The sequence below is a fragment of the Helobdella robusta genome (assembly GCF_000326865.2).
Source record: "Helobdella robusta unplaced genomic scaffold HELROscaffold_13, whole genome shotgun sequence".
Taxonomy (NCBI): domain Eukaryota; kingdom Metazoa; phylum Annelida; class Clitellata; order Rhynchobdellida; family Glossiphoniidae; genus Helobdella; species Helobdella robusta.
The window spans coordinates 2653456-2725544 of NW_008703718.1; the positions used below are offsets into that span (position 1 = coordinate 2653456).

General features: G+C 31.4%; 6 protein-coding genes across 6 annotated transcripts in view; 2 read left to right on the forward strand and 4 right to left on the reverse strand.

Moving 5' to 3' along the window:
• Positions 1 to 1104, reverse strand: part of HELRODRAFT_168419 (hypothetical protein) — a gene marked incomplete at both ends in the record, with an annotated part of 2798 nt that extends 1694 nt beyond the window's left edge. Inside the window, 2 exons of the mRNA XM_009014281.1 lie at positions 263 to 425; positions 1046 to 1104. Of these exons, the coding sequence (XP_009012529.1) occupies positions 263 to 425; positions 1046 to 1104 (222 nt within the window). The remainder of the gene's footprint in view (positions 1 to 262; positions 426 to 1045) is intronic.
• A 14204-nt stretch (positions 1105 to 15308) lies between these two features.
• Positions 15309 to 28005, reverse strand: HELRODRAFT_186739 (hypothetical protein; the record flags this gene model as incomplete). The annotated part of the gene is made up of 29 exons (XM_009014282.1): positions 15309 to 15636; positions 15956 to 16115; positions 16257 to 16367; positions 16594 to 16831; positions 16939 to 17100; positions 17369 to 17440; positions 17534 to 17588; positions 17715 to 17876; positions 18051 to 18139; positions 18267 to 18344; positions 18532 to 18609; positions 18792 to 18935; positions 19156 to 19252; positions 19545 to 19671; positions 19831 to 19916; positions 20109 to 20371; positions 20722 to 20811; positions 21093 to 21161; positions 21394 to 21544; positions 21664 to 21761; positions 22008 to 22186; positions 23262 to 23389; positions 23928 to 23969; positions 24608 to 24749; positions 25015 to 25121; positions 25509 to 25629; positions 25757 to 25976; positions 26331 to 26408; positions 27952 to 28005. 29 exons carry the CDS (start codon positions 28003 to 28005, stop codon positions 15309 to 15311), a joined length of 3729 nt encoding a protein of 1242 aa, XP_009012530.1.
• A 12002-nt stretch (positions 28006 to 40007) lies between these two features.
• HELRODRAFT_73897 (hypothetical protein) lies at positions 40008 to 44167 on the reverse strand (the record flags this gene model as incomplete). Its single annotated transcript, XM_009014283.1, has 3 exons — positions 40008 to 40160; positions 40401 to 40518; positions 44067 to 44167. Coding segments are annotated over 3 exons (372 nt in total), but the record flags the coding sequence as incomplete, so codon positions are not given.
• Positions 44168 to 56656: 12489 nt separating this feature from the next.
• Positions 56657 to 60337, forward strand: HELRODRAFT_168422 (hypothetical protein; the record flags this gene model as incomplete). The annotated part of the gene is made up of 4 exons (XM_009014284.1): positions 56657 to 56938; positions 57988 to 58060; positions 59509 to 59622; positions 59856 to 60337. 4 exons carry the CDS (start codon positions 56657 to 56659, stop codon positions 60335 to 60337), a joined length of 951 nt encoding a protein of 316 aa, XP_009012532.1.
• Positions 60338 to 63058: 2721 nt separating this feature from the next.
• Positions 63059 to 66041, forward strand: HELRODRAFT_168423 (hypothetical protein; the record flags this gene model as incomplete). Its single annotated transcript, XM_009014285.1, has 5 exons — positions 63059 to 63170; positions 63660 to 63674; positions 64204 to 64332; positions 64776 to 64812; positions 64895 to 66041. The coding sequence occupies 5 exons, from the start codon at positions 63059 to 63061 to the stop codon at positions 66039 to 66041; spliced, it is 1440 nt and encodes a 479-aa protein (XP_009012533.1).
• Positions 66042 to 69074: 3033 nt separating this feature from the next.
• The window catches only part of HELRODRAFT_190496 (hypothetical protein), a gene marked incomplete at its 5' end in the record, with an annotated part of 7157 nt that continues 4142 nt past the window's right edge, over positions 69075 to 72089 (reverse strand). The window contains 8 exons of the mRNA XM_009014286.1: positions 69075 to 69162; positions 69518 to 69689; positions 70104 to 70215; positions 70534 to 70685; positions 70978 to 71137; positions 71512 to 71569; positions 71678 to 71797; positions 72015 to 72089. The exon at positions 72015 to 72089 is cut by the window's right edge and continues 58 nt beyond it. Coding sequence (XP_009012534.1) covers positions 69095 to 69162; positions 69518 to 69689; positions 70104 to 70215; positions 70534 to 70685; positions 70978 to 71137; positions 71512 to 71569; positions 71678 to 71797; positions 72015 to 72089 — 917 coding nt within the window. The 3' untranslated portion in view covers positions 69075 to 69094. The remainder of the gene's footprint in view (positions 69163 to 69517; positions 69690 to 70103; positions 70216 to 70533; positions 70686 to 70977; positions 71138 to 71511; positions 71570 to 71677; positions 71798 to 72014) is intronic.

Here is a 72089-nt window from a genome sequence, read left to right on the forward strand (position 1 = left end):
AATAGTATTGGGTAAAAATATAATTTAGTAAACGTATAAAACACATAAAAAACTTTATTTTGATAGTGCAGTAATAGTAATACATGAATATTTGTAATAATTATAATTTATAAATAGGAAAAGATGAATGAATGACAAATGGCATGAATAATAAAACTAATATATTTTCAGGGAGGGAGTTAGATCATGTTTTGACAAAACAATTTAATAAATATATTTAAATAATAAATAATAATAATAGAAAAAATTATATTAATAATACCTCACAGTATTGAAAAACAAGATATAAAGTATCTCCAGCTGTAAAAAAGGATTCTACATTAGCAATACATTTGTGAGAGCAACTCAAACTAAGATTATTAATTTGCAGCAGTCTGTTTCTATCAAAATTTTTAGTGTCAAACAGATATTTTAGAATCAATTTTCTGAAAAATAAATGTTGGTAATCAGTTATTATTTTTGAATGAAATGAGTTAAAATCTAAAAAATGCCAAGTAGATAAAATATTTGTCATGAGATAAGATTAAGAATAAATAAAATAAAAACAGTAGGTGGTAGGTGACAGTTTTTTTGTTGATGACATGAAAGAATGGATAGAATTAGTGATAATTTCAATAATTCAAAAATATTTTAAATTAAAAAAGTTTAAAAATATTAAAATTATTGGCGGAGCCTTAATTTGTTGAGAAAAAATACAAAAAAATACTAAAAAAATTGGAACTAAAATAAAAGTTACAGTTTTTTAGATTTATCTTTCACTAATAAAGCTGATAGACCAAGTTTAGAAAAAATGGAAAAATCGAGGCAACTTTTGATAGACATTATCGATTATTTCAATTACTTAATTAATCACTAATTTAATATAAAATTATAAACTTTCAAATACTTTATTTGACGTATGGCAACTCAGATACGCAAATGTTTAAAAGTGAAATCAGCGTACATTTCAAGCAAGCATTCCAGCCATCGATTTCAGCACAAGGGGAGGCCTATTTACCAGCATACAACACCTTCTTATGGGTTGAAGCAGGGATATGCAAAGAACCTCAATTTTTTCAACTTTTTATTATTTTCAGTAAAATCTCCCCTTGCTCCAAACCACATAACTAGAATAATAGGACTAATCGATCAATTCGATCTATCGGTCGGGCTATTAGTCGTGCTTGGATTGTTGGCTTACGAAATTGCATGGATTTTAACGAGCAAGCTAAATGAAATATTTACTTGATTTAATATGCTTAAAACATTGTAGTAATTCTATTTAATTTTAATAACGATTAATAGAATTATGTATTATTAAATTATTTTTGTTAATTTGAATATAAAAATTGCTTTTTGTCCGGTGAAATCCGGTGGCTTACTGAAGCCGAAGGTTGGTTTAGTAGGATTGAACTATAGTCACCCTTTTTTTTACACTATTCGATCATGTTAAAAATTGGTTTGCTTATGAAATAAACGGCCTAAATAAATCAAAATTGTTATTTGAACAACTATCTTCATTATATTCAATGAATATTTTACATTCTGCTGGTGCTCATAAACTGGCTGCTGAAATCATAGGTTGGCTTACAGCAGTGGCTTACAGGGTTTTATAGAACTCTTACGATAGCACTTTTTTGTACATATAATGCTTTAAATAAATCAATATATTCATATCACAATTATTTTTGTCAGTATAAATATAGAAATTGCTTTTGTCAGGTGAAAAACAGTGGCTTACTGAAGCCGTAGGTTGGCTTAATCGGATTTTTTCTCATGTCAACAATACTATGAGATAAATCAATCAAACAATCAAACAGTCAGTCGGTCGGTCGGTCAGTCAGTCAGTCAGCCAGCCAGCCAGTCAGTCAGTCTGTCAGTCAATCAATCAACCAACCGATCAATCAACCGATCAATCAATCAACTAAATTGAATGAACCAAATAAACAAAAATAAAAATAAAAAAAATTTGCAAGGCCTGTTCAAACTCAAACAAACAGTTAACCGTACAGATCTACAAACAATATCGAGATTTTAGTAAAGAAAGAAAAACACAGTAGTTGTTTTTATTTGAATTCATTCAAAAATGAAAAGTGACGGTTAATTAAAATTTTAAAATGTCAATTTTTTTTTTTAAATTCGTATTTTAAATAAACATATATAACAAAATATCGACCGATAAAAATAATTATTATCCATTATTATCATACACACTCCTTAGAAGTTCTCGGAGGATAATAAACCACGTAACATGAACAATTAGTAAGAACAGTTCACAACATATCATAATGACTAAATCAACATACTAAACAGAAATAATTTATACATGCATATATACAAAGTAAATCAAGAAATATCCAAAAATTATATAACCAATTTTAAAAAAAACTAGAAACCAGTCAACATTTAATGAATAAATAAATAGACATTATTAAAAAGATTGTTCAAAAAGGTACAATTTAAGGCGACGACGAGAATGAAATGTAGTTTGTTTTGTTGGTGTGGTGTTGTGAAGCGAAAACAAACACATCACACAAAACTAGTAAGAAGTCGCAAGAATAAGTCAGTCACTTAACCTATAATAAAATTACTCTCAGGGCGCTAGCTTACTTATAAACATTGACTCAACTCACTTACCTACAAATTTGTATTTCTCGTTTTAGATGTTTCAAGTATTTTATTTAACATATTTTAGCGTTTTTATTTATCTTGAAGCTTATTAACTAATGTTAAGCCCTAGCCTACCTACAATTGTTTAACTCATCTCAGTCCCTAACTTACCTATGAATTAAATTAAAGCCCGGTTCAAGATAAAGAAAATATAAAGTTGAAGAGAAACATAGCAACAACGACACCGAATGAATAGATGTTGTGTATGTATGTGTTGTATTGATGTGTGTGTGTATGTAAATGTGCGGGCGCGCACTCTCCAGAAACTTCACTCACTACCGACGAACCTCCATTGCACCGACCATCATCTGACACGCATCGATGGAATGAATTTGACCGGATACTAAAAAATAAATTGAAAAAAAATTCACTAAAATAAAAAAGCAATTGGAAAAAATAGGCAACTTATCTTTTTGAGATAACAGTCAATCTTTGTTCAAATTCGATTACTTTCAAAGGTACAATGAGACAAAAACAAATTTACCTTTAACATTATCTTCGATTTGTCATCGGAACGATCATCATGAGACCACCATCTGAAACGTGCTGATGCCCACCACAGCCCACCTCTCATCATTCTGTAGACATTTTTTTAATAGCGTATTAGTAAATCAAGGAACAAAGGAACGATCGAATGAATGATTAACTGAATGATTGAATAATTGGTTGAATGAATGAGTGAATGAATGAATGAATTAATAAATCAATGATTCAATTAATGAATAGAATGAATTAACGAATCAATTAATAGAAGAATAATTTAAAAGGTTGAGTGATAAAATGAACGAATGAGAAAAATAAAAAACGAAACTAAACCTTACTTCAAAAATCGTCGTCACTGTACTTTCCATTGCACCGACCACCACCATCTGGTCGGCACACAAAATACCATCCGAACTTCAGAGTGTCAGTCGAACAGCCAACGAGCTGATTCTTCCTACACCACCATCATCATATGTAAATCATCATGAGACAACCATCTAAAACGTGCTGACTCTCGCCACTGCCCACTTCTCATCATTCTGTAAACAAAATTTTTTTATTTGCGTAGTAGTAAATGAATGTTAGAATCTTAGAAGCAAAAAAATTTAAATTCTAAAATGAAAATAATGTCAAACAAATAAAATTTTAAAATAATAAAGTGAGTAAAATGTAAAAAAACTTACTGTTGTCCATTCGACAAAGGCAGAATGTTGAATGCGGTCCGGTTCCTACGTTGTCCTCCAAAACTGGTGCCAATCCTCCTCGAGATTGTTGTTGAAACACAGCCCGTGTTGATGGAGAAAGATAGAGAAAGAGTAGATTCTCATCAGAAAGCTTAGCGGTGCCTGCATCTCAAATTGCTTAATAAAAATAATCCTATCTACCTATTCAATTACCTTAATTAATCTATATTAAATTGTTAATGGTACGATAGTCAAAAGTCCCTCCTTCCTCCTTGCACAGAGGTTCACCGATAGCCAGGGCACTGGATAGAAAACCATTGCCGTACGGATAGTAGACTATTGCCGTGCGGATAGTAAACCATTTGCCGTCCGGAAGCCGTGCGGGTAGTAGACTATGGCCGTGCCGCATGGTAAATCATTACCGTGCAGATAGTAAACCATTGCCGTCCGGATAGTAAACCATTGCCGGTACACCACTGGCCACCAAGGCTTACCTCTGACAACAGACTTCGAAATTCAGAGTCTATCGGCTATCGTACCCTTAACTTACCTATTCATTACAATTAAGCCCTAGCTTACCTAAAATTACAATAAAACTCAAGAGCCCAATTCATTTGCCAATCGGCACCCACCCCACCACCTACGTAATGCCTTGGGCTCCAACTTAGTAATAATATAAAACTTAAACCCTAAATCTATTAATGAGTGTGTGTTACAACATAGCCTTAACTTACCTATTCATTACATTATGGCCCTAGCTTACCTAAAATTACAAAACTCAAGAGCCCAATTCATTGGCCTTTCGGCACCCACCCCACCACCTACGTAATGCCTTGGGCTCCAACCTAATAATAATAATGTAAAACTTAATAACTAACTTACCTCTCAATACACTTACAGCGTTTATTTAATTTAAATTACAAGATTGTTCCTAGAATTAAATTATTGCTTTTAACTACCTATGAAATTAAATTACTCTCAACCTTAGTAATAATAAATTAGAATGTGTAATGAAAATAAAATAACGCTCAAATACTAATATGTGTTTATGTATGTATTTGTGTGTGTGTGTATAATACGCTGATGCGTGTAATGTGGGTGCGAGAAAAAATAGAAGAGATAAACTTACGCTGCCTACCTATTCAACTACATTAGTGTTGGATGCTTCCTATCTATCCTACCTACAATTAAAATTATGCCTATCAAACCTACCTATATAGCTACTTAATGTAATTGTGTGTATGTGCGTGTGCGTGTGAGCATTCTTACTTAATGTTAAATTACAGAGAAAAACAGAGAAAAAAGAATAAAACGTATCCCAGCCAGGCGTATCTTCTTTGCCACTGAATGAACGAACGTAGCCTGACATCTTCCACGATGAATTCCTTTGGAAGCTTCAACCTGAATAAAATGGATGAAATGGAAAAATCTTATTTATTTGACTAATTTAAATGAAAATAGAAAAACGAGCCGCGGTGAAACCCGCCGGAAAAGCAAGCCAACTGGCAAAAAAAAGAACCGCAAAGAAACCGTAAAACGTACCCAGCAGGGCGTGCATTCTTTGCCACCGAATGAACGAACGTAGCGTGACATCACAACCTTTCTGATCGTCCAAGATGAACTCCTCTGGAAGCTTCAACCTGGATAAATAAACCTGAAAAACCTAAATGAATGGAAAAATTTTATTTATTCAATTTAAATGAAAATAACCGCAAAGAAACCGACCGGTCGGTCGGCAAAGAAAAGAGAAAAGAGGAGCAAAGAAAGGTATCTATATAGGATTTATGCTCTATATAACTCTATATAACCCTATATAACCCTATATAACCCTAACCCTCTATATAACCCTATATAACCCTAACCCTCTATATAACCCTATATAACCCTAACCCTCTACATAACCCTAACCCTATATAACCCTAACCCTCTATATAACCCTATATAACCCTAACCCTCTATATAACCCTATATAATCCTAACCCTCTATATAAACCTAACCCTATATAACCCTAACCCTCTATATAACCCTATATAACCCTAACCCTCTATATAACCCTATATAACCCTATAAGAACCTACCTAAAATTAAAAAAATACCACCTACAAACATTCAAACCACCTACAAACATTCAAACTCTATATAACTATATATAATAAAATAAATAAAAAAAAAATTTTTTTTAATAAAATAAATGAGATCAGACTGCTTCAAGCGAGGCAGAATGCTGATTTGATTTTCATGGTGTCTCAGCTCCTCTATTTATACTCGTTTCAACCGTACATTCTCATCATTTCAATCATTCGCATCAGTAAAAAACTTGTTTAATGTATGTACTGCACTATTACTAACCGTACTAAATTGAAGTCATCACCGTACTAAATTGAAGTCATCGAACGAACGCCTTCGAAACTTTCTGGTTGGCTGGTTGAATCTGCTATATTGCTTTTCATATAAACATATAATCTAATATAATATAATATAATTATTTGTATACATGGATTCCAGTCACTTTATATATATATATATATATAATAAAAATTCATTATAAAAGCAACAGTAATCAGTGCTATATATGTAAGCACGCAGTTCAAATTTTTCTAGGAGAATTCAAAATTGTTTGAGACCATACCTTGCTTAACATCCAATTCCAAGCCAAGCCAAGCTAAGCCAATATGCATAAATTCATTATAAAAAAACAACAGTAGCCATTACTATATATGTACGTACGCAGTTCAAATTTTTCTGGGAGAATTCAAAATAGTTTGAGACCACACCTTGCTTAACATCCGATTCTAAGCCGAGCCAAGCCGAGCTGAGCCAATATGCATAGATTTATAAGCGCTTTTATGTTAAAATTTTGCTCGCTATATTTATATATTTTATAAATTCATTATAAAAACAACAGTAATCATTGTTATATATGTACGCACGCAGTTCAAATTTTTCGGAGAGAATTCAAAATAGTTTAAGACCACACCTTGTTTAACATCCGATTCCAAGCCCAGCCAAGCCAAGCTGAGCCAATATGCATAGATTTATAAGCGCTTTTATATTAAAATTTTGCTCGCTTTTTAAACGAATATCCCAATATAACAAATTCTCCATCCTATTTTAACTTTCTTAGATGCTTTTTAATCAGTCAGGTCACAAAAATCATTATCGATATCGCAATGAAATCAATTTTAAATTTTTTTAAATTATTGATAAAATTTTTAAATTGTTGATAAAAATAACTAGTATATATAGTGTAGTAAAACGTTTAAAATTTTCTGAGAGAATTCAAAATAATTTAAGACTACACCATAACACAATTTGAATGTGTAAATACAACATTATAAATGTATTATAACTACGTGTATATATCTATCTATTTCTTTATTTAGTTCTGCCTGTGTATATTTTGTCAAATTTATTTGATAGGAATTGAATAAAACCTTTATACCGGCTGATTAACTACCATGCAGTAAAATAACTACTATTGACAACATTTCCTCCAACGATTTCGCAACGAATTGCCCATACCATATAATTAAAATAAACTCTTTCAATCAATGTTTAAATTTTTATATTGTCATTTATTCTTTCGTTTTTGTTTCTGTACTAATTTTCGTGTCAGATACAATAATTTAGTTTTTAAGTAAATTTTCATTTTCGTAGCTATACACAAACATGCCTACCTGTTGCATTAAAAATTGCATTAATAATAAATAGAAATGAGAAAATTTCCGATGCATCTTTTCACAGGTTTATTTTCAAATTAACTTCACACTAAAATAAATGTAACAATATCCCTATACTCATTGAATAGAACTATTTTGTTTTACAATTACATATATTTTATTTTATAGACTATTATAATTTATAATGCTATCATGGATTACCATTTTATTATTAAAAGCAATACTTAAGAAATGCACAAGTTTCTGTAACAGTTTATAAAATTTCAGATTTCCTCAAAATGTAAAAATGCAAAACGATTGGATTAAGTGCATCAGACAGGAAATAAATGATTTCAAATGGCTTCCATCAAAAAATGCAAGAATATGCAGTGATCATTTCTGTAATAAAGATTATAAGGGTTATGATGGAGAAAGGAAGGTAATGCTGAAGAAAGCATTCCCATGTTTTCAAGTTAGTTATATTTATATGTCATCAGTTACACAAGGAAGCAATTCACATCATCATTGTACATTGCAACATTCTTATCTATACAAAAAATATAAAATGCATTCAACAATATTCCATGTATTTTATTAAAACTTAGAAAGGGCATAATGACATTGTGAATAATAAACCCTGCTTAGGACTGGGATCATCATCATCATACCAATCACCATTACAAGTAGAGTCAATTTTATATTAATGCTTAACAAGTTAACTAAATTGGCATAATCAAGTTTTTATATGAAATACACATCAAGTATTTAATCATTAAATTTTAATGTAACAAATAAATTAACAGAAAAATTTCTGGAAAAGTTTAAAAAAATTAGAACATATGACTCTGATGAAAAATTATTCGCGTTGACACTGCATTTGTATGGGCATAAAGCATATGATTATCTTTGGACATATGGCTTACATCTTCCTCACACTAGGACATTAAGAAAGTAATCTTGTCATACCTGTTCAATAATTTTAATAAGATTGTTTCAAATAACTATTCTCAATGTCATTTTATTAACACTACATTAAAAGGTGGCTTAATTATTAGAGTTTAGTAATTTAATTACTAATTAGTCGTCGTTTAGTGTTGTTACAGTTAATTAATGAGTTAAGTGTTGTTGGTGGTTCACAAAAAATTTTTTTTATTTAAAATGCGAAAAGATACTTAACCGTCATACAGCAACATCTATCCTAAAACAGCATCTAGTATCACCTTTTAAAACATTTTGAAATTTTAAATAAAAGCAATATTCCGAAATTAGTAAATATACGATCGTAACTTTTGACTTGGGCGATAAAAAATTCCCCTCCAATTTCCCTCCGGAAGTAAGCTCCTTGTTCGACCGTCAAAAATGAGCGAAGGCCGTTATATTTATTCTAATTATGTTTCAGCACGTATTTTAATTTAATTAATTTTTATTCTATATAAATGAGCACATAATTATATGAATGAGCACATATACTTTGTTTTTCAGATGTCTAAACCTGTTCTATCGTTCACTCATAACTTACGATGACTTTGTATGAAAGTCAAAGCGTGTATTTCAACAAAACCAACTGAACCCTTCCTAAAACATGCTGTCGACATTACAACTCCAAAGAATTTAAACATACGTCCACTATTTCTACGCATTCAAAGTTTGAATTTCAAAATGTTAAATGTATACCTAATCGCGTAGTTGGTTTGCAAAATCATAACTGACAAGCTTTTAAAATTTACAAATTATATTCGCGTCCTTTCTTCTTTCTCGTGCCTTATCCTTTCCGGACATTGGCGGAAATGTGGTGATATACAACAAGGACTTCACGAATGTTACTCGTTGTTGACCGCAATCTCTTTTCCCTGCAATCTTTCCAGTAGTTGTTAGATTTTCCATTCTTTCCTTCCGCCTGATGTGACCAGAAAACCTTATTTGTAACTACTGTCCAAAGATAGACTAGGTCTTAATAACTAGACTCTTAAATTAGTAGTTTAAAAAAATAATTAATCGATTGAAAATTTATTCGATATTATAGAAATTGTTTCTTAATTTTTATCTTATCAAAATACTAATTTGTTATTAATTTTTAGTAATTAGACACAAATGTTTTTTGGGTTTTCTATCGTAAACTATTAAAGCAAATTTTGAATATAATTGTATGAGGTACATGTTCAGGATGTTAAAATGTCAGATTTTATAAATTTTGAATGTTAAAAAGTACGAATGTTAGAATAGTGTTAATTACGCTGTTAGTTTATTAAGTTCAAGCCAGGCATGTTCACAAGTGCATCGGATGAGTTACATTCAGCGCAGGACAGGATGGCACAGGACAGTAGAGGAAAATGAAGTCTAACACTTCTTCCTTTTACGGCAGCCATGGCTTGAGCGACGTCTTGACCTGTGCCCACATTTGCTCCTCTTTTTCTTCCGTGCACATCTGCTTTTTCTTCTCGAGGAACAACTTCTGCTCCTCTTTCTTCTCGATGCACATCTGCTCTTCCTTCTTCTTGAAGCACAACTCTTGCTTCTGCTCTCGATCGACGACGCTTCACCGGTAGCACTACTTCTTTTTTTCCTTTTCTGGTTTACCTCCACATCAATTTCTTGCTTTTTATTAGCATCCATATTTCATTTATTAAGCTGTAACAAGTATGTTATTACAAATACTGTTCCTACTAATGTTTTTAAGCAAGAAATTAACAAAACGCGAGATCTTTACGACCGAAACTTATGATCTTGTTTGAGTAAAATAAACGATTACCGGCCTATTTATATTAGGTTAATCCTGTGTGACCAATCACGATAAAGATTTTTTGATGTTATGGAAACAATTACGTTGACGTAATGTTAACATTGCGTATTCTTGAAAAACAATAGAATGTTTAAAAGCGTTATCAGTAAATAAAATAAATGTTTAAAATTTTATAACATCTAATGATATTAGAATTTCGAATATCTGTGTAAAAATTAATGAGCAGAAAACGCCATTGCAAGCAAAATTGTGAGCAATCATATTTTCATCCTTAACTTTAATTGTGATATCTGCCAGAACTTCAGATATTTCTTTTCATATATATTATTTGTTGATTTGCTGTCCTCAACTTAATTCATATTTCCTGCCTTATTTTTTTTTTCATCTCTATTTCAAACCGCTTTTCACTATCTTCTAAGCGCTGTAAATTTATAATCATACAATTTTTGGTAAAAACATTCTGTAAATCAAAGTTAACCTTTAGGTTTTTGCTACTGTTGATTATTAAAACCTACATAAGAAATTATTTGAATTCCTTTAAATATCGCAAGCTCTTTCAACTGTTTGAATATATTCAACATTCAATTTATTAATGTCGTGGTTTTCTAATTTTCCAAAGGTCTTTCCAAAACTTTTTCCTGTCTAATGTAGGCTACTTATCTAATTTGTTTTCAAATATACATCATACCAATGGATTTTATATTTTGACATAATTACACAGCTCATAGGCGTAGCCAGGATTTTGTTTTGGGGGGGGGGTTCTAAAAACATTTTTTTACATAGTCCAAACTGTGGCAAACGCATAAATAGAGCAAGAAAGGAATAAAAATAGAAAAATGCTATCAAAATACAATTGTAAATATATTAAAAACTATTACTTTTTATTATAACTAAATTAATTATAACATGCAACTTAATTTTTTTGAAGGTATTTTCTTCAATCTGAATAAATCTAGCTGGTAATTTTTTAAAAATGGTTAAACACATTCCAATACTTTACATTACATTGTCATGTAAGCATCTTGGAGACAGAAATTCAACTAATTTTTGTATTAAACACGCTGGTCCATATTGATTTACTTAGTCCTTTCTCCTATTTCGTATAAAATGTTCAATATATAATTGATATACACTTTCTATCAACAATACGACCAACCGCTAAAACAATTTCTGCACGAAATACAGTAGTCGATATTTTGATATCACTTAATGAACAGTTCTCATTTACAATCAATTTTTGAAAAACTCCACATACTTTCAGCTTTCTGTAGGCATCTGTAAACATTAACTAGTGAGAAATAATTTTCAGTGAGTTCGCAGTCAGGGAATTGCTTCCAACGACAATACAAAAAAACAATTAATTCAAATGTAGAAAAAATAGCTATATTTTTCATGATTTATTTCATATAATAGTACATGATTTTATTTATTCTGTTAAAGAAGGTTTGAAGTATTTAACAAGAATGTAAACATAATTCATTTCATTATATAATGTAGAGAAAAGCTCATTAAATAACATCAAGCCTTATGGAGAAACATCTGAACAAAACTTACAAATAAGTGAACGAACGAACGAATGAATGAATGAACTTATGTATGTACTGAAAAAAAATTAATGAACGTCACAACAATTTATCAAATATTTTGTCATGATATTATAAATTAAATTTTCAATATTAAAATGCTTCCTATATCATTAATTAATTAATCATGAAGGAATTCAATCTCCGTTGATAAAAATTTATTATTTGAGCAAATTGCCAATAATTCAGTAACATTCCTCTCATTAGAACACTAACCGCTAATAACATCAGCTAACGTTACAAAGATACAGTTAATCATTTGAAATTAACTTTCAAAATACAATTATTGCTTTATTTAATATACGTTTTGGTCAACATAAAAGCGTGAATATAAATATTTATATATATATATATATATATATATATATATATATATATATATATATATATATATATATATATATATATATATATATATAATTATACATATGATTTGTACAGAGCATGTAAAAGAGAGGAAAACATGGTGACGAATGACTAAACTTATACGCATATTATAAAATTATATATATATATATATATATATATATATATATATAACTATGTATTCATATTAAGATTCATAGGGTACACAATGGAACTGGCACTTGAGAATAGAAATAAAATGATGGAACGTTTCGGCAACATCCGATCCAACAAACCTCGTTTAGCGTATAAATCCTCAAAATTCACCGACCTGAATCATTATTGATGTAATTTAACAAGACGACAGTTACGTAACGCCTAAAAATTTAACAAGGAATGTGATGCAAATTTTAAAAAGCGAAACACTGGATTGTCGAATTTTTTAAAGAAATTTGGACAGATTCAGACAAAACTTTCACAGTTTAACAGCTAAACAAGCCATGCACATGATATAAAACAATAAAAGTTTATAAATTAATAGAGAAATAAATAAACAAATAATGCAAATAACATTAGAAAGATACTTTCGGGATAGGTTAAACGAAACCTTTAAAGAGAGCCAACAATGCAAGAAACAGATCTGCATAGAGTAAAGGGGTTATTATATTTAACGAAAAGTATGCAGCCAGAAAATATTTAGGTAGTCTATTTGACGAAAAATACACGTTAAAAACCACACTTGAATGAAGTCGTACTAACAAAGTTATGGCGTCGAAATTAGACGAGCATTTCCACAAAAACTTTGATAGGGACAGAAAGGCACACATAAAAAATGAAAAGTATTCGCACACATACACACAGACGACAGCGATGCAACGTTTCACATAGCACGTTAAAATGACATATAAACAGTTAAAATACGACACGATTTCGTAGCAATGCTAACACTTGAACTTAAAGCTTGCAGAAAGTTATCAAGTAGTACCGACAATTAAGATATAAAAGGCGAAAAAAATTAATGAATACCTCTATGATGTATTTTTACTTTATGACGCATACCGTCTTTATCAATTCTATTAATTAAAATGCATGCATGGAAGATGTTTGCTTTAGTCTTTTACAAATGCAAAATAACACGGCACTGTTGCGTTTCGTGTACTATGCTGTTTTTATTGCGCCTAAATGTAATGGATGAGTGTTTCAATGCAAAATATGCCACGTGATATTTATTTATGCCATTTATGTATAAAAATCGAATTGCAAGATAACTATGTAGTAGAAAATTGAATTCTTTTTCTTAGTAAGTATACAACGGAATGAAAGTATTTTTTCAAATTCGTAAAGAAAATAGAAATTTAAACAAAGCGAACAGTCACCCATATTGTAAAGCTCATCACCTCCATTTGAAGAAAACTAAAAAATAAAATGTCAACGTAGCAACAATGATTGGTTCAATCCACAGATTGCCATCCGTGAGGTTTTTAAGAAAATAAATATTTTCATTTATTTACAAACTTTCTATGTTGTAGTTCTTTCCGTGGTCAGCTGGTACTACAAAGAGCTGTCTGTCATGTTAAGCAAGTGAAGCCAAAAAACAAACACAATTTGATAACTTCGAACATAACATAACATATTGTAATAATATAACATCTTTGTGAGTATGAACAAACAAAAGAACTAGTGGACACATGTGCAGTGCATATAAATTAACTACTTGATATCACTTGAAAGGTTAGTGACAAGTTCAAAAGGAAAAAATCATAACATAAACATCGGCATACGTAAAAAAAAACAAATTACTGAAATGACTCCATTTCAGACCATCATTCTAGACATTCTGGACACGACTTCAACAACAATTTTTATGACTCTTAACAAGGAATGAATAAAAACGAATAAGAAGAAAACATACATCTAAAACTAATCCTATTTACATCACCTCACCTCAACATCACCGTCAGACATACATAAAATCTTGGGACTAGATTTGTATAAAAAGAAATTTTCGTTAATTATATAACAACGGCTATGAACAAATTGGATAGAATGGCGTTAGTAAGTTTGCAAAAATTATTAGAACAATTAAATACAAAGCATCAAACTCGTCGTACAAGGGATGAGAAATAAATTTTAAAAAAGATTTTAAAACAAATACAGATTTATTTAATCATATGATTGTGATCAATAGAATTGTAATTATTATTATCATCATTATTAGTTAAAACACATTTATATTAATTATTCTCTATACAGAAAGTTGATTAGAAGCTAAAAGGACTTAATTGAAAGTAATTTAATAACATTTTAATTAAAATCTAACAATGTTTGAAAATATCATAATTAATCAATTAATTAATTAATAGAATGACTTATAATCTAATGACTGGTGATAAAACATTGATAAAATATGTCGAAAACCTGTACACATTTTAAATTGAAACGAAAATTATATTATAACAATTAATTAGAAATATCAATTGAACTACTTTTTGAAGAAAATTCTAAAAATATTATTCTTGAATTGAAATATAAAATTTAAAAGCATAAAAAAAAATAGATTATTCAACAGTTCGTACATCTAATCATGCAAAAAGTAGCAACACAAATGTAATTCTTGTAAAAAAAAAATAATTGATGTCAACAGAGAATTTGATAAAATACACTGATAGTTATAACAAATTAACTAAAAGGAACACCTTCAAAAATTATAAATAAATTGATTAATTTTGAATAAATAATAAATAAATGAAATAAGCAAACAAAGGATAAACAAATAAAGAAATATTTGATAAAATATAAATTGTAAATGATTTCATATACAGTCTTCTAGAGCATTAGGCTCTGATTGAGCAATTGAAAATTGTAATTAGTTGAAGAAGATTAGTGGTTGGTTGGTTGCACTTGCAGAAATTATAAAATCAGCAAGATAAATTGTTGTGGCAATTCTTTTTATTGTAGTAGTGTTGTGGCTTTTGTGTTTCTGTGCTGTTGTGTTGCTGTATCTCATGAAGTACCATGCGTTCAGGAGCTTTCTGTAAATTTATATGGGAGAAATTAAATTTTAATCTAAAAACCATACCAAAAAATAATAAGAAAAAATTTCAACAAATTACCGTTGCCTAAACACAGTACCAAGTACCAACCTTTAACAGCATCATCAGACTTTCACCTCCCAGCAGCAGTAGCAGCGCTGGCAGCAGCAGCTGTGGCATCAACATCTTCAGAGTGTCTGCATTCTGATTTCAACTTGACGAACTCCTTGGCGACTTCATCATTGGACCTCTGCGAGAGAATTCTGAGAACCGTCCAGCCAGTCTCGTCAAGGTGGATGCATCTGGCAAGTGGCAGCCAGCAGGCACAACTCCCCTTCTCCACGAGGTCTCTCAGTTGGAGGACTGCAATTCCAATCAGTCTGTCTTCCCTGGCGAAGCAGTAGTCCTTGATGCAGATGTGCACTTCATAACAGTCTGGATCCGCCTCGTTGCCTAATATGCTGGTAACATTTCAACAGTTAATTATTGTTAAATATTCAATAATACAAAAATGTTAAATACATAAAATATGTATAGCAACTATTTTATTTAAATTAGTTGAAGATAGTTTTTTCTAAAATTATTTTATTGCAAGGTTTGAATTAAAGCACAAAAAACTATTCTGCATAGGTATAAAAATCTAGTACAGTATCTACATCTATGTAGAAAACGGCAAAAGCTTTCATAGCTAACTGATACATGTGTATATGCAGTCTAACATTATAGCAAAGTAACATAATAAAAAAAAGATACTATATGGAGCATAAAACTAATACTAACAACTGGAATGTCTCATTGAATGTCGGGGACCAGTTGTTACTTTTTGATTTCGTTGACTGCTTCCTCTTCTTGTTGTTTAGGTGCGGTCCAACTATGTAGACGTCAATGAATGGTCGGAACATGCTAGTTGTCTGCCATTTTATGTCATTTGCCGCCACAACTGTAATTGCATTTTAGAAAAATTATCATTTTCCACATCAGAAAATAAATAAAACATCAAAATGTCAAAAAAGAATAAACAAAATAAAATTTTTGGCCCTTTAAGCCGCATGAACGGAACAATACTTATTGCTATTATTACCTTTGATGGTGACTTTATGTTCGCCAGTGCCAGGGTGTGTGAAGAGATCCACCTGGATTGATACCTCACCCACAGATTCATCGCCCGCCATGTTCTTATCCGTTATCGTAACTGCAGTGTTTGTTTTCATTGCGTTTAGTGGTTGTCAGCTGGTTGATTGGTTGTTAGCTTTTTTGTAGCTGTTACTAAGCACATTAGCGTGCGCTTTTGTATAGTTTGCTTTGATACCATTGTTTTTTTATCATACATTCAAAAAAAATTTTTTGTTAGACTGAAAATCTAAAAATTTAGTTAAGAAAAAAATGCTTATAATAAGCAGAAATGTGATTGTACATACTTTGACTGGTTTGTGTTTGAACGAATGTTTTAATAAGGGAATCAGTTGTCTGTGTGTAGAGAGACAGTGCATAACGAAGTGACAACAGCTCAGGACTCTTGTCGAGGAATGTTTTCTTCAATCCATTACCTCCCGCGTGGAAGTACTGCTTGATGGTGTCGAGTGCCATGTCCAGGACTGCACACTGTTTCGGTGACATGTTCGTTATTTTCGACCCTTCCATGTCTTTTGAAATATCCTGGTGTCAATGAGAAAAATCAAACCACATTCAAATCTAGAAAATTGACCTGAAATCTTCAAATAGATTCAGCGTCAGCAAAATAGATACCAGTTGAATTTACTAACAGCCAATTTCTTGCTGATATCGGCAAAGGGTTGACCAGACCCAGTTGTGACTTGTTGCAAGAAGGATGTGGACATCTTGCCGGGCAGTTGACTGACATTTGTTAACAACACCCGAGATACATCTTCTATCTTCGCCTGTGCGTTACTTGGCAATGGAAAGATCTGGCAGGAAGAAACTTTAAAATTAACTACTACATCTAATAAATTTGCTCTTATCAATATTTAAAACCTATAATAGATTTAGAATAAACATAACTTTGGAATACAATATTTTTTGATCCTACTACTTGCAACGTTTGTTTGTAACATATTTAAGCTTTGTTACAACCGAATTCAATCGAAAAAGTTACAGCCAGCTAGAAATTGAATTAAGATGAATAGGTTGCAGCCAGCTAGTCAACTGCAATGAATTTAAATAAAAAAGGTTCACCTGTCTTGGGTCAGTGAGTGGAGGGAGTACCACAGTCTTTTCTAACGTTGTCATCACAATCTTCCATAATTCCTTATCATGAAATTTAATTTGAAAATGCATTTTGAACTGTTCCGCAAATTTAATTCGTTTCATCAACAGAATAAAAAACTGAATAGAATCTACCTTAAGAAGTCTTTTTAATACTGTTTTCTCACAGACTTGCGCAAATTTTGTCAAACTGAAATTTAAAAAATTTACATTCGAAAGACCAATCTAACATTTTGATGAAATAACCAACTTACTTTTTATCTACCTTGACAAAAAAAAGATGAAATGAAAAAATAAATAGCTGAGACCAACCAACCTTCCATCAAGGAAGTCCATGAGAGGTCTGAGGATGGCATCAGACTCTTGCTGAATGATGTTTCTCTGGCTTGGTTGGGAGAGGGAGACCTGGTTCGATCCACTGACCTTCGCCATCAAACTACCAAGCTCCTGGATGCTCTGCTTGATCTGACCTATCAGGCTGAAAAAAAAATTAATTATAATATCGTCATTGTCCTAATCATAATCAGTATTGCCACCATCACCACCATCAATCATATAAAAATCAGGTGACTTGAATCAAATCAACTTAGAAATTTATGATTTTATAATTTATGCAAAAAATAATGGTTCTGTCCTAAAAATGTTGTAAAACCTTGCAGCAAATATAGAACTCAGATCATCAAGCACTGTGTTGAGTTTTTGCTGCAGTTGATTCAAAACTGTAGCAGCTTCTGCATCCAACTAGTTTTTGAGGATAAAAGAAAGAAATTGATTTTCCTTTAAATCTAATAAATAAATAAAAAAAATTATAAATTGTCCGATGACTACAAATAATAATAAAAATAAATACATTAAAAATCATTCTCACCTTTTCACCGCCCATTGCCTCGAACATCTTTTCAAGTTGAACTCTTAATTGCTGGATGTTGTTCATCATAATGCAAGACTGTACGTTTTAACAGAAAGTTGAATGAATATTATTGCGTGTTACTGATAAAGAAAATCTACCAATCAATCAATTAATTAATACCACATAAGAGACAACAAATTTAACAAAAAGCAAACTAGATAACGAATATAGAGCAAAGTAATGTGATAACGACTATGGGAATGAAGAGACTTTTGAAACTAACAACATCATGCTTCGGAGTGTACTTCTCAAAATCTCTCCTTACTAACTCTGCATAGGCCAACAAAACTTTTTGAATGGTCTGCAGGGGTAAGTTATTCAGTAGTTGAAAATATTATTTTTTGATAAAATTGATGGCGCAAATCAGCAGAGGAAAATATATATAAACAGTTGTACTATTATTTTCTGCACTCAACTAAAAACTTGACGTATAACAAAAGAATCTATAAACTGAACAAAAATAAATAAGATTGCCTAACAAACCTTGGAGAATCTCTTCATGTACCTCTTGACAACGTCTGGATGAGGACATTCAAGCTTCTTGATGACGTCAAAACATTGGTTCAATTGTGTGAAGACGTCAGTAACGGAACAGGAAAACAAGGCATGCTCCGAAGCTTTCAGAAACTAATTGAAAGTATGAAGGTATTAAAATCAACATCATTAAATAATAAATAACTTTCAAATGGTGCCCAGTTAAACTTTCATTACTAAAATATTCTTTAAGTGTTAATTATCATTTAATGATTATTTGTAACTTCAACAGATAGTAAATACAATAAATGCTATAAAGCAAACAACAAAATTAAAAATTTATAACAATATAACATAAAAAAAAAACGCTCACTCCATCCTTTTTATCTCTCTCATACGCGCCGTGTAGATAATCCATGGATACGTCATCATTCTCATTCAACCACTGCATCACGAACGACTCAAACCATCTGCAGCGTCATTAAGAAGTCGTTAATTAGAAGTAAAAATCTATCAATTCATTCATTCATTCATTACGAAAAAATGAAATTTTCATTTTCATATCAATGACGATTCTACCCATAAAATTGAAAATTTAAATTTTCCCAAGCAATAAAGAAAAGTCAAAATTTAGAGTAAAGCATGGTTAACAACATGAGAAGTAATTTTTAAACAATTTAATAACAGGAAACTCTAAAAACAACTAAACACTCTTTGAGAAATTCAGGCAGATGTAAATTAAAAGAGAAGGAGAAATCTTACAGAGGATACTCGGGTACACTGCCTTTGTATGGAGTGACATCAGCAACATACTTGTTGTACAGCCACTTAACTTTGAAGTGCAGGTTCATGTACTCGGAACTCTTGCACAAACGTTCCTTCTCATGTTCTAGGTCAATGAATTAAAAAATTCAAACCAGATTAAAAGTTGAAAAATATAAAATTTGAATTAAATTTCAAACAAAGTCATCGGCGAAGCAACTGTTGTTAAATACATAAAATCCATGACAAAGTAACTGATAGAATAATAACTGATCATTTTAAAAACCTTCAAGAGCATATTTGATGTCCTGAGAGAAGAGACTCCACTGCATTGACGAACTCATCTGGCCGACATTCAACTCTTGCGGAAATCTGCATTTATTTCATCCACTTAATATTTTGCATCTCAATTTATTTACAACTCCAAAAATGATAAAAATGATTAGACAAATTTGTTTTCAATAAAATTATATAGCATCTTTAGATGGATTATAAAACAGAAATAAAACAATAAATAAAATAAATTGAACAAAATAGAGCAGAAAAAATTTGTTGAATACTGACTGATTAAGAACAGGAGTGTAGCTGTTCTTATCTTCTTCAATGACGGAGACAATGAGAGCAACCAGGTTGTGCCAGAACTGCAAACTCTTCGGACTGTTCGGTCCCTCGCTGCCCTCCACGACATTTTCGTGGTCAGTTTGAAATTCTCGCTGGTAGAGTTCGTAGCAGTTGTCGAAGAGGAACTGGTAGGTAGACTTCATGCATGCCTTCACACAGTCCTTCACTACGGTGCTGGCTCGTGGAGGACTTGAAAGCTCCTGCACCTGTTGCATTCATTCAACAGTGTGTAAGATTACATGAATTAAAACATAAATTATATGAATTATAGAACCACTAAGTGACATAATAATGTTCATCCGTTTGGTGACCAGGTTTAAATGTAAAAAGAATCATGACTATTATGTTCATTGCTGTAGGAAATGTTAAATGTGTCACAAGAATTTGTGATTAGCAACATTTAAACAGTCATAAATTTGAAATTATTACAGGCGCTATACAACTCTAGGACACAGAAAAACACTAAAAAATAGACTATTACCAATGTATTTACATTGTAAACTTTGAATAAAACAAGTATAACAATTATCACAAAGATTAATCATGTACATTTTACCTTCATCCTGAAGAATGTAATACTGGTTAAGAGGTCGACAGTCGATTTGAGATCCTGTAATCTAGCTGGATCAGATGCCGGGAAAGTATTCTGGAATGTGTAAGGACCATCATGACATATGCTCACACACAAAAACATAAACATGCAGACATAAATACACAGATGCACGCATCCAAATATGCTTAAAGCAAACATACAATGTGTTACTGATGCAAATATAACTGAACATACATTCAGATGTGTTGAGCCTAAAAACGATGCAATTTAAAGCATTTTATATGCTTTAGCTTCGAAAGTTGTTAAAACACTTACACAGACAGGTCAGACACACAGGTGAATAAAAAACATACATTCAAGAATTATGTTCAAACCCTGTAGACGGAAAGATCAATCCGAAGGGAGTTGTGCAGCTGGTCTAACAACTTCACAAATTTTTCTTTCTGTTTTCAAACGATAAGGTAAACAAAAATAGAGAAATAATTAATAATAATATTTTCAAATATTAAAAAACTATAAATTAATAAATGATTAATTATAATTAATATAAAAAAATATTTCGCAAAAAAATAAACAACACTTTGTCAGTGTAAAATGTAGCAAGTACTGTGACACATACATAAAAATAAACTGAATTTAGAAATAAGTAGGAAGGACTTAGAACAAAAACGTCACCCCGAAATTGGAAGCAGCAAATCTATCACTAGCAGAGACAGCAGTTGTGGCAGTGGTGTGTGCATAGAAGGCATTGATGTTGGCCAGCAAGGTACTCATAACGGCTGGTACTCCAGGGCACATGTACTTGGTTGACAGGCAGGAAAAATGCCTGTGCAGTAAGAGGTAGTAAGTAATTAGATTGTAAATATTATTATTTATAAAATATTTAAATAACAAAATTAATCATTTGATAAATATTTGATGGTTTTACACGTATTTAGAACTTACGTCATTGCTTGGTAGATGGATTCAATGCCATATCTCATTGCAAATTCGTCAATAATTTCTTGCGCTGGTTCTTCAAAGTAAATTTTCCAGGCTTCATCCTAGTGAATGATGTTGTACATGTACAGTGAAGTTAACAAAAACTATCATTATAATGATGAACGAACATCAACTGAAACAAATTAACTGAAAAACTTATCACATTCATAAAACATCAAATAGACAATGCACTTCCAGCAAAACATGACAAATTATAATAAATAATATCATCCAGTCATATAAAACTGATTACAATCGACTAATCACATCGAAAGACCAACCAAATAGCCACCGACAGTCCTACTAACCCCCTTAGCGTCTGGCAACTTGACCTGACCATTAGCCTGTTCGCAAAGGAAGTGGAAGAGATTTTCATGGAGGCATGTGTACTGGATGTGGTAGGGAGCCACCTTTTCCTCCCCCTTGATCTCGACACTTATGTGCATCCTTATGGCTCCCGACACTGCAGACTTATCTGTCCTCTTCTCTGTTTCAAATTATTAAAATGTAATAAAGAGATATATTTATTACAATTTAAACTCAACTACTTTAGAACTTTTTTAACACGCTTTGGATTTTATAAAAGCAGACTGTGAATAATTTCATTACACTTTTTAATTGAAGATAATTGTACAAATATTACGTACAAAATAATATATTAATCTGAAGCCATTATAAAATATCAAAAGTAGGAAAAGAAAAACTTCATCTGTCAGAACATAAAAATATTTGTGAACAATACAAGCAAGAAATTGCATGATATAGGTTTATGTATAAAAATGTGAAGGCATTTGCAATAACAGGAGGATGACGTATGGAAGAATAAATGCCAGTGCAGAATTTGTTGTTGCCATCAACATCGCCAGCCATTCATCCCATTCCATTCACGTTCACTCAAACCCACACAATTCTCAAATTGTAGCATCTGTTATTTTTAATTTATTTCTCCATACAACTTGCAGGAAGTTTTTTTTAAGAAAACAATCAACAAAATAAAAAAAATGTTGACGGCTAATAGTGCGCAATAAATTGAAATGTCTCATTAAGGTGCTGACATGTAAAGAGAAAAACGAAGAGAAAGAAGAAAAACGACAAAGAAAAATGAAGAAAAGGGAAAAAAGAGGATAAGAGAATAAAAGAGAAAGAGAGAGAGAAAGAAACTGAGAAAGTGATGTTTTAAAGAGCTTTCAACAAGCATATTTCTAGATACTTAATAAAATGTATTCACTTATATTTATTATGTAATAACAATCAATTGATAGACGACAGCGCTCATGATGATGGATGCATCAAATTGTACGAAGAAAAGATTAATGTCCCTTGCTATCTTATGTCTGTTATGTCATATTCTCATGTTATAGAATACGACGATGAAGACGACGATGAAGATGACGATGATGATGTCTTTTCAGATACATACAAAATTAGATAGAATGAACGATAATACCAAATAAATAATAAAGGATAATACCAAACATAATAATTAATAGATACAGAAACAAAACCGAAAAAATCTGAATTTAAAATATTAAAACTAGCGGGCAGGCTCGTAGGTAACCAACCTAAATTATACCAGACATCCATCTCTCCACTGAGTGTTCGAACCTCAATGATGGTCTGACCCAAAAAATCATCTGACTCCCTCGTGAACTTTGACCTTAATTTAGCTTTCAGGTCGTCGTCTTCATCCCTAAAGATGAACGTTTGAAAGGGAAGCATCAATCATCCGATCTAAAAGAAGTATGCATCCAATATAAAGAATGCTTCAAGTATCATGAATGTACATGTGTGCACTTTATTTTGTTATGTTAGGTGTGAATGGAGTTGGTGAAAATAATTTGAATATACGTAATGGGAATCATAAGATAAATGAAAAATGAAGATTAATTGAAACAATGGCTAGGTATTTGCGAAAAATAAAAGTTGAGAAAAGACACACATTGATAATAAACATTCAGTATGGAAATTTCAAAGTTTTTGCATTTTTAATGTACATACAAGACCTATAGAACTGAAGCATATACTGTCTACATTCGCGAAACAACACCATAAAATATTACAATTACGTAATAAAAAATAAACATCACCAGAATGCTATAACATTACAATTATATTGACAGTAAACATTGGAAATGTGAAATCCAGAAACACAGAATCGACATAAACATAGCCAGCTGTTGAGAAAAAATTATTAAAACAAATTGAAAGTAAAGAAACATAAAACTAACCAAACACGAACTTTTATTCTATCAGAAGAATTGTGGCATTCGCTATTTAAAAAATTAAACAAATTACATTTTATAACGATTCTGTGATTTTAATTATTTCATTGATAGAATTATGCGTAAAAATTACTACTTATCAATTTAACTCTTAATAATGAAGAAGAATATTTACATATTTATAAAATCATAAAATAAAACAGTTTAAAAAAGATTTAAGACAAATGAAAAAGTAAATCTAAGCTATGGCATTAATTAATTCAGAATAGAAATATATTTTTATTTTTAAGTAAAATTTTTTCCATTTAAATGAAATTAGAAAAAAGAAAAAGAGACCAAAAAACATTTTAACGCAACATGCAAGCTTCTAGGCACAAAATCAGACGTATTAGAGTATAAACATTTCGTGTTTTCATTTTAAAAAAACATAAAAAATGTACATGAAAGCAACCATTAACTTACAGCCAATAAAACTACAACTAAATTTTTTTAATTAAAATGTCAGTTTTTTTTATATTTCTTAAGATTAGCATTGTTGTTAATCATTTTAATAATGTATGGTGAAGCAAGAAATAAGGCAACCACCGTCAGCAAAATAATAATAAGGCTCATCCAGAAATTTTAGAGAAAAAAATTATTAAGTTAGAAAATATGTAAGAATTGGACAATTTCAAAGTACTACTAACAAATAAAACTTTTCATTCCACTCGGGATTGAGATCTTGGGGAACGGTTTTTGTTCTTTTCTTGACCTTTCCAACTTGGACAGTTACGTAGGGGTCGCTAGTTCCTGTCTTGTCTTTGCCAATCAATCCTTGAGCACATATCACTGAGAGGAAAAGAGACATTCACAAAAATTCCTTTCATAATTCTATTTATAATTATTATGAGTTACACTAAAAGATCTTCAAACATCTTACAATTTTAAAACAGAAATGGAACATCCTTTAAAAAGATGCAACAAGATATTTCCAGTGTAGGCAGAATGTTCAGCAATTTAAGTCATTTATGCAACAAGTTTGAAAAAAAACCAAGATGGCATATTCGATCATAATTATACAATACCAATTAAGACGTAGACGCGAGAGACAAACCAGTTATTGCAAGTTTGGCAGACCACTTGGAGGTACCGTCAAGCACCGATTGCTTCACTGATTTCATGTGACCGCCGTGAGATTTTTTGTCAATGTTGAAAACGTTCCTATGCAGTAAGGGTCAGCAGTGATGCATAAATCAACAATGATGATAAATGATGAAAATACAAAATAATTATAAATATTTGCAAACTTGATTTAAAATTAATTTTAAATAATTCAAATAATATACTTAACCATCAAATAAGCAGATTGTAAATCATCCATTAAATTTCAATGCAATAATTTCAATAAATCCACCACAAAAAGTTTATAAAAGAAAAAAACTGAAAAACATACAAAATAATAATAATATTCTTACAATATTCAAGCATAATTTAGAATAAGTTAACAAAGAAAATGAAGAGACACCACGAAACAAAAAAAAGACAAGAAGAATTTTATTTGTGCAATTATTTAGGGCCATCACTAAGAACGCAGCAAAATGCACAAACATGATAAGATTGAATATTTCAGGTTTATTATGTTCTCTAATTTTCATACGATCCTTCATTGCCATTATGATGTTGTTTGTCTTGTCGTCTGTTCCTTGCTTACAACTCTTCTCGGCAGCTCCTGTTGTGTTTGTCAGTTAGTTTAGTTAGCTTAGCATAATTTTTTCGCATTAAAAATAAAAGTGTCAACATAACATTAACAACAACACCAAGTGACGACATAAAGAAACAACAACAAAAGCACGAACTTTGCAGACAGTCAGCGTTTAACAGATCCTTGCACTTTTCATGGGTCTTCACCCCACATTCGGTGCACCTGACTCCCTGCCTGGCAAGACCCCACAACAACCCCTCACATTCAAAACAGTAAGTCGGTGACGTTGCCGTCCATACGATGAAATTGTGAGGTGTCGTACTCGAGATTGGGTAGATGAGGGCTTGCAGCGTTTTCTTGTAGACATGCATTTTCTAAAAAAAAGAATTTTCATTAAAATAATTAAATGAGAAATCTAAAAACCTGTACAAAATATCATCAATGTATAGATAAACCGGCTCACACATTGTGGTGTACGTCATTGGGCATATGCCTTCTTAGGTACATGATGGAGATGTGTGTGTGTGTGTGTGTGTGTGTGTGTGTGTGTGTGTGTGTGTGTGTGTATGTTATAGATTATTTAGATTATTAAAAACCAAAAACCCTAAAACCAAAGAAGTACAAATGCTACAGCCTTTGAATACTAAACAGAATCTCTCAAACTTTTATGAGGTGAAAATTTTTGAAATGAACATAAAAGAAAATGAAAAAAATAAAACAAATCTAACCAGTTCTTCATCATTGAGAGATTGTCTGGCAACAAGTGCTGAAGGCACACAGTTGGCTCTTTTTGTGGCTGCCATTGTCTTCAAAATCATCATCATTATCATTAATTTCATCATCATCATCATCATTATTATTATTAATTCCCCCTTAAATAATTCTCAGCATTAGCATTATAACCATCATCATAAAACTCCTCATTCTCATCATCTTCTTCGTCAGCATCATCATTAACGTTAAGAATATTGAACAAATTAAAAGCATGACCATCATTATCATTGTAGGCCATAAATAAATGTTATTAATTGACAAAAGAATTTATTTTAAATGAATGTCATCACTTAAAACTGGATGAAGAATTATTTCGTGCTTAAAACTCGATGCTTCATTTAAAATTTAAAGCAAAACATTTTAATATTGGACCAACGGCAAATATGTCCTGTTTAAAGCTAAAATATGACACTGGCAGTTTATTTGATGATCACCTCAATAGAATACCTATCTCAAATCATTTCTAATAAATTTTACACAGAGTATGAATAAATTCTACAAAAGATGAAACAACTAATTTATAGAAAACATGTTAAAAAATAAAAAAAGATGTCGTAAAAAAATCTTAACTATGTAAAAAGTTAACTCATTTTCTAATGAAACTGAACAAACATTATGAAAACTAAAATTCAGATTTTAAAAATTCTGATATATTTAATAAGAATCGCTTTTATTCAGAATCAATTAAGTCCGCTTACTTAAGCTTAACAACTTGGCATGCTAAAGGAACAAGCTAAAAAAAACTAAACTAAAATAAAGTACTAAAACTGATACAGTAGAGCAGAAATCTATCATTAAATTAATACAGAAATAATTAATATATATATATATATATATAAACTCAAAGTATGAATGAAAGGAATAATTGATTCAATAATTATATGACTGATAAATTAATTGCTCACTTTCATCACCTTTTCCATTTGATTGTTTGATAAATTTTCAAAAATAATTAAATTAATCAATTAGTTAAATAATTAAACTACAATAAATTTATATAAAAAAGTTTTTCAATTTTTCAAACAATCAAATTAATTAATATGTGGAATAATTAAAAATTTAAGAGGCAAATAATAAACAGATGAATAAAACAGTTGAATGATTTAATAATTCTCAACCAGAATCAAAAGAGCAAGCAATGCCATTATTTTAGAGCGTGTAACACTCGTGGATATAATGAAATTTAAAATCCATTAACGTACCTTAGCGTGAATGCAATTAAATTAACGTTAATGGCAGAAGTCATCAGAGCAAATTCCAAATTCAATTCTCAATAGAGTGTAAAATAATCATAACGAAAATGCATGCAAAGAAGTAATAATGGATACAATGATTGAGGTGATATTTAATAGCAATAACGGAGATGATGATTAAAATTACATCAAATATACATCTATAAAATCATTTTCTCAAGAGCGTTAAAAGTCAAAGACGTAACAAAGTGAATGATACAAAATACTAATTAATTACAAACAATAAAAACTAATTAGGAAAACAAAATACAGCTAAAGCTATCCAACAAGACAAATAAATGCTGGCACGACAAACAACAATGAAAAAAATTCTAAGACTAACCAAATCGCTGACAAGAGTCATGGATTTCCTTCGAGCCAGTTTTAACTCAGGCATGCTGTCAATGCTACTGTAGAAGTGATTGTGCTCTGAGGGTCTGTTGACAGTTGTGGTAGGAGAAGTGTTTAAGTTGTTGCTTGTTGATTTTGTTGCAGTCATTTATATTTTATCAAGGAAAAAAAATCAAAAAAAAACTGATAACTATCAACGATATCAACCAATCAATGATAAATGTATATCCATTCATCAATCATCTACAGAGAAACCAGTAAATTCATTTTGAAAAACATCAAAATTAAATTTAAAGCTGTACAAAATAATTTGTTTTACAAGAAACAGCAATTTAAAAAAATACATAAATATTGTAGTAGTAGTAGACTGAAATAAAATTAATGCTTTTCAGGCAAACAAAAACGTGAATGAACGAATGATTAGGTTGTACAGTAGCTGAGTTATTTATAGGAAGGTGTAATTAAAAATATGAGTGCTTCTATGTATGATTCAGTTTTGCATAATTAATTATATCTAATTGCCCAATGTAAATAATTGCACATCAGTACAAGCATTTATCTAATACCAATTATTTTCTAATAAAGATAAATTATTATTCAGAGTATGATAGAAAGGCCCTAACTTTACAAGTACATGAATACGCATAGATATGAAATACACACAGACAGACATACAGACATTATTCACTTCACATCAATAATTGTTTGCTCAGTTACAGTAACAATTAATTTAAAAAGAAATAACCTTCAGTTAATGAGTGTTTATAAGAAACAAGTGGAGTTGGTAGTGAGGCATAATACCACAACTTAGCAATGTCTCAACAATTTCACATGAATTATTATGTGGATTAATGAACAAAAAAAAAAAAAAAAACTCAATAAATCCTTTGCAAAAATGATAATTGCGATCCTGTAGTTTCTCATCAATCATTGTCTGTAAACCTGAGGTAATCAATCTCAATCATTTTCAGTGGTGATAACTTGTTTGCAAGATTATTTTCTTGGCTATTTTGGAAAAGTTTTAAAACTTAACAATGAGAAAAATGAACCTAACAAATAAACAGAGGTCTAAAAGAAATCGTAACATAAACAACAATTAACTGGCTTGTTCAGTCACAACTTTCTGGTTATAAAGCACAGGTTTTACAGGATGTTCTAACAACACACACATAAATTTGTCTATGTAATACTAGGACAGTATGTACACAAAGTGTTTACAAAGACATTCAGTGGCCTTATTATTTATACAAGCAGGGTGATGAATTTGGCAATATAATTTTTCCTCCTCCTGAAAATTTTGTATGGACACTCCTTAGGTAGTCAATATTTGCTACTTTTTCATTCAATTTTGTTTACTATTTTGTCAATTAATATTTTACAAAAAAAAATCATAAATTTTTTGAGTTGGCTGAGAAAACAGCATGCAAATTTCCACCCATCTACTTCAACTGACAGTTCATCAAAATGCTCACAACAGTTTCAACATTTGGAGCATTGTAATAATTTTCAGTATAAGGTAGAGTAAGACCACGTGCCTCAACAGCTATAATGTTGTGATTGTCTGCTATTTATAAGGTTGCACGATGTTTATATGCTGAGACTTCATTAAAAAATAAAAATTAGAAAAATATAATTTTCATTAATATGATATTTAGACAGAATTCAATCAATCAATCAATCAATTAGTTTATAAAGCGCTATTTCCGCGATGTTAAACAGCGCTCCTCAATAAATTTTGCAAACAGATGGGTCTTGAGATCTGCTCTGAACTTCGTAAATGATAGAGAAGAAGTCAGAGGATGTAGAGAGTTCCAGATTTAGCAAAAGATTGTTTAACACGAGTTAAGAAAAAGTGAGAATTAAAAAAAAGTTTGAAAAATAAAAAATATTGATCATTTAATATGCATAGAAAAACAAAGGAACTTTCCAAGAAATAATTAAGAATGCAGCAGACTGCACTGATGAAATAAATGATAAATTAGAAATAAATGAAAAATAGTATTTTCTTTCAAAACAGCTGAAAAAAGAAAATTAAAAAAATTAACGAAAGTCTCAGCTTGATAAAAATAAAACAAAATAAATGAAGGCAGGATGATTAAAACCAGATAAGAAAAGTAAAACGAATAAAAGAATAAAGAAAAACCAAATAAAATTCATCTGACCTGCCATTGAAAGGTCTCCTCAATCTGGGAACATCTCCATTTCCCAAGTGTTCCTGTGCAGAAAGTTATACATTTTCACATAGTAGTGAATTTTCATAAAAAAATACTCAAATATAATAATTAAATCTATAAGTAAATTGAATGTTTTCACTGTTCTTTGTTAAACGTTTTTACCTATATTTAATTGAAAAAATCATATCACATCATCACATCACATAATACAACATGAAATTGCACCACATATCTTGATATCCAACACTACGTATCCTGATATCCCATCACATCACATCTTATAAAACCACACTACATCCTATCATCATTAATTAAAAGATTTCAACCGATTTAAATCTAAAAAGCCTCAACAATTTTTTCTCATGCCATCATGTATAAGCCTAAATGACATATCACACACACACACACAGACACACATTGTTCTAAAAGGTCATAAACAAAATACATACATGCAGTAATTTTTACTGCTTCTAACTACCGAAAACCTAAAAAAAAATTCACGGAACCGTGGAAAAATACAAAAATTTACAAATTACTTAATGATTTATAAACATTTTGTGGTAATTCAAACTTGCTGAGTACTTTTAAAGCTAAAAAATGTAAAATTTTCACAATTTTTTAAGGACAAAGAAAGCAATAAGACTTGCATCTTGACATTGGTGCCATATTAATATGATTGATGTACAAGTGAGTCGCTTGAATAATTAAAAATCTACACAAACCAAGCACTAAGACCTATGAATAGTGACTGCTCAAGAAGAATATGTTATATTACCAGTGAAAGAAAAATGAAAAAAAATTTTAAAATCCCATTTTTTGACGAAAAATACACTGTTTTAACTATCAACGCCAATGAAATAATCATTACTATCAATTCTTTGTAGAACTATAAACTAGAAATTTCCATTGTGAGTTCTGTACGCTTGCAAGGAGGAGTGTTCAAGTTGATATAGCAAAGCGTGTGTGCTGGCACATTTCCTTTTAGACTTAACTCATTGAATGACTGTGCTTTGTTTTTATGGTGGAGATTTTTAAAACTATTTACTGAATATTTGAAACGTTTTCTAAAAATGAAATAATACATTACAACTGTTTTTTAAACTGTTATTTTTTATTAATCATATTTCAACCATAATTTTAATAAAAAAAGAAAACATTTTAAAATTAATTTGATGAACATATAATATTTTCTAAGCCAACAACTTTTAAATTAAAACACAACCAAAAAGTAAAACTAATTATTTGAAGAGAGAGGAGAAAAATCTAATTTGATGTTTCTTTCCCTGTTTAATACCAAAAAGCATCTTTTCATTATTAGTTTTTACACTGTAATACAAAATGCTAAATCTTCTTAATAGACAAAATCTTCCCCTAGAACGAAAAAACTCTGAGGAAAAAATTTTGATTAAAAAAACTCAGTTGAATGAACATCTGTTCAACCAACTTTAATTCAAACTAAATTCTTTCAAAGACACGCAGAAGAAAATCTAATAACACAACAACATGCATAGCAATTTATATCCAATAAATAAGCCTCCCAAGTGTGCATGAACGTGTACAATGCTTACAACAGTACATACGTGTTGTACAATCAATGTTCGTTACACAATAAGCACTGACAACGACTTATATGCCATTCTCATGTTTTTTTGTATTTTTTCTTTTTTTCTGAAAACCAAAATGTTTCTGTGAGGCTATTGTTGGTTTAATGGTTTATTTGCACAGTGTCATGGAATAAAAATCAATAGAAGTATGTATTTTGTACTGAGATAGAACACAGTTTTGGTATTAAATTATGAAATAAAAAGGACCATAATTTTTGCTGCAACAGTTTGAAAATTTATTTTTATATGTATGCTTTTTTGCGTGTACAATAAAGTAAATCAGCATTTCCTCCCATTCATTTACAGTGCATTCATTCTCAATTATAAAATAATGCTCAATTGGAAACATAAAAAAACCATTGCATCCACATAAGACATTTTCAAAGTATTTCACTATTTTGGACACATAATCTTGAAAAGTAATTATGAAACAACTCATAAAATTTTTCCAATGCAAGATGTTCATAGAAAACATCAGTAAATATCCTTAAAATTAACTTATGTTCATGTGATTATATTCACATTTAAATACAACTCAACGTAACTAATAGCAGACAGAACAATAAGCTTTCATTTTAATGCTATCATTCCCGGTTAAAAAATTTGTAGATGAAGATAAAACAAAAATGTATTAATTTCCTATTGACATATAACGCAACAACAACAACAACACACGTTTAGACGACATTTTCCCCGAGATCGGGGGTTGCCGTTTGGCTACCTATAATGAAACCATTGTCACTTCTGTCATCATAAGTAATTTATTTGGCTAATTTTTACGCAGGACGCCCTTCCTTACGCAACCACAGTTATAAGCGGTGGGCCTAGCCTTTGATGATCCAACATCACTCACAAGGCAGTGAGGGTCAGTTTAATGTCATAACCAGGACACTGACATATAACGCAAACATGACATTATAAATAAAAAAAAAACAAAGTTTTTATATAAAGCAATGAAATGAATTGAAAAGAAACAACTATCATAAGGTAATTGAAAGAAAGTTGAAGAAAAAACAAATCAAATGAAACTCACTGAATTATTGAGTGATGCACAAACCCTGCTGACTGCATCAATCCATCTAACTTTGGCTGGCGAGGAGACATCCTGACCCACGACAGACGACGTTAAGGATTTTGTATCCAAAACAGATGATGATGTAGTTGCTGCCGTAGTTGATGATGTCGTTGTGGAAGTGCCTGCGGATGACACAGTTGCCACAGATGGTGTGACTCTACCCTCATGAACAGTTGAAAGTGTAGCTGTTGCTGAACTTGTAGATGCTGCTAGCGTTGCTGAGGTAGTTGTTGATGTCCCAAGTGTCTTCTCATCAAAAAATGTTGACGTCTTCGTATCATAAGATGTTGAAATTCTGTTGTCATGGATAGTACAAAGAGAATTACAGTAAGAAAAACAACCCAACACGACTATAAATATTAGTTAGAGCTCGAGAATTGAAAAAGAAGGTCATTATGATTGTCGTCATCTTAAACATTTTACGACTAAGCTAGTAAAGAGATATAGGACAAAAACGTTCCCCAGGTTAAACACTCCCAATAACAACAAGAATATATCAGTGCGCAGGGCAACCATTTATCTGCATGCAAAGACCAGCCATATTTCTTCCAATGCAACTTTCCCGCTAGATACAACAGAAAATAGCTTCGCTTGACATTTGAATTCTTTGCAAGCAAATATAATAGGGTAAACAAAAAAAAAGTAATAGTTAAACAATTTATCTTAGTCGACCAACGACAATTTAAAAAAAAATTTTTTTACAAATGAATAATTAACACGTATACAACGAATAACGTTATTTAAAAATGAAAATAATGACCTATCAAAGTTTAAAAAATATCAAAATTATAATTTTAAAGAATGAAACAATTAAAAAATAATAATACTTGTTTGAAATACTGGAAAGATTGGTGTGTGAATTATCCCGGGATGGATACTGGTTAGCATTCGATGGCCTCCTATTACCTGGCCCCATACTCTCCCTGTCGTTGTTGTGTTCAAAATAATGTAAATATTCATTCGGCAGTAAAAGGTATTAAATTAAATTTACTAAAAATTGAAAATAAAAATTGTAATGACAAAAAAAACATTTGACGTGTGAGGAGCAAACTCATTTCCTGATGGCCATGCAAATAATTCATAGAAGAAAAAGAAAAAAAACAAATAAATAAAATGGTCAAATGTAATCAATCATAGAGATAAAAATTGAATTTGAAAAAATTTATTAAATATGAAATGAGTTGTTAGCAAGATATACACAAAAAAACAAAAACTCAGGAGTTTAAATCAAAATTTTTAAATAAAATTTGGAAAGAAATAAGTAAGATTGTGAAAAATTAAACGCAATAGAATGAACATAAAAATAAATGAACCCAATTATAATAAAATATAGTTGAATGAGGGATGATACTCAAAATATGATTCTAAGCAAAGGCAAACTGAGTGAAACCGAGATACATGAACATAATAGTGATTTGCAACTACAATGATAATCACCCCAAGTTAGGCTCTTTGAGAGGTTCAACATCTGCAATAACTGTGATGGAGTTATGTCTGGCGGTCGCTATGGAACCCGATGAACTTTCCTTGTTTATGCTGCTTATTACACTATTTTGATCAAAAGAGTTTTGTTGTTGCATGTATGGATGTTGTTGTTGCTGTGGTTGTTGGTAGGGTTCGTGTCTGGAAGCAGAAGATATAAAACTTGCATTTCGACTCAGCGTCTCTGCAGATGAACCAGGAACAGCTTTGTTAATGGAAGATCTTCTAGATGATGACGGCTTGGGAAATAGAGCTTCATTGTTCTTTGACATTGAGTAAGTTGAATTGATAGAGTTTTTATAATTAACACTGTAGCCATTCTGATAATTCAAATCATGCTGCCTCTGGTTATCTGAATATTCATTGCTTTTATAGTTGCTAACGTTTTCATTATCGTAATGATTGTAATGATCAATGTATGGTGATGGATTTTTAGGTTGGGCTGTAGTCTCGGATTGGAATTTTTCTCCTCGTTGAAGATACTGAGTTGCTTGAATGCTTGGTGAACCTCTTTGTGCATTCTTTGCCTTGCTTTCATTTGAAATGGATGACTTGCGGTCTTTTGCCGGTGTCTCATTGGTTAAATTGATGGCCCATTTGACGGTGGTTGAAATTGTGGCAAGGAGGGGTGTAATGTTTGTTGATCATCATTATAATGTTGTTGCTGCTGCTGCTGTTGTTGTTGCTGCTGCTGCAGAGGTCTGTGTTGTGAGAGTTGAGTGATAGATGGATCTTTATTGAATGATTGCCTCCTGTCATAAGTCTGGTATCCAGAATCTTTAGAAGCTATAATTGAATTGCTGTAAGATGTTGGGTAAGGTAAGGTCTGATCACTGTAATTATAACCATTGGCTAAGGTATCACCTACATTGTCATAGTTTTCATCAACATGGTCGTACTCTCCTTCATAATAATCATAATCTCCTTCATTTTCAGCATAGTCATCAGCCAGATAATAATCATCATACTCATCTCCATATTGATAGTCATCTGCGTTATAGTATCCATCATCGTCATCGTACATTTGATAGTCAGTATCGTAGTCAGATCTCATATCTCGATGGTTGTAATCATCGTACGAATCTTCACAAATTTCCTCCTCATCATCGTACCACTGATCGTCCATGTACTCATCATCGTAGTACTCACCTCCGCCATCGTACTGATCATAGCCACCGTCATAACCATCATAATCGTAGTGAGAGTCATTGTGGTAATCATCGTTGATGTAATCATTATCGTACTCATATTTATAATCGCCAGTTGGCGTGTAGGAGTGGTTAGGTGGGCTGGTGTTGTTTATATAATCTTGAGTCAGGTCGCTATCATATATGCTGCAGTGATGTATTACACAGTTTTTTTTTAAATTAAAATTATTTGGTAGGATCAATAAAAATTATTAAAAAAAATATTAATAACGATTTAATAGCAGCCTCATTAAAAATGTTTTGTTGCATCATGATGTTTCAATGAAAAAAAAAATCTTAACCACAATTTATTACAAAACAAATTTGAAAACGTCCAATAAACATATTAAATGTAATTATGCATCAAATATTAATAAAAATTGAAATAAAAAATGGACTGAACACTAAATTACAAACATTATACATATTACACAAGCTACTTATACTTTAGTAGCAAATTTAAATCAAATTTTTAATTCAATCTCCTGGGTAATTTAATGCTCCCTCAAATGTAAACCTTCCTTCTTAACGCATTTAAGCTGGAATTATAAACCTGAGCTGAGTACATAAAGGACGATCAGACAAACATAATTTTACTGAAACAATTTTATATGCAAGTGAAGCTTGATATGTTGTTGCTTGGAAACTTTTCCCAAAATCCAATCGCTTGTTTTTCAATTGTCCGCCTACCTAATGTTCTTCCTAAAAAATAAATATTCCAAAAAAGTGTACAAAATAAAAACTGTAGAAGTTGAATGATACAAACGTAGTTATACATACAGACCTGCACATATATTTGCATTTGTTTACTCGATTTTAAACAAACAAACATGAAACAAGTTTAGATATTTTACAGACATGATAAATAAGCTGAAAAGTCTACGAATCATTTTCCCGGCAACACACAAAAACACTGGTATACTAAAAAGAAAACTCACATGGAATAAATAAATTGAAATTTGATAATTAACCAACCAGGTATCATAATCCTCAGCAGTGGTCGGTGAATAGTCGAGTGTACTCTGCCTGCTGCCATATTCAAAAGAACCTACACTACCCCTGGGACTAGAATGGAAGAAATACACATTTCTTTAATACAGATAAACGTTACATGTGAAATTTATATATACACATTTTGACTACCAAAAATAGTTATATCTTTGGTGTTAAAGTGTTTTACAAGTCATCATCAAGTAAAAAAATTAGGGTATAAAAAATTGAAAAATGATCAAAATTCAAGTATCTAAAAAAAAAGTAATTTCCATAATTTTTCATTTTCAAGAATTTTAATCTCAAATTCAGATAAAAAAAAACAATTTTCAGAAAAAAAAAGAGAAAACAATTTTGAAAAACAAAAATAAATAGAAAGACCTCTCTGTATAGTAAGAATGAGCACGACTGTTGTATGAAATTGGTTCTGATTCACTGTCACTTCTACCGTGCTGACGATACGGACTTTCTTGTCTGTGGCGATGTTGCTGGTTGCTGTATGCATCCTGTGACACATTCAGTGAAGAATGTTGTTGTTGTTGCTGCTGTTGACCGCCGTTGGGGTTGTTGTAGTATTTGTAACTTGGTTTGTCGTAATAATCATTGATTGTTTGCTTTTGTGACGGTGCATTTCTTTTGTTCTGCTGCTCCAATTGTGTTTGTTGCTGGAGAGGGAGATGATTTACATATTGCTGTGATGCAGGTTTCTGATTACCACTGAATGTAATATTGTTTGGAAGCAAATTTGATTGTTGATCTTGCTGATTAGGTGTTTGCGAATGTTGCTGAGGCAATGTTTCGTTACAATTTTGTTGTTGCGAGCGTTGTAGCAGTTGTTGTTGTTGATGATGATGCTGTTGTTGTTGTGGTTGATGTTGCAGTTGTTGTTGTTGATGGTGTTGCTCTTGCTGATGGTATGGTATGTAATTACTTTTGTCTGATGGCATAACTGTGAAAATTTCAAAGAATAACTAAAAATATTCATTCAAAAAGAATAGATTTAGGAACAAATAAAATATATAAAATTGATAATACACATTCACAAATAATAATAGTATTATCTTTGCAGCACTTGTTTGTTAATATATGCTGGTAGCACTTATTCACTTCACAAAAAACCTCCAAACACAATGAGCCATTAACATTCATGATAATGATGGCAATAGAAAATAATGAAGATGAACATGATGGATTATCTACATTTTGTTTGAAAATTGCATTCACTAAAATTTCATTATAAAATGTAGAAATGGCAAAAACTTGTTTTAAACTGCTAAAAACACTTTAAACATATCCATAAAGAATCAATCTCTTATTTAATAATAAAAGATAATTTTTTAATTTAAATGAACTTTAAATATTAACCTTGATTTGCAAATTGTTTTTGAGATAAATCTTGATTCATCTGAATCTAGAAGAATAAAAAAAAAATTTTCGTTGGATAAACGCTGAAAAATAAATTATGAATAACAAACTTTGTTCAAAAAATTGGCATATGACACCAATATATTCGGCAAAAAAAATAGTTTGTTCATGTTCCATTATGTGGTATTATGTAACATGAACATTTTTCAACAATATTTCAACTAACAATTTAGATGTTACATACAAAGAACAAAAAATAAGCAATGAAATGCATAGTCAGAAGATGTAATATGTGACTAAAAAAAAGGACAAAATATTAATTGAGAAAAGTTACTTACACGTTTTGTATATGAAATACGTCATGTCAGCCAGACGCAGAATGTGGAAAAGATGGCGAGAACAAGCATAAGTAGTGTAATACATTAACACACAAACAAATGATCAAATGAAAGCCGAATGTGTTAAAATTTTTTCGAATCTCACCACTCTTTGATCCACTATGTTGTTCATCTTTTGCAGTGGGTTCTCTGAAATTGCCAGAGAGCCTATTGTAAATATTATCAACAAATTATAAAGAAAAAACGCACACACGCACGCACGCACACACATACACACACACACGCTAACACATATATTCAGAAACAGGATTATAACTGAAATATTGTTATGACTGTATATAACTTAGTGAGAACTCAGCACTTTGATGAGCATCCCAAAAAATCAATAAAAATTTAATCACGTTTGAAATTAGAGAGTAATATGAAGAATGCGCAAAAAATGCAAATGAAGTTGGTTGGGTTTGGTTTGATACATTGACCTTATCTTGATGTAACAACATTACACAGAATGTACATTAGTATTGCATCAGTAGCCGTACGTGTTTGTTCTCTGTGTGGGAAGAAATTATTAATATGCCTTGCCTGCACTGAACATATAAAAAGTTTCATACCTAAATGTAGAAAGAGTGATGACATTATCATCAATCATCTTATCATTACTGCAAATTTCATGGCCATTATGGCGATCATAGCCATTAGGGTCAGTTGAGACAGTCCATCAGTTGAGATAATTTTTATCATCACCATCTATCATTCTTATTATTATCATTTCGGTGGTGGGTTGATGGTTAATTGCGTGGTATGCAACATGTGCTATGATTAATGGCTGTAATTTATTTTTCAAATGTGAAAATAGTGTTTGAACAAGGAAAAAAGAAATAAAACAACAGGAAGGAAACAGCATATAATTAAAGAAGTGGAGATTCAATAAAATGTTAAACAGAACGAGCGGCTATAATTTATAATATAACCAGTTTTTCATTTTTTAAATTAAACGGAAGTAGATTTAATAAGTTAAAATAAATGGCTTAAACCAAAACTACAATAAATAAATGATTGTACTCAAATATTTTCATTTTTTCTGCTGCATAAGAATGAAAATTATAAAATTCTGTAAGAGATTTTAATCTTCAGCGTAATGATCATGAATGTGAACCTAGTAGCAAATGTGCAGAGGACTATAGAAACAGCAATGATTACATGATTGTCCATAGAGTACAACACTGAGTACCATTTATTCATTTTTTCCCCTTCCTTCCTTCATTTGTTCATTTTGTCCACACATTCATTCATTTGTTAGGCCTTTAATGTCTTAATTTTGTTTATACGTTTATTCCTTCCAAATTATAAATTCATCAATTTATTTATCTCAATCATTTTGTTCATGTATTCATTCTTCCATTCATGTAGAGAGCTTGATGAACAATATAATTAGAATCATAAAAAACATTCTTGGTCCGGTGTAAAACGTCAACTTGTTTCTAAGCAATGAAACCTCAAAAAATTAAAATTAAAGTTTAAATAATTAAATGACGACGAATTTGAAAGATCAGAACATGGAATGCAAATTATTATTAAGTATAAATACTACTAAAATTATAAACTAAACTAAGCAAACAAAGACAGGAAAAATCTAACAATTGATGAGCAGTGAATAAAATTTTTAATCAAACTCCCTAAATGGATTGCTGGCAAGTGATTAGTTTGATTAATCACCAGTCATTCAAAGAGAAAAAGAAACAAATTAAAGAAAATAAAAGTAAATAAAAAATTAAATAACGAAACAACAATAAGACAGCATTGAAGCAAAATAGTAACAATAACGGCAGAAACCTAACCAATGTTGTTATTATTGTTATTGTACGTTGGAATCTCAAATCTGCAGTCGATGAGGACGTGATGACCGGTAGGAGATTGTGTCCCAAACGTCTCTCCATTCTTCAGCACTATCTCACTGTCAATTGAGATCCATTGACCATCACCATCCTTTATTTAAAAAAAAAACAAGCAAAGAATCTATTTCTGATGTGGAACTCTAGGAAAAAATAAAAAAATGCACACATAACCAAAATATATATAGATACGATGCGGACCAACATCAAATTACAAAGTAAAATGATGAAAAATTTTTCAACTGATTATACGGAATCTTTCAAACTAAAAAAAAACCATCTAAAGTGATACAAAAAATATATATTCAGCATTAGGCACCAAAAATTTACAAACAGTGTTAGAAATGCTAATGGTAGCCAGTGGTAGCCAGTGAGTGCCAAGCACTTTGTCCCATAACAATCCTTTATTCCACAATTCAATGACCAGTACTGTGTCCAATCTCATTGTTTCACTGGAAGGATGAAATGTATACGTTCAGGTTGAAATTATAAAACAATGTAAAAATATTCCACTGTTTGTAAAATAAATCTTCAAAACAGTTATTTTACTATGATAAAATAATTATTGTCTTTCTAAAGTAAGAAATAAATAAAAGATGTTTAAATATTTCAGTAAGAAGAAATTTGTATAAAATGAATTAAAACTAAATCATAAAGGCATTCATGACATGGATGTTGAATATTTTAAAGTAAACAACAATAGAAAGAAATAGCAATGTTAAAGTAAATTTTAAACGTTGAAAAAAGAACCATTTCAGGAAGTTTTGTGTACATACATGTAGGTCGCGCATAGCAATGGAAACAAGGAGGAACAAGCAAATTCATTTAAAAAATAAAAAAAAAACATTATGCCAATAAAATTTTCCTCTTTTCCATACCATTATTACCAGCCAGTCTGTGTATGTTAGTTGGTTTCATTTTTGTTAAACATAAACTCACCACAGAGAAGAAGAAACCCCCTAGTTATTTCTCTAATTTTTATCAAACTCCTAACTTTAAGTTTGAAATTGTGTAGTTGAGTAAAGAAAGCATCACTGCATTTGACTTTCACTACAATTTTATGTTTAAAAACAAAATGTGTTATTGCTTTTGTGCCTAAATGCAAGCTCACACATGAACTCAAGTGCACCTCCATGCCAACATTAATACAGCAAGCGTATATAGTAGTACACCAATAAAAAAAAAGAATATATATAACTTCCTGATTTGGAGTGGATGATTTCACAAAATCAACATACCGCACCTTCTTGTCAGTACATAACACTAAATGATAAATCAATACACTGAAAATAAATTGAAAAAAGCAAAGATAAACCAAAAAAGAAGAAAATAAAATTCAGAAGACCGATGAATAAATTTGAAAAAAAAAATTCATTGCTCTCTTGTTGGTTCATTACACACAGTCATTCCACATGCATGCAAACATTCTAATGACCAAATAATAGGCATGTAATTTTCTGCAGAGAAGATGCAAAATGTGCTTGCTTGCAACGGTTAAACAAAATATAAATAATGTTGAAAATTTTTCATAAACTGAGAATTCAAGTACAAAATTAAATCTAATTGAAACAAGTATAACACAATATTTTTGAATCTGTAAAAAAATTTTTTCGTAAAAATTGTTGAGTGCATCTCTCTGTTTATATTTTCAAAAAACAAATCTTAAAATTTGAAATTTATTTAACGTTGGTAATTTTATATAATGGGCTGAATATTTTTCATCAGATTCTAGCTATATTTAATTTTCAATCTACCTCCTTTTGTGTGATTAAACTTGGTTTATTTCAAATGCAGTCTAAACATTTTAAAATGCCATACTGTACTTTGTTTGTAACATTAAAACAATTATTTCTTGACAGATATGTTTCTTGGTTCAGATGTATGTGTAGCATCTAAAAGGCATAACGCAATAAGTAAAATATATAAAATTTGAAACATGAAAAGTACATGAAAAATTAATTTACAGGCCAGTGGCTATGAGTAAGAATCTTCCAGCGTTAGTAACTAAATAAAAGTCTTCATAAATCAATTTAACATTTTCATAAAGATGTTTATCATGTTTTATGAAGGTAAACTGAATTAATTTAATTTTTGAGAATTTTTCAACAGAATAGAATGAAAAATTAAAGTAAAATACAATCTAAACACTTCAACTAATATGTAAAGTCAAATATTATATAATACTTTTATATTTATTAATCAACAGTTATATAACATCATAAATAATAAAATATATAGAAACAATGATACAACTCTTCAAATGACACCTAGCAACTACATCCATCCTTAAAACTTACAAGACAGCAGAATATCAGATCATATACTAGGGAAGTAAGCCAATATATATAATAAATATATGCTCTTAGTAAAAAAATAATTTTATGCTGAAAAAGCACACCCAAACATTATTATATCATGTTCATAAACATCAAATAAAAATGCCAATCCTAGCAAAATGAAGCTAAAAATTATATACGAACATAACAAAATTTTTATTTTTTTTTTTATAATCCTAAACGTCATTTGCATGCAGAACATGCTGGTCGCAAGCTGGCATATATTCATTTATATAATACTTCAACATGAAACAACATTAATTGCACACTCCATTGAAAGGATGGGGCAATCAAAATATTGCATACATACAAACAAACATACATACATCACTATAAGAAAAAGCACATCTGAAAAGATTATACAAAATTATACAAATTTTCAAACAATAAAAATGACTCTTCTGTGACATATACAAAATGCACACAAACAAATGAAATAGTTGATATAGATAAGACATAAGGCATACACATGCATAAATACAGATACACACAATGGTAAACATTGCCGGCCAAACATTATAAAATGTTTTCAAAGCAAATAAATTAAATAGTTTGGAACACAAGTGAGTCCATATGTGAATGCTCCAGCTATTTCAGGAATGGACAGGAATGAAAAAATGGATGTTAATGGAGTGTACACAAGGAGTGAAATGCCTGGAAAGGAATGTTAGGAGTATAATGTTGATGTAAAAATAAATTATTCATGAACTGTGTGCTCATATTAAAATCAAACCCTCCACCTAATATTAGAGAACGAGAGACCCTTGGATTCATTTGTATCATTAGTTTAGTAATATAGATATAATAAAAATTTTGAACTGTGGCAGAGCAATCATCATACCTCAGAGGAAAAGATCACTAAATAATTAATCAAAAAGATGTGTCAAATAGCAAGAAGATGTAAAAATAATAAAGAATGTATCACTTTTAATGAATATATAGCTTTAGTGAAAAAGTTTTAAGGAATGAGACCTAGCATAAACAAATGCAAGATGAAAAATGTTTTATTTGTGGTTTATTCCCTAGAAATTCTTCTGTTAATTTTTTCTCTTTTAATTGTAAAATGCTCATGTTGATAATGATGATGATTGTTAAAAATGACCAAAAAGAAAGTAACAACAAATGTGGTGAAAGATTGTTTAAATGTGTTTCATTTTACTTGGCTGAAATTTCATCACTTCTAAAGGTTTTAGCCTTTTTTAACAATTCATTACTACTTTGTTTGTTTTTCAAAATATCAAAATTGTTGCTTACAGCTCCTATATATAACTGATAATTAATTAGAATATAAACTATTTTAACATTTTTGTTTGAAAACAAGAATGTCGTACATACACTCATCTATCTCATCATCATATTATATCAGAAATTCTTGAAAAAAATGTTGATCAGTTTTTTGTTCTTCATTGAAAAAATTGGCAGTAAATTAAAAAAAAAAAGAAGTTGAAATTTTCATAGACCTTAAAAATATTCAAGAGTTGATTGTTTGAAGTAAAGAACATGATTGAAAATTAATTAAAAAAGTGTTTTCAGAAAAAACCAATCAAGATACAACGGTGAAAGTTTTGCTAGTAAATAATTTAGTTAGAACATACTCTCTGTTACAATTTTTACGTTGTCATACAATAACAAAGCTGAAATTGAAAAATTTTCAATTAACTCACAAAACAAAATCCTGATCCCAGACAGGATTCTTGCCTTTAACAGGTAATGTAGATGATTTGACATTCTGCAGTTTCAGGATTACATATGTGTGGAACTTATCTATGAAAAAAAATGTTACTTTAAATAAAAATAAATCTCAAAATCTAGTTTTTATTTCAAACTATAGCATATTTTTTTTACAAAAATAGGAATGACAACATTGAATAGCATATTTGAATGTTCTAAAAGTAAAAATGTAATATATGTATATATAACAAAAAATCCTGACTGCATCTAGATTCACCATAGTAACTTTAGATATTGTCAGATAAAATCTATCTACATCAAGCTGTAGTGAGTTTACAAACAAATATGATGAGTGTTCATGGACATACCTACTTTTGCAAGAATAACATAGAAAGATTAGTGAAGCCTTACAGAAAATGTAATTATTCTTGCTTTCCAAAGAATATAATAATGTGTATAATATGATTCTTTAAAAACTTTTCTCCGTAATTAAGAATGGATCCATTGGTGAATAAAGCAAAGATACCAAAAATTACCTTAAGAAATTTTTTCATGATTTATTTTAAAAACAGAACACTTTTGTTAAAGATAACAAATACATGTAACATTTTAAAATATTCTAATGACCAACTACAATTCCTACCTATAAAAATTAACTATTATCGATGTATTTTGTGATTGATATTTGAAAAGTTTAAACAATTCACACTTAATCAACTACTCAATTTAGACAAGCTTTGATAAATAAATTAAAGTTTAATTTCTCCACAACACCGACTTCCATAAATTAATAAATCTATTACTATTTGATTTGGTTGGATGAATGTAACTCAAGTAATAAAATCACATGATAAACTTGATCTGTCTTTAATTTTATGTTTATTATTAACTGAACCGCTTTGATCTTTAAAAAAAACAAACTTCACCAAGCAGTCCAAAACTAAATCTTAAAAATTTACTTGCTTAACTTCATAAACTTAAAAATTTCTCTTGAGTAATTTATACCTTCAAAACACCTACAAATATATAAATTAAATTTATTTTGCTGTTACATCCCTCATTTTAGTTTAGTTTTATTTTGGACAGTATTCAACTGGATTGGATTATAAAATTTTAAAATTAAATTATTTCAAGAATCAGTTTGCAAGAGCATAGCAGATTCATCCAATAATATTTTAATAAAATAAAAAAACCTACTAAAATTAAAACCCAAAACCAATTTCAACAAACTTATAATTATAATCACAATACAAATTGAATTTAGTTATAGATTGTTCATTTGAAAATTTTGATTAGATACTACTATAACTATAGCAGATAGCTATACTATTGAAAAAATTTTTAGATGTATTTTTTTCTTACCTGGCGGACCGGACAGAGCTCCTTTCTTTACTTGAAAAATCAATATAAAAAACAATTATTACGTTAACAGTTTAAAAATATAATATGCAGACAATTCATTAAATCATTAACAAAATTGAAATCATTAAAATTCAGAATTCGGTTTTTGAATTTAAAGCACACGCCGCCGAATTAAAGGGACAAAAACCGGAAATAATTAAAATAAAAGGAGTAACCAACCTCTGGTGTACAAAAGCGACATCTTTTTTTGTATTCTCGTTGAAATCACATTTATATTTTATTCGCTAACCAGTTAAGTTGATCAACAACGTTCATTTTATTTATTTATTCTACTAATTCTAACTATTGCATTTTATTTACCAATTTATACGACTCGTAACTCAGTACAAAAAATCGAACGCAAATATTTTATTTATTCATGGCATAGTAATCCGGATCCAAAGGAACTATCTATAAATACATGTTAAAAACCAAATAATTTTTGGATGTACAAATCTAAACGTAGCCATATTTGTTGTGGTATTGTCCAACAGACAAACCAACCAACCAAGCAACCTACACTTCTATCTATATAATTATAGATCTGCAGACATATCACATTGGTTCGCTCGTAGTGAGGAAGAGGATGACGACGAATAAGAAAATGATGTTGACAGAAATTCATGAATATTCATGAGCTTTAAATAGCAGCAGCGTGGCAGCTAGCGTGACTACTTTCACTGTGTTCCCTGTGTTCTCTGCCGTCATTCCATCTGTGTGTACATCCATCCGCAACAAAATGCCCGCATTTGACCACTAAATAACTCAACGAATAAGGTAACATTTCAACCATGCCCCAATCATCATTACAATCACAAATCCACAATGCCAAGCAAGCTATTTTCAAACGGTGCTGGTTTATCCGTGTGTATGCTTGGCTATGCATCATGAACCAGGAAAAGCTTTCCGCATTTTTTTCACTAGGACTCCCTTGCTCGCACTCCATCAAAAATTTTAATAATCTATTAACGCTGAGAGGCGTCCTGTGACAGCGACAATCATTTATTTATTTCTATTTTATGTCGCAATTTTGTGCCAATATTAAATTTCGGCTATTTTTTTATTCGAAATTACACAAACATAACCACAAATATTTGCATTATTTTTTTATTATCATTCATCATTGTCATATGTAGACATAAATATTTTTTAATATCTATAAGATGAGTTTGATGGGAAACTTTTTTTCTGTAGTGAACAAATTTTGAGGAAGTTTATCTGGACAGGAGGCTGTCAGTTGCGACGTGGCAGTTTTATGAAATCGTATCGCAAGTATACTTTCGTACAGGAATGCTGCCGCGGTGATTGAAGACCACAGAATGCACTTTTTTTAACCACAGAATGCACCTATTTAACCACAGAATGCACCTATTTAACCACAGAGTGCTTAAAACGATTTACAAATAGTAACACCTTCAATTCTGAAAAAATGTGCCAAAATTTAACGCCAGATTTTTAACAATTCATAGTTATTTTTGTTGATTTTTTCAGCTGGTGATTTCCTTGGTTATATTGATGTATGTAAATTTATTTGTTCGTGACATGAAGGTGTAAATTAGGATAACCAATGCTGAATTAAACCACGAAGTCGTGTATGTCCATGTAGTTCTTCTTGCTTAGTAGATGAAATTGCATGCTGAAATGCACGCACGTTTATTATACCTACAAGAAGCAAAAAGATTGAAAATTACTAAAAAAAACTTAACATTAAATGAACATCTAAATAAGAAAAAGTTTGAAAAATTATTAGTTTGAAGAAAAAAAGTGTAAATATAAAATTATACATATTCTTTTGTAGGGTTGAAAAGCTAATCAAATATGGAATATTCGCTGGCGAGTTAGCTCATCCGTTGTTGTTATTGTGCGATAACCAAAAAGTTTCATAAGGCTTGTGCACGTGCAGAGCCTTTGTACTGCGACACGAAAATTTAATTGTAGCTATGAGTATTTATACTTTTAAATTTATAAAAATTATTGTCCTAATTCCTAAAATACTTGCATAAATATCTATAAATACTGACAAACATTTATAAGTATTGTAATGATTACTTATGATAATGTATAATTATAATAACTTTCAAAATGTCTTGAACAACAGGTGATTAATACTATTCAATTAGATATAAAGTAATATTTTTTAATCCGTCTGAGCTGCAGACGAACAATCACAGAGTCGATTCCATCCATTTCCTTCTCTACATCTTTCCATTTCAACAGTATCTTATAGCGTTTTGTTGTCTATCCTTTCCATTAATAATAAATTAGCGGCTTAATTGCTGTAGTTGTTCTATTGAATTCTATATACAGTGCGAACATGCAGTGTGTGTATGTATGCATATATATGCCGTGTATACTCGTAAAAAGAGAGTATTTTGTATACTTACATATTTATGATCATATATATATATATATATATATATATATATATATATATATATATATATATGTGTGTGTGTGTGTGTGTGTGTGTGTGCATGCGTGTGCGTGTGTGTGCGTGCGCGCGCGCGTGTGTACATGTATGTGTGTGTGATGTGTGGGTAATTGTTTTCTAATGTTTCCACACACAGACTATACGCTATGTAAATAAATTTCGTTGATTAATTGATCAACTCAATATATCCATCTATCCCTTATATACAATATATATATATATATATATATATAAAGAAAAATAATAGATAATTATATTAATTAATAAAAATAATAGCTAAAACAATTAAAATAACATATAATAATAACAATAAATTAAAAATACTCACAATCTAAAAATAGAACATAAGTGATGACATCATCGGTCCATGACATGACAGCGTAAAAACAAACAGACGGAAATAGATATATATGTGTAAAAAATGAAATAACATATGGATGGGTGCATGTTAAGGGTTCTTACAATAACCGAAATGAGTTGGCAAGTATTTGTCGTCCGTCGTTCTTCAATGTGTTATAAATAGCTCTAAGCACACACACACACACACACACACTCACACACACACACACACACACACACATACACACACACACACTCACTCACTCACACACACACTCACTTACTCACTCACACACACACACCACACACACATACGTGCACACACACACATACACACACATACGCGCACACACACAAAACCAAACATACACAAATACATACATATGTACACATACATACCACATATACTTATACAATGATATACACACATAAACTAACACACACATGAAAACACCTACATTTACATACTCAGCACATAGACACACATACATGTACAGTACACACACACTTATCTAAAGAACAAACTTTTTTCAGCTTTTTTAATATGATATAAATGTTTTGGGTTTTTTTCACCAATAAGATATTTTTGTATTTATACATTTTTGTAATTTAGTTTTAGTCAAACAAATTAACCAATTAATTATTTATTTTTTAATTAATCATTTAATCATCGAGTTAATTTATATAGCTTCACCTGTCAAAATGACATTTAATATTTTTGTTACATTATTTTTTGCCTGGATTTTATACCTACGTATCTCTTTTACTATTTGATCATAAACACCATGAAATATGAGTGCTTTAAACAGTTTTTTTGGTATAATTTTATTTTTGCATATAAAATAAATAAAATATCCAGTTTACAAAATGGTCGTCGCGCAAATATTGACTATAAGAATTATCCCCGAAATTTTATTTCATTTTACTTAAAAAATTTAAATTAATCCGAATTTAATGCGTAGGGTTTTTCAGCTTTGTGTCAGCTTAATGTTACTCTCCAGTGTTACATTTTTGCTGGATAAATTTTTTTCAGGATTTCGCATTTGATTTTCATCCAGTTTTTATTTTAATGAAACGTAGTTAATTAAATTTAAAGAAGAAAGAACAAGCAATGATTAAGTGTATAAACAAGTAAACGATGAGAAAAGTGAATGAATGAATGAATTGATGGATGAATGAATGAATGAATGGATGGATGGATGGATGGATGGATGGATGAATGAATGAATGAAAGGACGAACGAACGAACAAACGAACGAACGAACGAACGAATGAATAAATGAATGAATAATCTAATGAATGAATGAAGACAAAAAAAAAACTCTCAGATAGTTGTATAATTTCTGCATCGCGTTAACCCAACAACATAAGATGATGATACTGTTACAAATGATTAAATTGCTATGACGCCTCGCATATGACGTCATATTTTACAAACTTTTCATCACCATGGCAAATCTGACATAGCGTGTATTTATTTTTTTTACAATTTCCAGAAAATTCCAGTAAGGAAAATTAAAAAGAAAAACTTTAAATATTGATTAATGCAAACAGTTCGGTAGAATTCATACAATACTGTACTTATCGCACACACGCACGCGCGCACACACACACACACTTACACGCACATGCACACGCACATACACACACGTTTGGCGTAATGATGTAATCTGGATCGCCCGCGTTTTGACTTGTCAATCAAGTCAACTTCTCTCAATCCCAGAATGGTGCTAAATTTAATAAATGTTTTATCATTGTTATCATTTCTTTTGTTTTATTATTATTATTATTGGAGTTGCTATTATTATTATTGCTGGTTTTAATGTTTTCATTGGTAATGTCAGGGCTGTTTTTTCATGTAATCGTTTTTCTGACGTCATTTTTACTGATATCATCTCGAACATTTTCATGTATTTTAAATTGTTTTCGTTGCTGTTGTCATTGATTATTTTGTTGTTGGTTTGGTAGTTGTGGTAGAAGTAATTATTGTGGTTATTGTTTCAAAGGTTGTTGTTTTTGGTTTAGTATCAGCAGTTGTAGTAGTTATTATTATTATTGTTGTTGTCGTCGTCGCGTTGCGGCAGTTGTTGTTGTTGCTGCTGTTACGGTGTACGTAGTAGTTGTTGTCGGGGTTGTTGATGTTGTTGAACATTTAATGACATCATAATGTCAGTTAATAATAAAAGTGAATGCATCCTATTGTGACGTCATGCCTCTATTGGTCCATCTCCAACCACACTCCATACATCAAAATGCCTTTATCATTCACTTTTCAACAACTTTCTCTCAAAATGGGATTTTTTTGAAAACTTATTTGACAGGACTGTTACAATGGATTTTATAACTAAACATTTTTTTTAACTGCTAAACCTACTTTTTATATGTTTAATTCGACGATCCAATTAAAATACGGATCCATTTTTAAGTTTGGTATAACGTTATATGATGTTCTCTTTTTTTTAGCCACGGACAGGATGTTGAAAAATTTTTTTTTTTTTAAATAAATGCTGCTTAAAATATTGCTAAAATAACTTTTTATAAAAAGACAAATGGGTGACAGGATGGCGTATGGTGGTTACAGAATACACCAACCATCCACCATCAGTGTACCTACGCTACATAGGTACATCTTTAGTCGGTTAACTTTTTTAGTTTACTTTAAAAAATTTTTTCTTACACTTTAAAAAAAAAATTATAGAAAATTATTTTGCATATAAACGGTAATGCACTCATCTTATTTTTCTAAATGTTGCACTTTTTTTGACTAAAGCTATCGGCACCATTTATAACGGGTTTATATTTTTTCATGTTCGAAGAGCGTTGGAATTGAACAAAGAAAAGGGTACAAAGAAAAGAGTTTTGTTTTTATGTCTTGTCTATGTTTATTTGTTATCATTTAAGCGTTTTTCGAATTATTTTAATAAGAGTTTGCCAACGTTAAATGTTATTTATGAAGTATTGAATACAATTTAGTATTTTAGTAGTGAGATAGTAATTATGGAAAGTAATGAATTCACATTATGAGGCTCTTTCAGCGACGAACTTGCACATTTAACGTCACGAAATTTCCATGTTGAGACGCATCGCAATACTGTTTCATTGCCTCTCCTCACTCCATACAATATTGTTACTATCCAGTCCACTGAATATTAAACTGTGTATGTGTGTGTTGTGTGTAAGTGTATGTGTGTATATATGTGTGTGTGTAATAGCGTCTGTGTGTGCGAGTGTGTGCGTATGTGTGTTTGTTTGTATTGTTTGCATGTTTGTTTGCATTCAAAATAAAAAGCTTCCGTGTGACTGAAGTTTATGTATGTATGTATGTACGTTGTATATAAACGTTTGCATGTGTGTTTTAGTGGGTGCAATATTTGAACATTGTGTAAAGCAAAAAAAGAAATAGAATATTTATTTTTTACTCAGTGATATTTTTATTGATATTTATATTTTAATTTTAATACAAGATTAAATTAAAAAATTGTACGAATAAATGTATGAATGAAAACACACACCAACACACACACACCAACACACACACACCAACACACACAACACCACACGCACACACCCACATGTAATATAAATAAAATACCTTCTACATGTGGTATGACGAAATTTCTTTTTCTTATTTCAATATATACCATGCCTACACCTGGTCTGGCTGGCTGCTTTCTGATCAGATTTAAAAAAAATGTGGAAACACGAAAATCTCCGTGAATCAAAATAAATTAGAGCCAAAGATCAATTTATTCATTTCACTTTCTCAAAAAAACTCGAATGCAAAAGTGCGTTGACGGATTGAATGAATGAATGAATGACTGACTGAATGAAAAAATGAATGACAAATGAATGATAAAACGAACGAACGAACAAACGAACGAATGAATGAAAGAAAGAAAAAACGAAACAGACAATTAACGTTCATTTGAAGCAGCGTTCACTTGCACGGAAACCTGAATTACAATGAAGAAGAAACGTTGAAGAAATGAAGTTCATTTGTCGTGCCGGCGTTCACCTTTTAAATTTATTCACTTCTAATTATTAAATGCGGTTTGACGCTTCACTGCTGCGTTCACGCGTTCGTACCTGTGTTTATTTATATAACTCGCTATTTTGTATACTTATGAGTGCAAAATAATTATTTATAAACCAGGATTCTCGTTATAATTATCGTCATCATATCATCATCAACTTCATCGTCGTCATCATCTTCATTTTTTCATCATCATGCTCATCTTCTTCTTCTTCTTCATCATCATTGCCATCATTCCTATCACCATCACCATCATCACCGTCATCATCGTAATCATCGTCCTCGAAATCGCGTGTTTCGTAATAAATTGGAACATGTTGCCAATGCATATCGCATTAGTTTTAACTTTATTATTCACGTATGTATAAATATCCAATACTCAAATATGGTGCAATTTATTGTATTGTATTCGTATTGTATGGTGTTGTATATTATGTACCACTGTTTTCTGCCTTGATCTTTTTTCATCCATATAATTATTTATATGCTGTAGCTTTTCATGCGTTTTTGTGTACGCATAAATGATGAATAAGTTTTTACGTGTACGATACATACGCATACACGCAGTAAGCACCATACCTTTACACAGTGTACTTTTTTCATACGACATTATGTACGTATGTACGCACGTATGCGTATGTTGTCTGATGTGATTGCCAAAAATACATTCATACATTATTAGTGGTAGCTAGATATTATTTTTGATCTCTTGCTTTGTTGGTTGGTTGTCGGTCCGCTGATCATTTGTCCCTACAATAAAAAGCTTCATCGATCCGCATGCATATGCCGGCTTTGTTTAGAGTTTTAAATTAACGACGTACATTTCAATACAAACAAAACAATACAACGCAAATCGTAAATAAAATTTGTGTTCAAAGACGAATCAGAGTTACATAACAACATCGTTGCTGTTGTTACTGTTGCTGTTGTTGTCATTGTTGAGATGTTGTTGCGATGGTATGCATTATCTTCCTGCCTAATTGCTCTCGGTAAGTCCCATTATCTTTGTATATTTTTTTTCTGCATATCCGTAAAAACAATCCACGTACATACACACACACACAATTACATACATACATTCACATACACCCAAATACACATACACACACGTACATACCTACATTTTTGCCACATTTTTTAACAACATGAGTAAAAGCAACAACTGAAATATACACCAACTAACAAACAACATCAGTAACAATAACTGTTTCTATCACACTAGCCAACAAACAGCACCGATTAGAATAACTGGTTGTCATTACAACGGCTAGATAACCAACAACATCAATAACAAAAACAATGTTAAAAACAATTTATTTTTATATTGATATTAATTTAATACCGTCGGGGAATGTTATTTCTATTCCTGCGTTTTGATTTTTTTCTTTAGCCATCCATATTTCCCATAATATTTTTTGCTAATATTATATCTTTGTTATAATAATAATAATATTAATTATTATTGTTATTTTGTTATTATTATTCATATTATTATCATAATTTTTATTATTATCCTCTTATAACCATTGTTTTGTTTGCTATTAATACTTTGTTGTTTTATGGACTCGCGTTAAGAGAAGTGACATGCGAAGTGACATGCGAAGTGACATGCATAACATCGAGCGAGCACGTACACACGCACAAACACAAACACGCACGCACACACCACGCACACACACGCACACACACACACACTACACACACACATAATCATACAGAAACACAAACGAAACTGAACTCTAACAGATAAACGCAAACAAACCCTTACACACACTTATACCACTTATCCACCCACCCACCCATCCATCCACACATACACACATACACATACACGCACACACACATAAACAAAGCAAACACACTACACACACACACACACACACACACACACACACACACACACACGAGGCCTCAGAAATTTACTGCAGTGTTTCAGTGTTGCGACAGAGGCGAATCATTTCCATGTCATTTCATTCGTTAGACAATTTGCATGCGATCCTGCATCAATCATCATCATCATCGTCATCAACATCCTCCTCTTCATCATCACTATCATCATCATCATCACTGCCATCATCATCATCTTCATCATCATCATTGCAGGCGTCATATGCGTTGATGAGGTGGAGACGTAACGAGATTATTTCCTAATTTTTCTGCATTACGCTACCTTTGAGTGCCTGTCTCACTACTTCTATGTCTCACTGTCTGTCTGTCTGTCTGTTTGTTTGTATGTCTGCTTACATGTTTCTCTGTCTGTTAAATTAATTTAATCTTCGTCCGCCTGCTTGTATGCATTTTTGAAAGTCTGTATAGTTCATGTATGTATGTGTGTGTGTATGAATGAATGAATGTTGCAATAGCTGTCTGTATGTCTAAATAAGTGTCTGATTTTTTCCATGTCTCTCTTTGAATTTTTATTCTTGTCTAGCTGTATGTTTGTGGTTTGTTTTTTGTGTCTGTTTGCCTGTCTGTATGTGTATGTCTGTTTTTGTGTGTCTGCTTGCCTGTCTGTGTGTCTGCTTGCCTGTCTGTGCGTGTGTGTCAGTCTTTGTATCTGCTTGTATGTATGTATGTATGTATGTATGTCTTCCTGCGTGTCTGTACGTTTCTGCTTGCTTGTCTGTATGCCTGGCTGCTTGTCTGTCTGGGTGTGTCTGTCTGCCTGTCTGTCTGCTTGCTTGACTGCACGTGTATGTTCTCATGTTTCAACAAAGTAGCAGTAGGTTCGACTGGTGATATCAAGCCTTTTGTACCGTGCGGTTCCATTGAAACGTGTAATGAAAACGACGTAACATCGAATTGAATGAGGATGGTTCATTTTATGGTATCTTTTTAACATGGTATTATAATTATAAGGTATTGTATATTAAGGTATTTTAATGAAAAGTGTTGTATTGTGTTATTGTGTGGTATTATTAATATTAAGTATGGAGGAGTACGATGCTTAACATGATGATGAAGAAGATTACTATGATGATGAATATGAGAAGAAATGTGGTGACGTTTTATGCGGAAAAACAGGATGATAAAATTATGATATATATCATGAGGAGATATGTAGTGATAAAAGTGAAAATGATGATGATGATGATTGGGGAGATGTTGGTTGGAGATGATGTTAAAACACTTTTTTGTTTAATTAATTAATTAATTCATTCATTCATTCGTTCGTTCATTCGTTCATTTCATTAATTCGTTCATTCGTTCATTTATTTATTCATTTATTTATTCACCCATCTATCTATCCATCCATCTATCCGTTCATCCATTCATTCATTTTTTTCATTTTTTATTATTTAGTGACCATCAATTTCATCATCATGATAAGAAATGTAAGTGCTTCAGATGTTTATATATATATATATATATATATATATATATATATATATATATATCATTATATTTCGCTGATGCTATCTGTTGCTTCTTAGTTGCCTTGTCTATGGTGTCGTTGTCGTCGTCGTCATCACCTGCTTCCTCCTCCTCATCATCATCACCATCATCATCATCATCACCATCATATTTATCATCCTAATCACTATCATAATCATCACCACCATCACCACCATCATAATCATAATCCTAATCACCATCATCATATTGTCACCACCATCGTAATCATCATCATAACCACTACCATCATAAGAACCACCCCCATGGAAATCATCATCGTCCTAATAGTCATCCTAATCACCATCAACATGTCAATTATGCGCTTCTTTCGTTTTGCATATCGTGCAGCAGACGAAAGGAGTTGAGACAAGACGAGACGAGACGAGGCTTCCCGCGCAATAAATGTCGCAAATTGTTTGAAATTTAACGTTACCTTATCAATCACAGATCGTAAGAGTTTCGATAAAAAGATTTTTTTAATTTCCATTTTCTTATTATTTATATTAACTTAGTAACATTGTTCCAAATTGTCACATCATGTAACATGTGTTCAATAGTGACAAACAATATAATATATCCTCACCGTCAAAAAACAACAAATTAAATAAAATTTTTCATAATATGAAGTATTATTTCAATAATATTTTTAATAATATAATAATAATTTCTTAATTACCCGATGGCAACACACATTTACTGCATGAAACGAATCAGACATCACATTAATAATGGTAGCAAAAATCAATTACCGTTATAAAGATGATTATTTTAAAAAATTTTCACAAAATTGAAAATTCCAACTTAGACAAAAGTATTAGTTAATAAAAAAAAATTGCCGTGAGCTACAAGTTCAATAGATTACGTAACAGCCATAAAACAATAACGTATAGCATGCTACAGAACATATATTTTTTCGTGTTTCATTAATTGTAAAATTAAAAAAAAAACCAGCAATAACATAACGTAACGTTATTTTTTTTTCCATGCCTCTTCCCAATGTACTGATGTTCCTAGACAAAGTGGCAACCAAAGTTATTTTAGACCAGATAAACGTGGAAAGAGGCTGTTCGTTTGTCTTCAACTGCAGCTACTTCAAGAACGACATGGCGTCGTGGTCGTCATCGTCGTCGAGTTCTTCTGACTTGGAGAAATATTTATTAAAATTTAATCTGTTCTTCACAGATGTTCGCAAATCGAACGAGTCCCAGGCGATTGCATCCTACGAGAGAGCTACCAATCAAACCCTCCTTTCTGCCTCGCTCCAGGTAATATGAAACCTCTCAAATCTTATGTTACCAACAAATGTAACTCTGTTTGTTGTTTGTTGCTTGTGATTAAAATTGATAACGAATATTATATTCTTCAAAGAAATTTTCCATTAAGATTTATTAAATGTTTTTTGGGAATTTTTTAGTTAAAAATGAGAATGCATGAAGGAGTTGCATATTTAATGAAGATTATTTTAGCAGAATGGCCGACAAAGGTCTGACACCTTCCAGAATTCAATCTGATGTGAATTTTCATTCTTTTATTCGTGCGATTTCCAGCAAAAATATTTTTGTCTCGGTTTGAATTTTTAATGTTTGTGGTATAAAAGTGAAACAGGGTAGACATCTGTCACTTCTGTCTGATGCATGAATGACTGTCAGTTTATAACTGCAGAGAAGCGTGAAATATTTTATGACGTTTCGTTGAAATTTATTCATAAAAAAGTATTTTTTTTATGACAAAATACAATTTGGTTTGTAAGTTTTTTGGGGTACATTGTCATATAAATGTAATAATAACTTACTGATTGGGTAATAAATTATGAATTTTTCATGTTCTTAAGTAAGAATGAATATTTGAATCGATTTTGTATACATGCTTCAAACGAATAGATGTGATTCTATACAATATAAGTCTTCAAACTCGCAAAACTGTACAAGTACATGTCATTCTTGAGTAATAATGACGTATGTGTATGTGTACATGTATGGGTTTACGCATACGCATTAATTTCTCTCTCTCTCTCTCTATCTTTCTCTTTTCCTCTTTCTCTATCTATTTTTCTCTCTTTTTTTCTCAAGCCAGCGAATAAAAAAGTATTTTATTTGACAACTGATCCGCTAATTATTGAAGCGTGAGAAATCTTAATTAAAAGAACACTTGCAAATAATTCAGCGCTGTTTAGTGTTGTCACATTAATCTTTGTAATGTTTCACACGCACGCACAGACACACAGACACAGACACACACAGACACAGACACAGAAACACACACACACACAGACACACACACACACAGACACACACACATGTTGAAACCGCAAAAGGGTAGATGGTATGGGGAGATGCTGGCAAATTCATATCAGGCAGTTGTATACAACGCATCGACAAATGACGAAGGTTTGTTTGTTGTGGGATGGCTGTTTTAAAACAGATGCCTGTTTCGGTGAATGCGTGTGTTTGTTTTGGCTGTGCGTTTCTTTGTTGTTTGTTGTTGTTGTTTGTTCGTTTGTACGTGGTTGTTTGTTTGTTGTTGTTTGTGAGTGTTTTTTTTCTGTTGTAGTTGTTAAAACTAATTAAAGCATGCTGATGGGTTTGTTATCTTGGCGGCAGTATAGTAGTAGTAGTAGTAGTAGTAGTAGTAGTAGTAGTAGTAGTGGTGGTGGTGGTGGTAGTAGTAGTAGTAGTAGTAGTAGTAGTAGTAGTAGTAGTAGTGGTGGTGGTAGTAGTAGTAGTAGTAGTAGTAGTAGTAGTAGTAGTAGTAGTAGTAGTAAGAATAATAGTGGTTGTAGTAGTAGTAATATTTAAAAATGGATTGAGAGACTTCATGGAAATTATTTTTCTACAATACATTGCCTGACTGTTGATTTTTTCTATATTTTATAAAATGTGAAATATTATTATCAAGGAAGAATATAATATCAATTAATAGATTTTTTAATCAGTTAATTATCTTATCATGATTAAACAATATTCTTATATTTATAATTTTTACATAGGTCTATATACTTGTTCATTCACGTATCGAGACGGTTTCGATACTGTTGCCGAGACAAGCAATCAATCTAGCCTTCAGATCCTCAGTAATTAAGGCTTATTTTATTTTCTAAATTTGAATAAATTTTTCGAAATGTTTTTTTTTACTTCATTGCCTTAAGAAACGTTAAAGTCTTAAGTCATTTTATTTTAGTATACTTTATTGATGTTGTTGTCCTTATAAATCGATAACTAACAACTTTAATTGTGTTAGTAGTAGTAGTAGTAGTAGTAGTAGTAGTAGAAGCAGTAACAAAAAGGTGATAGTAGCACCAGTGGTGTGGTAGTAGTGTAGTTGTTGCAGCAACGACAGCAGCAGTAGTAGTAGTATATAATTTAAATTTCAGCTTTTCAAATCGGTAACGGTCATGATACAAACAAGTTAATTTACTTAATTTACTTTTTTTTTATAAAACATTTTTTCATATTTTATGAAAATAATGGAAAAAATGTAAAGTTTCCAATTCCATCCTGCCCAATGCGTATGTCCATGAGTCCATCTATTTTAAAGTTCAGTGCACTGTCACGCCATGAAATGAGATGCATCGTGTGTGCATGTTCCTTACAAACAAATGAAAATTCACGTGAAGAAAATAAATTATCCTTGCGGTGGCATTGCGTGTGTATGCGTTCTTTTTTCTCTACTGGTAGAGGCTTCACAAAAAGAAATTTGAATTTTATGCTGAAATCGTTTATATACTGTATTAAAAAAATTACAACACTATACGTTTAGACAATTTTTTATTTGTTTTAAATGAAAAATTGTCTGCTAGTGATAAAAGTTAATCAAATAACTGAAACCTTCCAAACAGAACCGCTGATAAATTGTGATGTCAGATGTGCTTCCGACCTCAAATGCATGTCCATCTGCTACAACTTCTCGTGCTACTGCTCCAGTCCCTTTGTTAAGACCAACTGCACGTACGGTAGGCTATTTGGAATACATTGTGTTCATTTAGTTTTCTGTTTCATTTTTACATAACGTTAGTGATTTTTTAAAAAGTATTTTTACTTTAAGATTACTCTAACACACATTAGCATAATAAAATGTCTATAAAATTAAACAACAATAAAAAACAACTACAACAAAACTGCAACAACCATGGCTAATACAACAACATCATCTAACTTCTTAAATGCAAAAAAAACCCTGCAAAAGATTCATCGATCACGTGGTTGAAAGCGAATTTAAGCAGGAACCTGCAGTGCGATGCATCATTCCAAGAGTCCTCCATTGCTTCATCATCCTGGCTCTTTCAACCTTCAAACGGGATGGAAGATTGCAACAAATTCAACAACAACAACAACAGTAGCAACGGTAATAATAGGACATTAGATCAATGTTCTTCTGCCAATGGTACTTCAAATGGCACCTCAAATGGTACTGTTAGTGGGGTTTACAATCCGCAAGTTGTCGCCTACTCCCCCCACAAATATGCATCCTACCAAATAATTGGCATGGATGAGAGCAAAGAAGGAAGTTACAGCTGCGTGGTGGATTACCTCAAGTCGTCCTATGTCGTGCAGTACGTCAACGTCAAGCTAGGCAAGTCATTCTCTTCATTCCCCTTTTGGTTTTCTTCATCTGTTATCTTTTTCCAGTTTATATTTAAAACAAATTTTTTAAATATTCCTAAATAAAGTATAGAAAACTAATAAAAATCAACTGTTGACGATTTATGTTGACATATCAAGGTTTCAAAAAACTTAACGAAACAATATTTAGTACCATGGAATTTCAGTATAGAAATTGAACTAGAATAACCTACACAATTTTGAACTTATATTCTATTTTTAGTTCCGCGAGTCAGCCATAATCAAATCCTTATTCATGGAGGTTCCAGGCAAAAATTAAAATGCGTGACGTCCATGTAAATGATTAATGCTAAATTTATAAATAAACAATATTTAATGTATACATTTATTAATACATATTTATCTTTAAATGTTTTCAAGGCTTTTTAATCTTCTATCACTCACTCTATATACATTTCGATTTGTATATATAAATATATGTGTATGTATGTATGTGTATATGAATGTATGTGTGTGTGTGTGTGTGTGTGTGTGTGTGTGAGCTGGCGCTTGTAAGAAAAAAACGCCGACTATCTAATGCCATAGCAACGAGCAGAACATGATTTATTAAGAATGTAATTAACATTTTACTTTCTCATAAAACCGTGAAATGTTCGAATGGCATTGTTGATAAGGTTGAAAACACTACTACTACTACTACTACTACTACTACTACTACTACTACTACTACTACTACTACTACTACTACTACTACTATTACTTTTACTATCCTGATTGCTAATACTAATACTTTTACTATTGCCACTACTGCCATTACTACTACTACTAATGTAGTTGTTTCTGCTACTACTACTACTACTACTACTACTACTACTACTACTACTACTGTAGCTGGTGCTTCTACTGCCACTACAAAAAATTCTATTATATTAGTATCTGTAGTGATAGTAAATTGTCGTTCGAAAAAATTGCCATTTTAAGAAAGAAATGCAGTACTACATGCATGAGCTGACGTTCACACATTGATGCACACAATCTTTCACACACACACACACACACACACGCACACGGACGCATACAAACTCACACTCAAACACACACGCACACACTCAAGTACTAACATAGAGAGATAACACGTTGAACAAGGGGTTTCATGCACGTGTAGGTAGGTGCATTTGTACGTGCATGTGTATGTGTAGGTACGTTGATGTGGCATGGATCATGACAAATTAAACGTCATTCCATTCCGCTTGGTGCATTCTACAAGTCGACGAACGTACGATGGTGACAATGGTGATGGTGTTGGGTACGGTGATACAGGGGTTATGATCACAAAAGGGCTTATGGTGATAAAGGATTTTATGACGATGAAAGTTTTATAATGATATGAGAGATTTTGATGACGCGTGACGACGATGATTGTGTGATAGAGTGATTGATTGTGACGTTAAAACGAGCCCATGTGATGTGATAATGTAATTATTATGACGTCACCATTATGATGACGCAATTATCACATGACGTTGTGATGATGTTGTGGCTATCATGATGTGGTGTGGTAGGATAAATGTGGTGTGGTGGTAGCAGGGTGGTTAAGTTTGCGATGGTTGTGTGGGTGGCTGTTACAATTGCAGGAAGCACACAATTAAGTTAGCACGGCTCTATATTCCAGTAATGTACGCAATTACTGATTTATAGTGCTGCTGAGTATTTATATAAAAATTATAGAAAGAAATGAAAAAAGAATAGAAAATGAAAGATAGATAGATAGAGAGAGAGAGAGAGAGTAGAGAAAGAGTAGAGAGAGAGTAGAGAGAGAAAGAGGGGGGGGGGTGGAAAACAAAAGAAAAATATAAGTTGACATCTGTCGCTAAATGTTTGTTATATTTTTTTTATCTTTCTAAGATTTCTAAGTAAAATTTTCGACTGAAAAATTTTCAACACTCCAAAAAATTCACCGAATTACATGAATATGGAAATAAACTTAATTGCAGTAGATAAATCTTTCTATGGTATAAAGAAAACATCTATTTTTAGACTGTAAAACTATATTAAGAACACATCGTTAAATATCATTTGTCGCGACTTCTTCGCCCACATTTTGCTGTGAGTTGCTATCAAAAAATTATTCCAACATACATAAAAAACGTATTTTTAAATACAATAATCCCTGACTACGTAAGCCCGAACTGGACTGCCAAGCGACAATTGTCTTTTTCCAATGAATGTTTTTCCATGTATCCAATGCTTGAATATACATGCATGGCCACATAATCTTACGTTTTCATTATTTTTTCACCTCACACTCTCTTTCTCTCTCTCTCTCTCACACACAAACACACAAACAAACACACAACACGCACAACACACACAACACACACAACACGCACACACACAGCAGTTTCTATCCCGGCGGTGTTTTATTTATGTTGTTTGTTTATCATTTCCCTTCAATGCGTGATTCTGCACGCGAATGGGTGTGTGCTTGCGTGTATGTGTTTGTTTGTTTGTGTGTGTGAGAGAGGAAAGAGAGAGAGAGAAAAAAAGAGAATGAAAGATAAATATAGATAGGTGTAAATATGTGATGTGAGAATTCCTCTTTTCTGCAATTTCACCTCGTGAATAAATGATCATAAAATTAATTTCCCCCTTGTTTGTTGGCGTTACTCGGAAAAAAACTTCCGAAGGAGGTGATGGAAAATAAATTGAAATTATGTTATAGTGGTGATTATCTATTTTAGAGCCGCGCAAGTTCTAAAGATGAAAAAGTAAATTTAGTTATAAATGCCAAGGTCTGCCGCCCAACAGTTTGATATCAATGACGCAATGCTATTACCACTGTTGCTGCTACTGCTACTACTTCTACTACTTATACTGCTACTGCTGATACTACCGCAACACCAGCATGATTCAATTTTTAGATATATTTTTCATTTTGGTAAATTTTCAACCTGTAAATTTGCGTGTAGTTTATTCTCAACCCCATCAGCAACAGGCATGCATCTCGCCCCAGACGATAAACATTAAACAAAATAAAAAATTAATTAAACAGAACATTCAATGCATATTTAAAAACTTAAAAATAATTTATATCGCTAACAAAATTTGTTGAGTGAATTTTTTTTTTGTGTAAAATTATGATAAAAAAGCAATTTGCAGCAGACGTAAGAGTGGTATGAGTATCCATTGTGGGACCGTCAAGATATCAGCCTTACACATCAACTGCTCATAACAATATTTGTAATAATATAAATAATAATATTATTAATTATTATTAAATAATAATAATATAAATCATAATTTTTTAAATTTATGTTTACTATATCTTTGAAATGTACATGTTAGGTGTATGGGAAATGTTATTAAAAACGTAATTCTTTCATTAATTAAACTAATTTTTATAAAAAAAATTTTTCATTGCAACCAGATAGAAACAAAACAAGTAAGTGTCTTTCTGTATTTTTGTATCATATTTTTTTGGCTGATACAGTATTATAAGATGAATGAACGAATATTAAAAGTGAATTACTACAAATTTGAGTATTATTTTTTTTATTTTAGACATAACATTATAAAAACAAACTTAATTTACAATTTATAAATAATGTATGGAGATGTGTGTGCGTGTGTGCGCGTGCGTGCGTGTTTGTGTGATCTGTGTGTACCTACTTGTATACGAAAATGTTGCACAAAGTGCTGTTTTAAAAGCTCTTCAGAAAAAAAACATCCTAGAATAAAAAAATTTTCTGGAAATTTAACAGCAGTGATTGAAGGTTACATGCAAATCGTGTGCTGTGTACATCCTTTGCGAAATAAAAATAATTTTATTCAAAAAAACATTTTAAAATTATATGACGGTTATATACATATATTCATTCATTCATTCATTCATTCATTCATTCGTTCTTTCGTTAGTTCATTCGTTCGTTCGTTCATCAATTTATTCATTTATTCATTAATAATAAAATCAGATGCAGTACTTTCAAGCTCTCGTAACGCAGCTTTGATTGGAGGAATAGTTGTTGGAGTTTTCATTCTCATTTTTATCCTTGCCTTTGTCATATTCCTCGTCTGTAAATATAAGAAAAATGATTATCAAGGTGAGGAGGCTTTTGTTTTTTGAAATTCGCCTCAAACGTTTTAAAACGAAACTCTTTAAAATAGATTTGTGACAAAATTATTTTTCATTATTTCCCGAAAATAACTTCAAAGTCAATCTTTCAATTAATGAAAATTTAGGAGTGTTTATTGGCACCTCTCGGTACCTTTTAAACAAAGCAGGGTACAATAACGCGTTGACACTTATTCATCAGTTGACATGCCTGCACTGTCATCCAGCTCATTTCATTCCCGCGCATGACACATTATATCACTCTGCTACCAAACGAACTACTTGTTGTAGCATCATTTTATCAAACATGTTCTAAAGAATAATGAAATTTTAATTGTTACTTATCAATGAATAAATTATAAATCATTATTTTTTTCAAATTCAATAAATTTTTATGTAATATAAACTCCAAAAAACGTTTTAAAATTGTAGATAGTCGCGTAGAACCAATAATCGAGAAGGAGGAAAAGTTTGTAAAACACTTACCTCTCTTACTTTGCTAATGTTATTTTGAAATAATATTTCACTCATTTGTGTTACAATTCGCCCAGACCCGTCCAAAACATTCCGAAAATCCAAGTGAACGATCAGTACATTAATAAGAAGCCTCAAGGAGATCAAATCACCAACAATTACAACAACTTCAACATCGTCAACAACATCAGCAACGATGCATCACTCAACAAGAAAAAAATTGACAGACACCATAGTTTTGAGGACAGCACAAAAGTTTCAAGCACTCAGAAGGCCGATAAGTTGGCATCTTCATCGAGGAGCACGAGAAGAGAGGCCACGAGTACGGAAGGAAACGCCAGAAATAATCACAACGACATCCGAAGCAAGAAAACAATTCAAGAAAAAAATTTAAAAAAATCAATCAGTAACGTTGATGAGAAGTTTAATTGTGTTCCTCCTTTGAAACTGAACGGCAAACAGCAGACGGAGCAAGCAGGAAAGTATGACAGCAGAAGTATGCTGGCTGGATCGTCAAAAAATAAAACTGACGTTGGTAAGAAATTTCAGTCGACTAAATCAAATGATAAAAAAACAAAAACTAATGAAGATGAAAATGATAAATTTAAAAGTAGGAAGAGCGATAAGTTGACATTCAACGATTCGGTAATGATAAAACATTTTGACTTGGAAAGTAGCTGCAATGATGACATTGATTATCTTGACGACATCAACGATCCCATTCCCAAGAACAGGAAAAGAAATTCAACAAAACTCATTACTGATGCTCCCAAAAGCAAACACGCTGATCACTACAGAGATGCTACAGTGAATAAAATAATAGGTAAAGGTAAGGAGAGTGAGAATGTATTGGAAGACGAAGATGGTTATTATTACGGGACAGCTAACGATCACATGGCTAATGAAATTCGCATAGGTGCTCATCATCGCTCGCCAAACGATGGCAGTCAGGCAAGAAAACACTTACAAAATAATGACCGTGAAAGAATAAATAAAAATCAAAAACGTATCGTTAGCGGCAATAAAACGAATGAAAGCATTAACGATGATGACGACGACGATAATGATGACGACATTTACGACGTCACACACAATAAAAAGAAACAATTCCAAAAACCATCCAACAAATCCGACCGATCCCGATTTTACAAAGCTGATCCTGCCGGGAACGATAATGATAGCGACTATATCGATGGCTACTACGAAGATAGATACCAGTTGTAGTAGTTTTAGTAGCAGTATTAGTAGATGTAGTAGTATTATAAACTATAAGATAGTAATAGCAGTAGCAGCAAATATATCACCAGCAGTAGTAGTGGCAGCAGCAGCAATAGCAGAAGTAGTAGTTTTCGTAGTGTTAGTAGATGGAAGAGATATATCCCGTGTAAAAATAAAAATTTTAATCTTTCTTACGTTTATATCATAATCAAATTCAATTTTCCACACACATTTTACAAAATGAAACGAAACGGAATGTCACAGGCAGCATGAAATTGGCCAACCTTCGTTGCAACGAGATGCATGGAAAACCGGTAGCATATCTTGCCTTTTATATTTTAATACATTTCACTTTTTTAACTTTGTATATTCCAACAAAAAGTCAAATTAGCTTTAAATTTTTATTAATTCATAAATATTTTAATGAATTAATTCGATATATTTTTTACAACTTTTAATGTAATCTGTTTAATATTATGTATATTGCATAAGTTAGTCTTCGAAAGTTTAGTCTGTATGATTTGAAAGTCATCGGTAAAATTACGAAAACAGCGAAAAAGAGCGGAAACTCTGTAAATGTAGGATGCGTCGCACTGTACATTTTCAATATTGTACACAATTGAATCGTTTTCGATATAATCAAAAGATTGAAAAGGAAAACTTCAGAAACATGTTTCCTGGCAACTCTCAAGAGGCACTGAAAAATGTCCTTTTGAACACTTCTTCTTCATTGTCATTTTTCATAGAGATCACAAAATGTTATTAATAAACAGTTGTACTTGTCTGCATTGTACTGATTTGTCGATTAAAATTAAATAACCGCTAAGTAAGGCAAGGTCGTAAAAATTATTTATAAATAAACAAGTGAGTTATTAAATACATTATCAACTTATTTCTCTCTCTCTCTCTCTCTCTTTTTCATTAGGTTCAAAAACTAAAAAAATAAATTTGCAATAGAGAATTATTAACATGTACAATGAAGAGTGTTGGTAGAAGCAATATTACAATAGTAACTAACTGCACGATCGATTCTGTCGTTCAATGGGCGGATGATGATTGCTGCGTAGGTAGGCGATTACGTTCTAATTATTATCTCAACATTCATCAACGTTTTATCATCTGCCTGCTGACTCTATCCATTCTATCGATTCTTTCCTTTTGGCATTTAAAATATGATATAAAATATTTGACTGGATAACATTGCAAAAATACTTGCTTCTAAATAATTATTTTCTTAATAACTTTGACAAAATGTAAAAGAATCCAAGAGGCACTCCAAACAGATACGTAGGTACACGTTAGATGCATGACAAACTCTAAGCCTAAAATGTGGTTTTCATGTCAAGCTATGCAACGCTCAATCTTGTAGAAGGTGAGTAGAAGTAAATTTTCATTCGGCGCTGTACCGTAAAAATTTCCTCGATGTACAAGATATTTCGATCAGAGATTGTAATATGAATGCAAAGTAGGGTTAAGAAAGTGACGTGGCAGTCCAAATAAAAAAAATACTTTATGAAAGTTAAGCAATGGTGGGTAGGGAGGTGACGTTATTTAAGTTTATGAATATTCATGAGCCTCCATGCCTATTGTCACCTACATCATCCTTCCCGCACTTCAGAACAAATCGATTCTTTTGTATAGAAGGGCCTGCATCGCATTCACCATTTTTTAAGAAAACGCCATCCGAAAACGATAGAACAATAAAAGGGTCGATGAAATTTCAGTCGCAAGCATTTAGTTAACGTGGTTGCTCTTTTGAAAACGCGTCTAGGAAAAATTTCGAGATCTGGTGACGACTAAACTGATGCTACGAGCCAAAGTTGAACTGAACGCCTGATTGAAAAACATTTGTCGGCCGGCATGCTGCAGCAAATTTGTCATTTGATAAAAAATAAATTTACAACAAAACACACTCAAGTCAACTTTTCTGAATGATTTTCATTAGAAATGAAAATGAAATCCAACACAAGCCAGCGTTCAATTAATTGTGTCAATATCGTCATTCTTCCAACGTTGCATTCTTAAATTGAAACATGAAGACAATTTTTTTTCAACTTTCATCATAAGAAACCCTATTTACACTCAAACAAATCCAACTGACTTTAAATATTTAAGAAATAACAGCCAACACCAATTTCGTCAGCATAATAAATAAATAAATTAACAATTATAAAAATTTAAAGCAATTAGTCGAAAGGTAACAGAAAGATCTGAAGAAATTCATTTCACGACGATACGCAATTTCAAACAGTGGATTTCAATACAAACGCGCATATACACATACATTTAGATATACAATTAACTGTTAAAAAAAGAAATCATAAACCCTTTATGCAAAATAAACTGCAAAATAACCTTTTAATTAAATAAAAATAAATTCATCCCATTTATGAAATTATTCTAATAAATAAATAAATAAATGAATTAATTAATTAGTTAATTGATTAATAAACAAATAAATATTAATACATAAATTGGTGTGCTGAATCAGATAATTATTAATAATATTTATACACAAAAATAAATCAATGTGCCTGAATTTCAATCTCATCTTCAAAAATTCAAGGATCTAATTGACCAGTAAATGTTTTTTTACAATTTTTTGTAAATAGCTTGTTTACATCTCATTATGTAAATAACCTTATTTGTATAATATTATATTATATTGCAATATATTAATTGAATAATTATTCAGATAACAGTTTAATCATGAAATGACATCCAAGCATTCAGACAACCATTCAAACCGATGGCTAGAAAATTGCGTTAGCAACATGCAAATGACTAATCGTTCAATCATCGTCGTCGGAATTGTAAATTATACCAAACCATTTATAATCATTATTTATATACCAACCAGTCAACTGATCAATCAATAAACTGATCAACCAATCAATCAATCAATTGATTGATCGATCGATCGGTCGGTCGGTCGGTCGGTCGGTCAGTCAGTCAGTCAGTCAGTCAATCAATCAATCAATCAATCAACCAACTAATCAACTAACCTACTAATCAACTAACCTACTAATCAACCAACCAATCAATTTATCTATTTATCTTCAATCGACTTTGACGCTTCCATAGATTTTAGTGACAAACCAAAAGCAAGAGAAGAATCCAATGGTCCCTAAAAAAGATAACAAACAATTTCAAAATAATTAAATCAAAATTTGAAATAATTTATTACCATTGTAATTTATATTAGTGGTTGAAATGGTATAATAAAAAAGATATTAAATGCAAAAACTGAAACAAACACCAACAATGAAACATTCCACGTTCCGTCCAGAATGACAAAAACATAAAAAACAGCAGGAAAAACGACGACCAAACTAATTCAAATAAAAAAAAACAACTTCAACAACAAAAACAACAACATCTGCCTACCACCAAAACAACAAAAACGTCCACAAAAATTACAACAAGCAACAACAACTAATAGACAAGCAACAACAACTAAGAAACCAACAACGATGACAGACCAGTAAGTAGGAAGCAGATGAACATCATAATGAAGGAGTAGCCAAAGTAGATGAATGCACTGGCGAATCCCTCCATCTCGAGTCTGCTGACGTAGTAGTAGATGCAGTAGAGAAAGAAGTAGAAAGCCGTTGACCCGCTGGTCAAGAATGACCGCCACCACCAGTGATAATCCTATTATTATTATTACTATTATTATTATTATTATTATTATCTTTACTATTACTATAATTATTTCTCCTTCTTATTGTTATTATTATTATCATTATTATTAGTAGTAGTAGTAGTGGTAGCAGTAATAGCGGTAGTAGATTTTTGTTTTCTTAAAAAATCAAATTCTGGCACGCGCAGATTGGTAAAATATGCAAGAAATGAATAAAATGAAAGATTGAAGAAGGATAACAACGACAGCAAGAGAGAGAGGAGAGAGAGAGAGAGAGAGAAAGAGAGAAAGAAAAGAAAAAGAGACAAAATAAAATAATCAGACAAAGAAATTGCTTAATAAGAATTCAATCTAATTGACGACAAGCAAGTAATATAATAATTTTTGTTAACACATTTCAACAGCCAGGCAGGCAGTCAGCTGACCTCGGCGCAGAGATGGAAGTAGCAGAGTAGGATGGTTGTCTCGGAGCAGGTGATGATGAGGATGATGAAGACGAGAAAGAGGAATCCAAACATATAATACATCTGATGAGACCTGGCAGAATAATACACACACACATATGCAAATAATTATTTTCTCATAAATAATTCTCAGAGGAAGTATCAACAAAAAAACACACACGCACACACACACACACCGAGAGAGAAAGAGAGAGAGAAGAGAAAGAGAGAGTGTATGCACCATACACATTGCAACAGCAAGACATCTTAACACTTACACCATCTAGCTGTTCAAAAATTATCAATAATAACGATAATGAAAAAATAGAGAGATAGCAGTATGAATATAAAAAAATAAACACCAAAAACTGAATGATACAAGCTGAATGAAGAGTGAAAAAATATTTCAAACCAGATGCTGTTGAGGATGAAGAAAAGTTGTATGAAGATGCAGCCGAACGGGAGGATGCCTCCCATGATGATCCCAGGAAGTGGACGAGTGTAGAAGGACATGATCGGGATCTGACGAGGAATTTGATTGGTTCGCACTGGAAGGTCAATGACCTAAATATGTGGCAGTTGATTGGTTAGGGTTTGTTATTTCATGGTTAATACAGTCGGTAACTGGTAGATTTGAAATTTATAACAACATCATTAAAATTGTCCATGATAAATAGAAAATACACAGCAAAGCACATATTTGCAATTCAGAGTACAGTTCTGTAACTACAAAATTGCACAACTTGATATACAAAATAAATCACTTTTGAATATTAAACAACTTTCCTTGCCAAAAACAAAACCAAAACACTGAAGAGGCACAGCAATAAAAACATTAAATATTGCAATTGCAAACCCTCTTCTTGAATCCAAAGTAAGCTCCGACAAAAGTTAATGGCACAGAGATTCCCAACCAGAGACCAAGGAGCGCCACCAGGGTACCAAATGGGATGGCTGCACTGCTACCCAGACTCCACAGGACCAGATTCAAGATGAAGAATATTCCAAACACGATTCTGTACGTAGTGCGTTTATAACAATCATGTATGTAGGTGCTTGTACATATTTGCACATCACAATCGCACATGTGTGAATTTCATTTGTATCTACTAGTGCACAACAGCTACTTGTAGACAGATACAATTAAACATTCAGCGCTGTATTGATAAAAGTTGTATTTAAATAGAAAATGGGATGGGTTGGTTAGCTAGAACTTCAGTAATTTTAAGTAAAATAATAAATACTCAAGTTTTCAGCTTTTTTTCAACATCATAGATATACACTCAATTGTACAACAGATTCATCTTTTTGAAAGAAATAGATAAATCTTGAATTAACTGAAACAAAAGCTAAAGAACAAATAATAAAAAAATGCCTACGACATACAAACCCGGGACTCAACAGAGCAGTTAGTATCACATTACTCTTCCACTTTTCACCACCGAATACTGCAGAAAAAAGTAAGGCATAATTAAACAGAGGCCAGAAAATACACATTAGAACATATCGCAAACATGAGAATGAACCTAAACAAAGGAATAACATAGAAAACATACGCTTGTATATCCTTGCAGAAACGTAACCAGCTGGTGTACCGAGGCAGACGTAGAGCACTAGAGCGCACGTCATTAGCGCTCCTCTGTTTGCTGGTGACAAAAATCCTAAGCATGCGAAAACTGTTCGGGAAAATGTTAATGACACATTATTGCAATAAAGATTACTGCAGGATAATTAATAAATGTTGCAACAATGAAATTTAACATTAAAACAATTCAACTAGGACTGTGAACAGGGGATAAGCCCACAGAAAAAAAATGAACAAATCAATCAAGTTTAAAAAACTAACAAATAAACATTTGAAAAAATAGTCTGGCAGGAAAAAAACCAACCAACCAAGAGTGATCATGGTCATGAAGAATATCTGCACTCCACTACCCAGCAGCAAGGAGAGGAACATTCCTTTACGAG